This window comes from Hakea prostrata, chromosome 9 (assembly GCF_041222555.1).
Source record: "Hakea prostrata isolate BN-2017 chromosome 9, UWA_Hpros_2, whole genome shotgun sequence".
Classification (NCBI taxonomy): domain Eukaryota; kingdom Viridiplantae; phylum Streptophyta; class Magnoliopsida; order Proteales; family Proteaceae; genus Hakea; species Hakea prostrata.
Window position 1 is genome coordinate 41,095,336 of NC_142608.1, and position 72,089 is coordinate 41,167,424.

The 72,089-nt window shown below is 40.5% G+C and overlaps 2 protein-coding genes across 2 annotated transcripts; one reads left to right on the forward strand and one right to left on the reverse strand.

Moving 5' to 3' along the window:
- Window positions 1-5,787: 5,787 nt before the first annotated feature.
- Window positions 5,788-12,697, reverse strand: LOC149005239 (potassium channel KAT3-like). Its single transcript, XM_089168295.1, is given in 12 exon segments — window positions 5,788-6,586; window positions 6,935-7,343; window positions 7,345-7,665; window positions 7,828-8,013; window positions 8,094-8,126; window positions 9,871-9,969; window positions 10,408-10,647; window positions 10,931-11,248; window positions 11,359-11,416; window positions 11,514-11,669; window positions 11,795-12,010; window positions 12,104-12,697. Coding segments are annotated over 12 exon segments (2,352 nt in total). The 5' UTR covers window positions 12,277-12,697; the 3' UTR covers window positions 5,788-6,443.
- A 49,595-nt stretch (window positions 12,698-62,292) lies between these two features.
- On the forward strand, window positions 62,293-64,796 carry LOC149005240 (uncharacterized). The gene is made up of 2 exons (XM_089135821.1): window positions 62,293-62,467; window positions 64,447-64,796. Exons 1-2 carry the CDS (start codon window positions 62,293-62,295, stop codon window positions 64,794-64,796), a joined length of 525 nt encoding a protein of 174 aa, XP_088991947.1.
- Window positions 64,797-72,089: the final 7,293 nt, after the last annotated feature.

The following is a 72,089-nucleotide window of genomic DNA, read 5'->3' on the forward strand; positions in this document are numbered from 1 at the left end:
CTTTAGGTGTCTGAAATAACTTGATTAGCATATTTTTTATTGTTGCCCCTACTGCCTCCTCCACAGGAACTAGCTGGATGTCTGAAGTAATCCAAGAATTGGGGTTTGCTTTCAGAACCTTGTATACAAGTTGCAGCAGCCAATTGGAAGATTTAGGGTTTCAGCTAGGGCTGCTAGTTGGTCTAGGGTTGCTGATTTGGTAGTTTAGGGATGCTAAAAAGGATTTATTAAAGGTTAAGGCAGATCTGAGAAGTTGGGTCAGAAGTAGATAAGTTATAGAAAAATCTGGAAAATCAAGTTTTCTGCAACTTTTCTATGAAGAAGATGAGTTGCAGAAAAATTTCAGATTAGGGTTTAAGGGCTGGAATGGATTGAGGGCTTGGGGAATGTGATCCTAGGGTAGATGTGATTCTAGAAAAGGGTTTTGGGAGTCTAAGGGGCTGGGGATTTAGGGTTTTAAATAGACTACTGCTGCTACTTGCGCAGAAACAAGGGAAGGAAAAGAGGGACTTGCGGACTCTAGGGATGACTTAGGGCTTAGGGAAAAGTGAGGGGAAGAGATTTCAAGGTCTGAAACTAAGAGGGAGGGGCTGGGATGGCTGTGGGCAGAAGGGGGAGTGAAAGGGCTAGGGGAGGGGCTTAGTACTTACTTGGTTGAAGATGAACTGCGGGAACTTTAGTTGAATGCTTGGGAATAGTGGATAAAAGTCTTGAAGTTGAAGAAACAAACACAAAACCTGCCGCAGGTTCTCCTCCCAGGATCCCCACGACTTTACCAGTCTGTTTTCTCAAAACTCTTTTTCATTCAATCAACTCTAAAGAAATTACACTAGAAAGGCTATTTTTAGCCTGAACAAAAAACTAGACTCCTACTGGGTTACTTTGATTGCTAGGGCCCCACTACAACTTAAATTTGACTCTTAAGGTATCTAATTACTACGCAATCTCAGCCTTTGGATTTGAGATCACACTTAAGTAACCTAATATAAACTTGATAACAGGCAAATTGGGCTCCAAAAGGAAATAAAAGTTTTCTAAATTAAGTTATCCTTAAAAGTAGGACTTCTTAATAGGAAACACTGCTTTACAACTTTATGACTCTCTTCAAAATAAACTAAACTATTGGACTTTGGTCTTCAATATAACTCGATCTAGGGGTAGGAATTGACCATTCTATGCTTGGGATGGATTTGGCCTCCCTGGCTCATAGTTGGGCTTGGGCCATTTTTTTTTGGGGGGGGGGGGGGTCTAACCTTGGATACATCAACGTTTGTAATTTCCAATATTTATCCTTTGTATGGCGTTCCTTCCCACGATACTCATACTTCACAGAAGGTCGAGAGTCACCAAAACTAAGCTTTGGATTACCAGAACTAGCAGGTGGTGTAGACCTATCAAGAGTTTGTGTATGTACCATAGCTATGTATCGGTTGTCCTCTATATTTACCATGGCATAGGCTTGAGCTAGAGAAGGGAAAGGCTCTTAGAAAGGATCTGTGCTCGAATTTGATCAAATTTCATATTCAATTCTACCAACAAATCATAAACTCTTTATTTATCTTCCCACTTTTGATAGGCAATAGCATCTTCAGCATTCTTTAGTGTAAACTTCTCATAGAAATTTGAAGTCTGGTAATATCCCTAAAGAGTGTTATAGTACTGAGAAAGAGTAAGGTCCTTCTGTTATAACTGACTAATCTTTTATCTGATTTCAAAGCATTGTGCATCGTTTCCAACTCTGGAGTATGTATCCTTAGCTACTTTCCAAATAGTTGCCGCATTAGGAAGGAGGAGATAACTCTCTGCTATGTTTGATTCAATGGAGTTGAGGAGGAAACCCATGACTGAGCATTCATCTGTGTACCACGTGGTAAATTGCGGACTAGGTGTGGAAGGTTTGGTAGAAGTCTCATCAAGATGATCAGTATGACTATGAGCACTAACAACAAGAGAAAACTCATGATCCCTATGAATAGAACAAATGGGAGACTCTTCGGATGTACAAGACAAGGGAGATGTGGTGGAATCAGCCATTACGGGAACATGAGATTACTCAAGGATGGGATAGAAACAAAAAATTTTTCCTATTATTTTAATAAAAATCTGTTTTTTAGAGGGCTAAAGGTAGAACAATAGGAGGGCAATGAAAGACGAAGTGGAATGAACTGAGTCCATGGAGGTATGTATTATTTTGTCAAATTTACAATAAGTTACTTAGAAATATTCAAATTCACAAAACAACCCTTTGAAGAATATTTGAATTCACAAAAGAGCCCCTGAAAATATTCAAAAATACAAAACAACCCCTTGGAAATAAAAATAAATAAAAATCAGAGGGGTGAAATCTATTATCCAAGGAGGATCGCATAGAGTCAGCAACACTCCTAGGAGTGATCGTAGGGTGGAAGAAGCATTTGGAAGGTGGTCAATAGGTCTAGAGGTGTCAAAAAATTGCAGCGACTCCTCTAGACTTCATTTCTAGTGAAAACAAACTGTTTTTTGGGTTTGATTAGGTTTGGGCTACAAAGGAAGGCTAGGCGATGGCAGTTGGGAGGTGGAATGATGGAGGCAATAGTAATTTAGAGTCTCAAATGCCTGTATGATGGAGTCGATGGTGATTTAGTCTCTCAGATGCCTGCGATAGGGCTGTTATGACTTGCGATGGTGTGGCGATGATCTAGGAAAGACATGGCTTTGATACCATGATGGAATATTTGCTGAAATGCTTGCGTATGCCATTGTGACATTGCAAACCTTTATTTATAATACTATAATGAAGTGAAGAATACAAGAATACCTGATGTGGGACTCAAAAATTATAGAACTCCTAACAAGACAAAACTACCCTTGTTTGACTTACAACACTATGAGAGTGTCAATTTAGCTGGCATTATCACATTCAACAGAGGCCTTTAAATGCCCCTATTTGGAGGAGTGATTTAATCTAGATCAAAGGCATTAGATGAACTAGGGTCAGACCTAAGATAATCGTAGAAGTGGTGAGAAGGATATGCATAGCTTAGGCTTCGTGTCTAGTACGGCCTAAAATTGAGTTGATTTGAAGGCAAGGATCCATGTAGCTGACTCCATTTAGTTGGGACAAGGCTTGTTGTCGTTGTCATATATGTATTCGGTTGATATGTGAAAACTTAAAACCATGTCAGAAGTTATAGATGATTCCAACCTATCTAAGGTTCAAGGTAATATTAAGAACTGAGAGAAATCATCGTAAGCATGAATGTCAAAATCTGAAATAATGTTTAGATGTGATGGAAACAGAATTCAGTTTATGTTTCTGAAGTTCCAAATTAACGCCTACTAGCTATTGGTCCGTGTTTTCCGGTGCTTCAAATTTAACCATGTTTGCTACTAGGGTTTGAGTTATCCTGTGAACATCTGGTGGACCATTCCAACTGTCCAAAAGTCCATTCATTCAAATATTCTTTTTGACATTAATTATTGGAAGTTTTGAGATCTCACTAAAATATCTGAGATTAATGGAAATTTTTTAAAATTTTCAAGATTGTATACCAAAATTTCCAAGATTTTGACTGAAATATGGAATTTTTTGGTTTCAAAGCGGCATTTTGTTTCAGCCACTCTGAATACTTAAAAGATTCAGAATTTAACAAAATTTTGTCAAGTTTTTGAACTATGTTGGGAAGTGCATTTGATAATACTAAGGTGTTGCTATGATATTGTGGATTACGACAACTTACTCTTGCTCATTGCTGATTGGGTTATTGACACAGATAATATCTACTGGTGCTGCTGATGATTAGTATGGTTGAGCTGAAATTGGTCCCTGGATGATGTTTCTCTCTGTCCACTGGTGCCTACAACTGCTATTCAAGGTTTCTGTTGGTTTTAATTTCTGTTCTTTGTTTCCACACCACATGGTTTGATACGTATACTCTAGCTTCAAGAAGATGTTAATTAATATAGGAATTGTGGAGTTGGGTTGGATTACTTTTTTTTTTTTTTTGGAGTTGGGTTGGATTACTTGCAATAGTTAGTCCCTAATGTAAAGAGTCCTATTCTCAGTTAGAGTTTTAGTTGTCATTACCAAGGATGCTTTCTTTTTCTAGTACTTCCTATGCTTCAGTTTCCTAGTCTGATTGTAATTGTATAGCTTGTTTGTATAAAGGAGAGTCAGACTATTAGCAATATAACACCGCCTAATCTGTCGCTAGGTTTAGACACTTCACCTTTTCCATTCTCTCTTTTTCTCTGGGTTTACCTCTTCTTCTTCTTCTTCTTCTTCTTCTTCTTCTTCATATATTGTTATAAATAAAGGAAGGTTCCAGTGATAGGACACAATCTGAAACTGTTGCTGGGTTTAGACACTTCTTCTCCATCATCTCTCTTTCTCCCTTGCTTCTTCTGAACCGGTTCTGGTGCAATACAAGTAGAACCCCTAGGAAACTGAAAGAGTGAAAGCGTTAGGAAAGGAAGTAACCTAACTAGCTACTAAGAATACAATTTCCTCTCAATGGTGACTAACTAACATGAATATACAACCCGGCTCGATAACTTCTAGTAACTTTTAACTGACTCATCGGTGGTATACTGGTCCCTCACTGAGGTCACTGTGTGATAAATATGCCATACTGTTCACAGCCAGGTTTTTAGCCAAACTGCGAGCCTGCTTTCTTTTTGGCTTGTGGCACCTGCTTTCTTCTCCCTCTTGGTCTCATGAATTACACTGACAACCTGCCTTTGATCTTTTCTGCCTTTCAGTTGGGATTTTTTGTGATAGATATAGTAACTTGTGGCATCTTTCCACTTCATCTCCATCTGGTGACGTGGACCGAAATAATTTGTGGTTGTATTTCCTCAAACATAAATTTAAATGTTATAATATATTACGTACCTTAAAAGTATTACTCGAAAATTAGGTATCACAGGTGTAAAGCTCTTTTGTTTCTTCACTCCTCTATTCTACTGTTAAAGTATAAACTCATACAGCATCTTAATGCCTATCCAGGTATGTTTCCTTTCAGGAACTCTGGTGTTTGCTGAGTTGAATTCCAGTACCAATGTTGCGATTCTCAGTTGATTGTATTAGATTTAGGTGAATGTGAACTTAAGTTAATGCACTATCCTTGCCTACTCCCATTCTGGTAGGATACAGTTGCATATACTTAGTTGGACTTTGAGGGGCCTGGTGCAACAATCATGGGCTTGAGTCTGGAAAAGCCTCTGTGCAAACAAGGGGTAAGGCTGATTACAGTATGACCCTCCCCTGACCATGCAGTAACCAGAGCCTATCAACTGTGTATGTCCCTTTATTAGCTTACTTGTCCAATGATTGAGTATTGATACAGGTAGATTCTAAATGAGGCCTTGATGGAGGAAACAAGAGTTCTATACATGTGGATGATATAATAACTATACCTGCTGAGTGTTGATTGCCAGTCTTTTGCATCCAGAAACTGTTGAATCATTATTTGATTTGTATTGCATTACAGAAAATCCAAAGTATGCTTAAAATTTCTTCCTTAATGAAAATGATTTCCCTTTTAGATGGTGGACCTTGGCTCAGCCGTAAGGTTGTCCACTGCTACCCAGTGAATCTAGGTTTCAGAAGGAAAACAACTTCTCAACAAAGTTACAGCTGCTTACATTATTACCCTCCGCAGATCTTAGCAATGTTTGAATTCTACTTTTCATAGACCACCAGTTAGTAGTTATTTTAATTTTCTTTTCATCTGCCATTTAAAACATTCGAGTGCCTTTAGCCTTTGCAGATCTTGTGAATTAAGCTGTCAAATCTTTGAGGCATTTGAAAAATGTATGAAGATTGATTCTGGGCCTATAGTTGTGTAGATGCTTTTACCCATCTTCCTCCTCAAACAAGAGACAAGATGGATACCTTCTTGCTGAAGACATTGAGTTATTTATATTATCTGTTCAGCGACAACTGTGTTATTCCTATGGATAAGTTTGTTTTTAACACAGAATCTCACCCTTTGCCCATCAAAAGCCCAGCAAAAAAGGGATGACTTATCGGTCACGATTGTTTATTTATCATGGAAAATAAAGCATGCAAGGATTTGAAGGTATCCTGGGTGGGCAAACTGAATCAGTTTCCTTTGATGTCATGGAGGCATTCTTACATGCTTTCTCTGTCAAGATTGTCTATGCATAGATTGACACTGGTGATGTGGTAAAGTGGCATTACAGTGACTACAGTGGCAAAAGCTCTTGATTTCTCTACTCTGACTTCTTTCCAGTGTGTTGATATTTCTGTATGCCTCCCCCACTGCCCTCCCAAAAATTCTCCCCGTCCCACCATGTGGGAGTTAAGTGGTGTCAAATGTGACTTTTGTCCAATATACTAGTTTCATTCCTAGCTTTGAACAATGAGCTTTATTTGACTTTCACAATCTATTATTCTCATTCTGAGTTGCCTCAATTCACAGATCATCTCCAGCTTCATGTTAAGGTAAATCAGTACCGAAATCTTCACTCTTATCATGAATGAGAAACAAATGATCCCCATCTCGGATGACGCTTATGTCATCGATTTCTGCATTATCTGCATTAATGATTTTTGTAGGATGACAACCTGCAAACTTTTGACCTGCATTTTACAAGGTACTGGTAAGAGACAGGCAAAAATCAAGCAATAAATGCTCTTCATTTTCGGTGTTTAACTAGTCCATATCTATGGTGAGAATGTTGCAGCACAAGGGTTAGTTCTTTATCCATTTTCTCCTAAATGCAGTTATATTGATTTCAACTGATGATGCTTTAGCTAATCTATGGAGAAGGTGCGAATATTGCAGGATCAAGCTAAGGGAAGTTCGTTCTTTTCCTATTCTCGATTTTGCTTAAATGCATTTATGTGGATGAGTTTATTTTTACTAATATGCTTCCCCTTAGTTTGTAGGTGAACCAGCAATGCTCATAGATATCAAATCCAACTTACCAGAAATTCTGAGTAGCTCTTCTAATGAATCAGGAAGTACTACTAATTTTCCAAGCTGCTGTTTTGATGAACTCTCTTGTGGAAAGTTCATGTGGATTGTCACTCTTCTGTCGGTCAATTTCGCGACTGTATTGTCACTTGGAGAATAATAGCTTCCTGGAGTGAACTTTGGTGGTACCTTTCCAAAATGCGAGTTTGTGAAATTTGGCAAGTTTTGGCAGTAGCTTCTTTGGTTACTTCCTCTGTAAGTTGTGCTTTCTGTGTCAATGAAATCTATCTCATGGTCACCTGGACATTTGTTTTGGTTTTGGTCGCATTGTAAGAGGTCATAGATGCTTTTATGCCCTTTCTTTTCTGCCAAGGCTTTTGGTGTCCACCCCATTGCATCTGGTTTGTTTACATTTGCCCCCACCCTGTAGCAGAATCTTAATCATTTCAGGATGCCCCTTGCAGACAGCAACATGAAGAGGTGTTCGGCCATCTGCATCTGTAGAGTTCACATCAGCTCCTTGTCTAATAAGATCATAAACTGTGTCTGTTTTTCTGTGCTTTGTAGCTTCCAATATTCCCATTTCCATTCCTCTAATTGCTGAATCTCCATGTGGATAATTTTCTTGATATCCCACTTGAGAACCAAATCCTAGCTTTCTTGGGTCTTGCCATTCTTTGAGGATAATACCTGGATCCCTAGGTGCGTCTGCAAACCCTAGTCTTTCCATCCCATTATACTTCTGGAAGAAAATGGAATGCAGAACCATTAGCATTATTGCTTGTCCCACTAGACACACAAAAATATATAAATGGTTACCTGGAAAAAGATTGTTCATGATCATTTTCTCATCCTCTATCTTACCAACAAATATACAAACACACACAAATACATAAATGGTTACTTGGAAAAGGTTGTTCATGATCATCTCCCCATCCTCTGTATTTGCCTGAATTACGTTCATTAGTGAATTCCTGTTTAGCCGTAAAATCTGAGAAAGCTCAGTTGTGCGAACAGTAAATGGCTGTGGCCTGTAACATAAAGCTGCTATCTCCCCAAACATTTCCCCTGCAACTACCTTTCCATGAACCTGCATGGGATACAGAGGAAGTTTCTTAACTTAGGTTATTTTCTCCTAACAAATATGTCATTAATGAAGGCAATACATACTTGGTCACGCCCATCAATATTTGCTATCAAATTCTGCAACCAAAGAAGAGCAACTACATTAGATAGGTCATCTTTAGCATTCTAGATTTCTGTAGCATCTTTATGGCAAGTCAAGGAGTAAGTGATGAGTTTCCTAGTGGAGAAGAGTGAACAGGGCTGTTTCAGTATATGTTGGTGCAAGTGTTCTGAGACCTGGTTTGGTCCTTCCAGTTAGTCGGTGGCATCATCACCAATCACTTCAACAAGTTGATCAATCACATGTTTCTCCTGAAGAAAAAATGTTGATCAACCTCAACCTGTCTTTCCTTCAAATCTGTTGACTGACTTGTCACTGACTAGAATGACCCAGATATTTGAGCAACTAAACCAGGACAGTCAAACCCTTAAAACCCATGTAGATAATTTTTTGTCAACTAGTTCCCAACATGACAGCTTTACTTGTGCTACAATATAGTAATGCAGACCTACTTAAGTTTCGCCATTGCAACCTGTTGGTTGTGGGATCAGAACTGTTACAATCTACTTATTCCCCATCCTCACAAACCCAAAAAAGGAACTGTTACAATCTGGTAGTTGAACCTTGGTGACTTGCTGACTCGGCACCTGCTATGTAAAGGATGTTAGTTGGCCTGGTCTCAGAACATCAACTTAAACGCTATGTGGAACATGCATGGTTCCATGGTGTTTACTTTAATTTTGTATTGTATGGCAACTATGAGAAGGCCTGGGTCAAGGTGGTCCAATATTAGGCATATCAGACCTTGCCATTAGGATGGGCCAGGGAGGGTTCCTATTGAACCTACTCCATTGCCATCCCTATTTTGGATACATTCTATGGGGGCGGTTCTCAATTCTCTATATATAGTATGCCAAAGTCACTAAAAAGGACCTAGGTGCTTAGGTGACTTGGACAACAGGTAGGGAACGGTAGGTGAGACTTCTGCATCATACGGCTCTTTCCCAAGCTTCCGTCGTCGGCCCTTGTCATTAGACCACTATCTATAGTGTCTGACTCTATTGGTCATAGTTCCTTGCTGTTGCGGCCGGTGCTCGTTTGCGCGCGCGCGAACCAACCCAACAAAGAAGGAAAGGATGCCTTTTGGGAGTTTGAGAATGATTCGAGCCGTATGAAGGAAACTCCTACGTACAGTTTGTTTTGGGGGGAAGGAGCCTGACAGGGTTCCCCTCACTGAATTGGCCCGGGCCTAAGTGAAAGTGAAGTGGTGGGCCTACCCATCCCAACCAGGGGTGAGGCGGGGAATTAAATGGACTATGCAAGATCCAAGATCCACACTGTCCCCAACATATAAACCAGATTTGAATTTAGGCTTGCAATGGTTTTATAGATTGATCTGAGCAGGTTGATTATATGAGATACCATTTATATGGATCTTGACTAATTATGTCTTCATGATTCATATATGTTTGATGTACCCATTGTATGAAGATAATCTGGGATCTGAATTTAGGGTCGAAGCAGTTTTACAATTTGATATGGATCGATCTAGATTGATCAAGATTCACATAGGGTTTATATACTGATCATATGCAGATAAGGATTTAGGTGCAACCCACAACCTGTTCATATTTAGGATCCATTAGGATTTGGATTTCGTATGGACTTCCGTTGTGTGAAATCTTGGCAGGGCTTTGCTAGCGGTTATTTTGATGGACTGTGTTGGTCTAGTTTTACTCTATGCCATTTGTACCCTAGCAGCTAGTTCTGTCACTAAGATCAACATTCATGTGAAATCTGTTTATATTTAAGCTTACTTACCACTGCTCCGGAAACCAGTATATAAAGATCTGTTGGGGCTTCATTCTGCAGAATCACGTCCTCCTTTGGTGGAAAATACTCGGCCTCCATTTCTGAAACCTTACCATGGAAGAACAATAGTGTATCAGTATTCTTGAAATTTTGCTAGGATTTGATGCACGCCTTTAAAAAGACAAATTAATTGCTATCGGTTGTGATGGGTTACCCCCTCTCCCCCCCTCCCAAAAATAAAATAAAATAAAATAAAGTAAAATAAAATAAAAGTGATCGGCTGATAACTCATGTTGCAATGTTGCAATCCGTGAAAAAAAATATTTGTCCAGGGGGCAGGGGGTTGTGTGGACGGTTTAAGGGGGAGGTAATCTTGGGGGACAAGGTGAAGACAAGAGAGTCAACCCATGACCTTTTGAGGCCTAAACTCTGTTGGCAAGGTACTAAGGAACCATGTTAACAGTTTGTCTTTAAGATTGAAATTTTTAGCTCCTCCCTACTCCAAGTTCCAACCTGCCCCCTATCAGAGAGTATGTGAAGTCATACCAGTTGAAAAAGGAACTCATGGGACACTCCTTGGAAAATATAAGCTTTTTGTATGATAGGAAAGAAGAGATGGTGTGCTATGCTTGAACGAATGGCCTTTGGCAGACTATTCAAGGTCTCTTGTTGTTTCAGCCCTTCTGTTTTGAACTTGAGGCATAAGTGGGACAACATTTGATCCTGTATGCATTGGGGCAACTGGTTCCGTGCTGCAAATTCAGAAGCAGCTCGGACTTTATCTCTCTGCAGCATCAAAAGAATGGGCTGTTTAGTGCATTCTTAAACCACACACATTTATCTGACAAGAAGTATGGAAAGTAATGTCAAATAGATTAGAACTCAATGTTGAATTGCTGTTGAAGTGATGCTTTTGTGTTTTCTAGATCTTATTAATAGTATTTGTTTCATCAATAGATCATTACTGCTTTTTGGGTTACCAATTTGTTTAAATATGTGCAACTTTAATATGAATGAACAGAGAAAGCTACGAAATGGGAAAAACAAAATGTCTTTAGATAGACCATACAAAACTTCTGGTGCGACTGGTCCATTGTACGACAAGGTTTGTCATATTCCCAATGAGGTAAGCTGTCAATCCCAAGTTGAATAGCATGTAGAAGATATCAAACAACATCTCCCTTGGGTTCTCAGCATGCAAGTCACCATAACCAGTTGTAGTTAGAGTTGTGATCGACCAGTAGATTGCAGTTATGTATCTATTCCACAGATTCTCTTCTTTGAAATTTGGCAGTACTGCACCAATCCAGGTTCTTTTCGGGTTTGGGTATCTGTCTGCTATGAGGTAGTTAATGCATCCAGCACAGTGTACTGTAAAGAGAGTCACCTGCAGTTGAATTAAGGGGAAATCATGTGTAATGTTGATGGGGCTGATGGAAGTAACTATGACAATAAAAAGTGGAAAAAGACAGGTAAAAAAATGTTTTGTATGCTAACCGAGATGAGTTTTGTACACCGAGTCCAGAAATAGTCGAACCGGATGTCCTTCTCTAGTCTGAAGCAAAGGAAACTGGCTTAATAAATTTCTTTCTTCCATCAACACATTTGAAATTTGGGAAAAAAAAAGTGAAGATTTTAAATTGGTGTTAAACCTTGCAAACAGGGAACTGACCCGTCGGAGACGCCAGAGTCTGAGCATATTGAGTGCTTTAAAACCAAGACCGCTGCTGTGATTTGTGAACAGTAGGCTGAGAGGTTGAATTGGTGCTGTTGAACTGATGTCAAAAATGAACCAGGTCGATATATACCTGTGCATGAGTTTAGATTGTTTCAAGTCCTTATTCATCAATAGAACCAAGTTAAGTCAGCTAAGGTGCAACATATATGAAACAAAGTAAACTATGAGCTGGATTGATGTGGAGAATACATTGACCTGATTGCAATTTTCTTGGGTTCATCAACCAGAAGATAAGATTGGTGGTCAATATATGCAATGAAGAAGGTCAAGATGATATCAATGGCAAAGAAGCCATTGACAATATTATCTATGATGAACAGTGTGTCTTGCTTGTAACTTAGGAAGGCAAACTCAAACGGGCAGATCCAAGCCGAGTAAATGACGAGAACAATGAGAAACATGTCCCAGGCCCTGAAATGATGAGAAACTGATAAGCAATGGTCTTCCATAAATGCTTAAGAAAATAACAACGATCAAACTGTGAAGGATGTATAGGATTGTGACCTATAGCGGGGATTGAAAGGAGAAATGATATGTCTTCTAAGCTTGGTTTGTTGGTGAATCCTGGCGCCAAGGGATGGCAAGAGATCACTGGAGAAGAAGCCATGGCTGCCACTCTCCATGTGGAACTCATATCGACAAAGGCGGCGTAAGAAAGATGTGCAAGAAAATGACATGGCGGTTCAACTCTCCAAAGGCAACCCTATTACTAGTGAGGAGCTCAGAGGCTGCTGTAAAACTTTTCGTTGGTAAGGCTTGGGGGAGTAGTTATATATAGCAAAGCTGGTGACAGGGGGTTAGGCTTCATTTCTTTTGCTTTGAATGTGATCCAAGTAATTAAACAAAAAAACTTGGATTGGTGTTACCCTCTGTTTGAACAAAAATGGCAAGAATGAAATGAAGGAACAAGAAGGAAAAGAAGAGTGCTAGAAAAATCAAGACTCCAGGGTTGATTTGAAGAGAAAATACCCCAAGAGTGAGAGACAAAAAGCTTTTAGAAATGCAATTGCAGAGATATTTTGAGTGTGAAAAGGTTTACAGAATGGCGTTGGGTGCTTCATAATCTGCAAAAATATGGCTTTGTAAGTCCTTTACGCATTTAGTTTTCATCTGCATGTCTAGAAAGATTATCTTTTTATTTTTATTTTTATTTTCCTCTCTCCTCTTTAAAAGCCCAAAAATAAATGAGACCAGGTATCCCAGATAACCCTTCTTTCCTGGAAAGTGCAGTGGGGTCACGGGTGCCACGTGGACCAATAAAAATGGGGTTTTGAGGAAATTCAAAACCCAAATCAGTTTCAATCAACTCTGTATACGTCTTGTTTAGTAAAAGCCAATGATGCATATGCAACGCAAGCATGACCATACAAGCTGTGGGAAACGTTTCACACCATAAACCAGATCATCCCTTTCTGATGTGTTGGTCACTACTCACTACTTACATACGATAATAGCACGGTCATGCGCATGGAAATTGTGGCATCTGCTTCCTTTTATCTCTTTCCAAGCTCTTATTATTAGAGAGACCACTGAACTGCATTCTGCATTCTGCATTCTGCATTCTGCATTCTGCATTCTGCATTCACCTCAGGTTGGGCTCCTCTCTGGCACAGCACGATGTCAGCAACTCCTCTTCACCTCAGGTTGGGCTCCTCTCTGGCACAGCACGATGTCCTAGATGGTCCCGTCAGCCCCACATAATGTTTTGGATTGTGCAGAAACCCATGAGGATAGATGATAACAATACCCTGATTCCCCGTCACTATACATCCGCTTGGGGGTTTCGTTACTTTTGTCAATGTTCAGAAATTCAGAGAGTTTCACCTGAATGTGTGGTGTAGAGCCATCAGGGTAGTCACGTTTTCTACCCTCGAGGGTAGAGATCCCAATTTCATCAGATGTGTGCAGAACACCTGGCCCAAGAGCCCAACCCCCTATTTTGTGGGTAGGTGAAATTTTCCAAAATAAATATGACAAACTGAGACAATAGGAGCCGATGTTGGATGATTTCACGGCTTATAGCTACCTTAGAATTAAGAGTAAGATTTTCTTGTCCAAGTATGGACAAAGAAAACGACAGAAGAAACCCAGTTAAATCTTATTATCTTATTTACTTTACATAGTCAGAGCCAAGATGTGGGGAAGATTTACGGTTTGTCCTTTATACTTGGTATTAGCTAAACTATTATTGTCACAAAGCTCTATTATTTTCTAAATGTGTCAAGACACATTTACACTTGCTCAACCACATAAATAGACAATATGTCGATTCGAATATTTAGGTAGGGGGAAGGTGGTTTAGATTAATTATGTATCAAATTTCAAAATCTAATTCAATCAAATATCGATGATTCTGTCAACATTAATCCCATGTATGCTTACCCAAAAAAAAAAACAAAAAATGGTTTATTTGTATGCCAATGCATACAAGATATTCATTCATGTACGTTCTCTGAAATTGTAAAAGAGTTGGTTAAGATTTTTCTTGTGATTTTCTGGAACATCACTAAGCACATCATATTTATCCTGTTAACCTCATGTTCCTCAAGGTGCATTATTGAAAGGTCCAACTTGCTGTAGATTAAATGTTGTAACTAGTGTACAAGTCTCCCGTATTACTTGTGAAAATTGCGTTATTATAATTTGCATTAATATAAGTTTTCCCATTTTAAGTTGTGGCTCAACACCTTGATCCCCTTAAATAGATGATAAAGCCATTTGGGAGATCGAGTGAGTCCCCATTGACCCAACTCTCACTGAATCCATTGGTTGGGGTTAGTTTCATTAAACTTGTAACCAAAGAAATAGTTAAGTGTCTCAGTCATGTATTTGGTCATGAAAGATGAAACTAGCAATGGGTGGGTGGGTGAGTCTAGCTAGCTGTATTGCTTGGTGGACCATTCCCACTTGACATGTGAGAGGGAAATGGAATTCTCGTGAGTTTCACTTGGCAGTAGTGAGAAAGAACCTAGTGGTCCTCTTTTAAGTTTGTGCTGTTTCCTCAATGAGGTTTTTAAAGCCTTCTTAACTTCCTCATATGTGGTCCTTTTGTATTATTGAGTAAATGTTCCAGACTCTTCCAAAGATCACGAGCCAAATCTGATGTGAATCTTTTGTAGATTCCATGGCTTCTTATTATGACTTTATGATGATAAGGTTTGTGAGTTACATTGTTTACATCTTATGAGTATTACATGGACTAACACTTGTACTATTATGTGGCAAATAAATATAGGTCTCATGTTGTCGTTGGAGGAGTTGTGTTCACTGACGAAGAATTGTCTTCTAGTGCAACTAACATTTTATAACCGAGCAAGAAATTGCTGTTTGGGTTGCACCAGCAGAGACAAAAATAGATGCATCAACATGATTAGTTTTTGTTTTACGAGGGATTGGTGGTAATTTTGCATGTTCCAATGTTTGAGCATAGTAATTACCTTGCTAACACTTTTTTAACTGATACGTCACAGTTATATTGCTGCTGCTCCCGACTAAACCTCCTCTCGTTCTGAAGACTATGAGTCCTGCAAGAAAGGTTAGACGCGGGCCGGCTAAAATACCGGGCAACCGCCTCCGATGGGTTAGTCGACAAGTGAACAAGTTAAGGTTCCGTGCAAGAATTACACAAGACTATGTTCAGAATGTATTGGATGCTTACCGGAGGGATATGTCCTTATTTTTATACTGTAAGTGTTACCTTTTCCGTATTTGGTAAGTTTACCCAACGAGAGCTGTTGTTTCTCCTGGGATTATGCCTCCTTGTTGATGGTCCCGCTTGATCGGTTACTAAGTTGACCTTCCCAATCGAGTGTGGCTACCATACAAGTCCAGCGTACGTTACGCCTTTAATCAAGCTGGTCGGTATCTCTCCCAACTACATGGCATGTGGAGCCCCGACCGGGTCTAACCCAGTCGGGTAGGAATCTTCCATATCACAAGCCCCCTATCCCGAACGTTGTTTACATTGTGTGGGATAGCAAGGAAGCTAAACCGTCGAGTGTATTTGACTTTCTCGATCCCTAATTTGAATGGGTCTTCTTCATGCGATACCATCTCATAACCTGCCAAGTTTCTGAGAGAGTACTGACTATCCATGATTGAGGAAACTGTAGGTGAACACCCCGAGGACAGTCATATGTAATTTAGAGAGAGCTAGGTTAAGAGTGAGAGATGTATCTATGGCTGGAAATTGCATGTTGTCCCATGTCATATGTCCCGATCAGGTAGTCAGTTTGGGTGTTCCCGGGCTTATTGATAAGCATGCATTTACCATTATTTATTTGATTTAATTCCCCATACTTAATTAATTAAAGAGAGCTAATTGAGTATTTTTGTGTATTTTTCAGGAATAAGGTGATTTTGGATATTAAAGATAATATGGAGTAAAGTTGGCAAATATATTAGATATTTTGGATTTTAAATCATGGCATTCAATCTTGCTGCCCAAGAAATCATGAAAGGGAGATCTTAGCCAAATTGGAAATAGGTGGAGGTCTAAGGAACAAAATTGGTAATAAATCTGAAAATCGGGTAAACAGACCTACCTTCGGTATTTTGGGCATATCTCTCTCGTATAAGCTTGGATTGTGGTGATTCAAGATGCTATGGAACTATATTGAAAATATCTACAACTTTCTAGCTTTGAGTTTTCCCAAAATCCAAACGAATAAAGGTCAAATATACGGGTAAAGAGAGGGGATTCATTGTGTGCGGGACACATAAAAGAGAAGCCAACCACAGAGAAGAGGAAAAGACGGCGAACGTGGCTCTCATCTCTCTCATTGTGTGAAGTTCCCGTATAACAGACAAAATCATCTTATCCCGAATGTTGCTTTAGTCGTTCAGGATTATAAGGGAGTTTTGTCGTCGGGCACATTTAATGCTTGGTGTGGAGTGACTAGCCGTTATGCTAACAATTTTTCTTGAAGCCCATGTCCAGTTCAGCCTTGCCACGTCAAACGACTAAGCTTATAGCCATTATGGCTACCTCGGGAAGACGAATCGTCTTCTTTCTTAAACCATCGATCATGTAATGTTGTAACCGTTTGATCAAGAAAAGTAATGCCTCATCCGGTAGTATAAATACTGCCCTTCCTTCTTTGTTTCAATCTACTGTTTTCGTTGCTCTCGACCAAGAATTTCTCCTGACTAAGCTTTGAGATCCTTCAACCTTTAAACAGTAAGTTCTTTTCTTCCAATCATGGCTCCGAAGAAACCTAGGGTGAGTTTGAGAGGTTTTAGGCATCAACCCAACATTCCCGTTCTGGTATATCGGGAAAGAAGACGTCGTCAGGGTGAGGGGTATGTGAGTGAGGGCGATAGTGATCAGATGAGAGGAGATAACCTAACCAGAGATTGTCTGAAAGATCTTCATGAGCAGCCCTCAGATGATGAGCGTACCCATACTTCTAGCGATAGTACTCCCGACGATGATCTTAGGGTCCTCGAGGAAATAGTTGAGATGAACCGTAGGGATAAGGAAATGCAAGCCGCTCGGGCCCAAGCCACGCAGGCTCAAGTGGATGATGTTCCTAGTGTTGAGCCTCGAGATACCTCAAGATGCCTCTGAGTCTGCCACTGCTTCTAATTCTGCCACCCCTTCTGCCCAAAGTGCTTTAAGGCCTGAATCTACGTCCACTTCTCGTGACCCTTCGGCTTCATCTTCCTGAGCCTACTTGAGGCCAGAGACTTCGGCCTCTTCTCAAGTCATTCTTTCCTGAAAGGGTCCACCCCGTCCGCCTTTCCAGCATCCTAGTGGTTTCCGGGGAACCATTCCTTGTAAGCCAGATAAGAGAACCTTAGATGAGGATGCTTTGGCATTGGCAAAGTCTCAGCCTCTAATTCCTTGGCATGTTGAATTAGTTCAATCCTCTTCGGGACCTGAGTTTTATGCTTGCTCTCTGTTTTCTGATGATTTAGAGAGGTTTATTTTTAGCTTCGATATTCCTGAGGGGTATGAAGTTGTTCTCCCGAAGGAGAACGAAAGGGTGACTAGTCCCCTGGAGGGTTTTTATTCTCTGTATTATGATGCCTTCATCGGGGGGCTTCGTCTTCCCTTGCACGATCTTTTTGTTGATTTCTTGAAGCATTACGCCATCAGCCCGACCAACTTGAGCCCGAACAGTTGGCGTATTATGATTGGCTTTGTTGGTTTCTGCTATGCCTTAGGTGTTTTCCCGACCGTTGGCTTGTTTCACCATTATTATTCTTTACACCCTCACTCCCAGTGTGGCTGGTTTTACATAGCAAAGAGGGTGTCTTCTTCTTTCCAAGGGAACTTCCTTGAGAAGGATTCTCTCCCGTCCACAACCAAGAAATGGAGAGAATTCTTCTTGTTCTTCAAACCTCCTTCTCCCAAGCCATTTCTTACAGAATTCTAGGAGAGGTCCAAGGATGATATTGACCTCTTGAATACCCCTGTCAGCCTGGATCCCGACGAAGAAGAAAGGGTTGGGATCATTAATCAGGTTGAGGGGGATGATTTTGTAATCCATGGTTATTCCATGGAGTATGTTCCGGTTCTTCAATTGTGGGGCTTTTCCCCAGGTAAGTTATTGTTTCAATTGACTTTACCTTGTATTCCGTTGTTCTGACCTAATTATATTTCTTTTTGTCTTGCAGTGGCTGCTAACATCCTGGATGAAGATCTTCTAGCCATGGCGACTGGGTCCATGGAGGAAGCCTGGAGGAGGAAACCTGCCTCTAAGTCTAAGGCTTCGGGTTCAGGCGCTCCTTCGGGCAAACCCCTGCCTCGGGGGATGTTCTGGCCAAGTCTTTTGTGGCCAAAGGCCAAACCTTTGTTACTGCAGCTAGGGCTGTAAAAAGCCGAAAGAGAAAAATCCCTCCCGGAGGAGAAAAAGGGATTATGGCAGAGAACCCTCGTCCCTCCCCGGCCAAGAAGGTTCGAATTTTTAGCCTCAACTTCGTGCCGGGCCTTCCACCACTCCTGCAGTTGTCGAGCTTAACTCGGTTTTTGGGGACCCGGGTTTTGCTAAACAGTGGGTCGAGGAAACCACTCTCCAAGCTGATCAGGAGTATCTGAGAAATCTCCCGAATAAAGAATTTTTTGCTGATGGATATAGGTATCCTTTCGTCCCGTCTGAATTTATTTTTTACTCTTTTGCCATCTATCTAATGTCTTTTCTTTAGGTATCTGGCCGGGGCAGCTCACGTCTTTGCCGAATCACTGAGTCGGGCTCATGACCAATCCGAGCAATTGAAGCTGGCTGAGCAGCTTCACCAAAAAGCCAATGTTGAATCTGCTCAGGCAAAGAAAGAGCTTGAGGTGACTCGGGAGAAACTCGCTGGCCTGAAAAAGGACAATGATGACCTTTCTAAAAGTAAAGGTAAATACAAAGGAAAGGTCAAGGAGCTCGAGAAGAAACTCGGGAAAGCTACCGAGGATTTGGCTGAGAAAAAAAGAGAAACATACAACTGGGTGAGGAACTCGAGGAGCTGAGGGCCAAGGGGCCTCAAAACTTTAAGAGGGAGGTGCTGGAGGAGTATTTTACAAGTAAAGAGTTTAAAGATTTGACTCTTGCTCTCTCTACTCCTGCCTTCAAGAGAGGGTTGCGACAGGCCTTTAGGTTTACCCTCGAGCAGATGTCGCTTCCCCATCCCGAGAAAATGCAGAAGATTTTGGACCCAAAGTTGTACGATGACCTTAAACTTCCTCAGCCAAAAGATCTTCCTGAGATCCCTGACTTCCCATATCCTGATCCTGCAGATTATATTGATCTTCCCGAGAAGAAACCTCAGGAGGAGGCCGAGGAGGAGGAAGTCGAGGATGAAACCGAGGATGAGGATGAGGGCGAGTCTGAGGATGAGGAGGATGGAGGACCCGAGAAATCTTAAGCTGAAGACGATGCCAGATGGTCCCCGACTGACACCATTGCTGACACTAACGTGTCGAATGAAGGTTTGGTCGAGCCATCCTTGAGGGTCGATTGAGGCATCCGGGACAGAATGCAAGTGACAATTCAAGATGGCCGTTAGCTTGTTAGTAAGTTCATGGCTTTCAATCGGCAAATGAATCTTGCTCTCGGCGACTGCAAAGAGTTCAAAGATGCTTTAGTATATCAATTACTATGAAACATCTCTTTGTCGGTGTGATCTTGAAGTTTTTTGTGTCCTGAGGCCTATACCTCCTTGTTTGCAAGTCATGTAACTAAGTGTCCAAGCTCTCTTTGTTCTTGAGTCATGTAATTAATTGATATATGGGTCACCTAGCTCTTTGTTCTCGAGTCATGTAACTTCTCTTATTTAAGAGTTTATTTTGAATGAAATTTGACTAAGTGTTTTTCAATTGTCGTCTTCATGACTCGTTCAAGCTGTATGAAAGTGCAAGATGTTTGGAATGAAACTGAATCCTTTAAATCTTAAAAAAGTGCAAGTCCTTTTAAAAAGGTGCAAAGCGACCGGGATGGACCCGAATCAATTTAGTCTTAAAAAGGTGCAAGGTGACCGGGATGGACCCGAGTCAATTTATTAATTTTGAAAAAGATACAAAACTACTGATAGAACCTTCTCAGGTTAGTGGAGTTCCATGATCGATCAATCGGTTTTCCAGTTTCCGAGTCTTTCAGTCGGTATGCTCTCGGTTTTGTCTCTTTGTCAATGATATGAGGCCCTTCCCATGTTGGAGTTAACTTTTCTTGGTTCCTTGGGTCGGAAGCCCTATTTCTTCTTAGTACCAGATCTCCCGATCGGTATCTTTGGCCTTTCACTTGGGAGTTATAGTGCCGAGCCATCCTCTTCTAGTACAATTGATTTCTTTGTTGAGCTTTTTCTTGAGTTTCTTGTAGGAAATCTAAATTTTCCCTTAGGCCCTAGTCATTTTGTTCTTCATCGAAGGTGTTGTATCAGAATGACCCGGCCAAGACTTCTACAGGAGCCAAAGCTTCAGTATCATATGCAAGGCTGAATGGTGTTTCTCCTGTTAGGGTTCGGACAGTGGTCCTGTATGACCATAGTACACGCGGAAATTCCTTGACCCAGAGTGTCCGGCTGTCCTCTAATATCTTTTTCATCCCGTTCAGCAGTGTTCTATTGGTGACTTCAACTTGCCCGTTACTTTGTGGATAAGCAACTGAAGCAAATCGATGTTCGATGTGGTATCTTTCACAGAAAGCTTTGAATCCTGCTCCTTCACATTGTTTTCCATTATCTGTCACGAGGATCTGAGGTATCCCAAACTTGTAGATAACTTTTTCTTTGAAAAAATTCTCCACTTGCTTTTCCTTAATGGAAGCCAAAGGTTCCGCCTCGACCCATTTTGTAAAGTAGTCTATGGCAACGATAAGATACTCCCGGTTCCTTGAAGCTTTTGGTAGCTTCCCAATCAAGTCCATTCCCCACATTGCAAAAGGGGTTGGGCTAGAGACGGGCGTCATTGGTATTGCAGGTACTTTTGGAACATTTGCATGCTTCTAACATTGTTCACATTTGCAAACATACTCAAAAGCATCTTTTTGTACAATCGGCCAGTATATGCCCGAAAGTAATACCTTTTGTGCCAAAGTCTTTCCACCCATGTGTGACCCACAAATTCCCTTATGGATTTCTGCTAAAGCGTAGGTGGCTCAGGAAGGTCTGACACACCTTAAAAGAGGTTCAGTGAAGGATCTTCTGTACAACTGTCCATCTATGATGGTGAATCGGGCAGCTTGATTCTTCATTCTCTTGGCCTCCTTTAGATCGGTCGGGAGCTTGCTATCCTTTAGGTAAGTTACCAAAGGTGTTGTCTAGTCGGAATCATTGCTAATCTCGAAAGACTCCGGCTCTTGTGTGCTCAGTATATCTAATTCTTCAATGTAGACTGCCGAATCCAGATTCTGGTAATTGGCTAAAGATAGCCGAGATAGTTCATCTGCTCGTTCATTCTCTTTCCTAGGTGTTTGGTGAAAAGTTATCCGATCGAAAAGTGTTTGAAGTTGCTTGACCTTAGCCAGGTATTTTGCCATTCTCTCATCTTTTGCATTATACTCCCCCTTGATTTGATTCACAAGAAGTTGGGAGTCACTTCTTACTTCCAGCTCCCATACTCTGAGTGCTCGAGCAACTCTCAGGTTTGCTATAACAACTTCGTATTCGGCTTCATTATTTGAGGCCAGGAAATTGAATCTTAACGCATATCGACGTGAAGTCTTCGGGACTTTTGAGTGTCAATCCCGCTCCCGAACCTAAAGTGCTACTCGAGCCATCAACATGTAGAATCCATAAGTCTGACGTTTTAGTTGTTGCCTATCACATCCCACCCTAAAATCCACCAAGGGGGTACCCTATCTGGATTACCCAGGGGAGTGAAACACGGTCCCACCGATCAAGTTTAAGAACGATCATAGTCACTTAGCACAATAATATAATCAAAAAGCAAGAACAATTCTTTGTATTCAAATAATTTAATAATAAAAGTCAAGGAAGGATCTCAGAAGGATCACAAAGAACATTAGAGTGCATAAAAGATACAAATAGGATATATAGTCAAAGTGTGAAAAGGAGGGGGAAACCCACCCTATAAGAATAGCGGAAGGTGGATCGACTAAAATAAGGATTTACAACCGATTCCCAAAGTGACAAGGGAACAAACTAAACTACGGTCTCAACAAATAAAAACAAAAGACTAAAAAGGGAATGAGACGATATCCCATCCCTAACACCTAAGTGCAAAACTGAGCTGCTCTAGATGAGTCCCAATCTCGGACTACTAGTCTTTACCAACTTCTACACCGTGACTAGAGGGGTACGAGTCATCAACTTGGTCTTCAGAGTGTTGATTGTCAAAGTCGACAGTAGTAGTAGTACCTGCAATAGAGTCTAACAAAGATGTTGCAAAAAGGAGTGAGTTCAAAAGTCAGCAAGGCAATTATTCCATAAAACATAAGCCATATGATACAAACCATAACATGATGCAATATGATATGACACATGATGCAAGTATGATTCTAACTCTATGAATGCTAGTCTCTAAGGTAGACATGCTTTAAGACATAGCACCATACTTTTTTAGATAAGTCTCAGTCACTCAATCACCGGGGGGAATTGGGTCCTACATCCCTCTCGGACAAATCCATGGTTGGGGTTTCAGTCACCGCTCTCTCACATCACCATTTGGTCTAAGTATTGGCGCATGTCACGGTAAAGCCTAGCCCAATGCAAGTCATCTACTTAGTCATATCATGTCAGATCCAGATACGTCCATTCCTCCCATCCTGGGATCCTTTCTAGTATCTTTCACACTAGAGTCACGGATATTACCCACCAGACTTATTAACCCTATTGGTCATCCAAAAATAGTAGATGGGAAGCTCTCACATCCCCTCACGGATATGACCCACCGATCTTCGAGAGCTCGTGAGCCCAAGTCTATCAATTTGCAACCCTACCTACCAATAAATGGCTCCCACAATGAGATTTATGACCACTCACTGATCATTTCACCGGTCTTGAGTGCCCACAAATCCCCACTGCTACCATGGGTCGTTCGGTCTCAATGCCCTTCCGATTCGGGTCTGATACGACAGGGACATCCTAGCCAAACAACTAGACAATCCTATGTATGTCATCCAATAACCCGGGAAAGTGTCGATAGGCATCTTCGGAGAACATCCCATACTATTCCCTCCGATGCCCAAGGACAGAAGCGTCAATAGGACACTCCCCAATCCCAAGTTATACCTAAGCAATCACATACTCAAGTCCATCATATCGCATACATTTGATACATCATCATGATAGAAGTTAAATCATAACATCGAAATAATCCATCATATATATAAGTAGCAAGAATAATAAATCATTATGACAAGAGTATATGAAATCACAATACTATTGTTCTAAAACATGTATATCAGTCCTATAATATTCAAAGCAATTAAGAGGCTATGTTCACTAAGTTATGAGCAGCAAAACATAAGCACATAGCCTATGTATTTATGGCGATAACCATCCTTACCTTAAGTTGAGTCGATGACGATCCAAGAGTCACAAAGGAATGATCCAATAATAGTGTTAAGACCTAAAAAAACATAAATAAGAGATTAGAGAAGAAACCGGGAAGATCGGAGGTCGAACGGATCAAAATAGAGCAAGGTTGCTATCAGTGGCATGTTTGGTCGATGCTCTTTGGTTGATGGCAGCAAGTTGGATTTTGGTGATTTGGTCCGAAATCGATCTTCCGGTGCTCGGATCGATCCGAAACTTGGAGGGATGATTAATAACAATGTAAGAACACTACCTAGCAAGTACTATTACAATCCAATGGTCCAAATGAAAACCCCTAAATTGAGGTCCTATGTTCTAAAGACAAGAATCCTAGCATTCATGAGTAATTGATGTAATTGAAAGGGAAGCTAGAGAATTAGTTGGGGAATGGGTTACAAACAAGATTACAATCATTTGCAAGCCAGAAATTAAGCTAATCATACTCCACATTTCAGTTTAGTATATGAAATCATCAAGTTGTTAAGCAAAGAATCATGGTAATGCATACGCAAGGATCAAGATGCAAGTGAGGCATAGCAAGAATGAAGGAAAAGCAAGTATAAATGGGAAGAGGCATTCATGGCAAGGTGTTTGCAAGGTTGTAGCACCTTGGCCATGGTCTCATCAGTAAAAAGAAGAAGAGAAGTGGGTAGGATAGAGAGCAAGAGAGAGGATCATACCTTAGAATATGATAGTTGGAGAAGAGAGACAATGATTGCAATGATTGGGGGCAAGAATCCTTCACAAATACCAAGAGAGTGCCTTGGGAAGCTCCACTCTCGTTCTCAGTGGTCTAAATGAGTGTAATAGGGCTCAAAACACGAGGCTAGCATATATAGATGAGAGAATATTCCAACAGCATATTTTACTCGAATCTGGGCAACTTTGGTCGATGCTCTTTGGTTGATGGCATCGACCAAAGAGGATCGACCAAAACAGGTTTCAGCAGAAAATCCAGAAATAGTTTAGCAACTTCGGACAGAGATTCGGAGGGCTATACGGGGTCAAATTGAGTGGGGTTTTCTCCTACAAGTCCATCAAGAAGTCTAGTTTCGGGAAATATCTTCGGATTGAGCACAGGAGTTCATTTGGTACTTCAACTAATTCACCCCTCTTCGGTGCACAGGTTTTCACTAAACACCGACAATGTACCCAAGTAAGGGGTATCATCGTCAATGTCCATGGGTTTCGGGTCAAACACCATGTCTTCCATAAAGAGGGCCCACAAGGACTTCTTCCTTCACTTCGGGACATTGGATCTACTCTAAGGAAAAGGTTGGACATAACCTCCTAAAGCTTTCAAAGATAAAAACACTGAAATCAAGGTCTAACATCAAACAAGTCTTTCTTTATCTCAAAGCAATTAGGGTGTCCTGGTTAGGTTTGGGCTGGATTTCACATTGCCCCTTGGTCTTTATTTTGTAGTAAACTGCTTTCCACAATAAAGTCAGCTAGAACTTGAGCTTTTATGGCCGTTCTGGGTTTGAACTCGATTTGGTACTCGCTCAGCTCCACTGCCCACCCGACCATCCTTCTTGCTACATCAGGCCTTTAAAGGATTTTCTTGAGTGGGAAGTTGGTCGGGACAATTATTGGATGTACCTAAAAGTAAGGCCTTAGCTTTCGTGAGGCCACCAAAAGTGCCAGAACTTGCTTATCAACGTTCGGGTATTTTGTTCCTGCATCAATAAGCACGTGACTCACATAGTAGACCGGGTTCTGAGTTGGTGAAATGGTACTTACACTTTATTGGTCGCGCTAAGACCGGTGTTGTCCCGAGAGACACTTTTAATTGCTCAAATGCCTTTTGACACTCTTCCGTCCACGTGATTTCTCCCGAGCTTGGTGTAGCCTTCAATGCTTTGAAAAAGGAGTTGCATTTTTCTCCAGCTCGGGATATGAACCGATTTAGCGCTGCCACCCTTCCTGTTAAGCATTGGATTTATTTCACTGTGTGCTGGGTGGTTGCATTTCAATCAAGGCCTGAATCTTTTCGGAATTGGCCTCAATTCCTTTTTGAGAGACCATGAAACCGAGGAATTTTCCAGAGGAAACTCCAAAGGCACATTTCTCAGGATTTAAGTGTCGCATCCTCCCAGCCGGTACCCTAACTGGCATACCAGAGAGTGTGATCCACAGCCCCGAAGATCAAGTATCGAGGAAATCATCCTCCCACATATACAATAACATAATCATAAACAGGAAATAATCAAGGTTTAATATTATAAACAAAGGTTCAAAACAATAATGGATACTCAGTATAATCAGAGTGCGGAAAAGATACCAGATATCCAATGATATCAAAAAGAGTAAAGTGAGGCGGAAACTCAGTTCACCAATATAGCGGAACGTAGTATGAAAGTCAAAAGGAATTACAACTGAAACAAATGTACTAAGAAATAAACTAAGATCGAGCGAGCGTCTTCTAGTTTATAGATAACGTCTTCATAAGTATGGACTTCGTCAATCCAATGAATCCGTTCTAACTCTATGCTGTTTTCAAAAGTAGTACGCAGCTTGATCCGCCGGGGGATCATCAGTGTCACATCCTTCCAGCCGGTACCCTAACTGGCATATCCGAGAGTGTGATCCACAGCCCGAAGATCAGGTATCGAGTAATCAACCTCCCACATAAACAATAACATAATCATGAACAACAATAATTGATGTGCAAAAGATAAACCATAGATCCAAATAAGGAAAGATTGAATCATATATAAATCAGAGTACTAAATATAATCAGAGTGTCTAAATCAAATAAGTAATGTGAGATGAAATCCCACTCTACAACCAGCGGAAATGTAGTTCTAAAAGAGAAGAAACATAATGAAATCTAATCCCAATAGCAGGTACAATAGGTAACTAAATTGTTCTCAATCTTATAGACAATATCCCTATAAGTATAAATCTCATAAATGGCACAAGGGCACTTCCACTCTATGGTCGGACTAAGCATCGTACGGAGCATAACCACTCGTGGAATCTTCAGTGTAATTGTCGTAACCGCAATCACTTTCCTGGAGATATGCCTCTTCTCCTTGCGCTTCTTCATACGAGCAGTCATGATACTCAGAACCTGTAGAGTAGTCTGACAAACATTGTACAAAAGGAATGAGTTTCAAAGAAACTCAGTAAAGCAGTTAAATCCATAATAACATAAATGGCAGGGTTACAAAACAAACATAAATGCAATATGGTATGAGACAAACAATGAATGTATGAATCTAACTCTATGTATGCTGGTCTCTAATGGCAGACATGCTTTAAGTCATAGCACCATACTTCTTTAGGAAAGTCTCATTCACTCATCATCAGTTGGTAATGGGTCCTTCATCCCTCAGGATATTCCATGGCTGGGGTATAGGTCACCACTCTCTCACATCACCATTGGTCTAAGTACCGGCGCATGTCAGGGTTAAAGCCTAGCCAAATGCAAGTCTTCTACTCAGCTACATCAAGTCAGATCCAGATACGTCCATTCCTCGCCCCTGGCGATCCTTTCCGGTATCCTTCACACTAGAGTCCTCATAGTCCCTGACTACGGACTCATCAACCCTATTGGTTATCCACATATGGTAAACGGGAAGCTCTCACGTCCTCTCACGGGTTGGTTACCGGTCTTAAGCGCCCGTGAGCCCAAGTCTAACCATATGCAACCCTACCAATAAATGGTCCCCACAATGTGATTCCTGTCCTCTCACGGGTTGGTTACCGGTCTTGAGCGCCCATGAATCCCCATTGCTACCACGGGTCGTTCGGTCTCAATACCCCTCCGATTAGGGTCTGACATAACAGGACATCCTAGCCAAACACTACTAGACAGTCCTAAATATGTCATCCAACAGTTTAGGAAGGTGTCCAAAGGGCATCTCCGGAAACATCCCATAATATTCCCGTAGTAGTCCTAGGACAGAAGTGTCAAAAGGAACACCTCTCCTTTCCAAACCATACTTAAGCATACACAAGCATCAATCCATAACATCACATATATGGTAACTTCATATATGGAAAGAAATCAATAATTACATTCAACTTGTGTATAACTGGTAAGTAAATCATACATGAGTCAATTTAATATAAACAAGTAATGCTACTGATATCAAGACAGTACCACAGTAGTATAACATTATAAGAATCTAATTAAAGAAATAAACTAACAAGATTCAAATATAGAAACTAAGATATGCAATTTATGTTGTTAAGGAAGTAACCATCCTTACCTTTTATAACTTGCAAAGGAATCTTAAGAAATCAAGTAAGATCTTGACAAACTTGAGAAGAAGGTCCTAGACAAGTGTATACAACATATTAGGAAAGATCCCTAAAAGAAAAGATATCAAAACATCCAAAACAGACCAAATCTGGAGTTGATGTACTCATTGGTCGATTGGATTGGTCTACTGTCCTAGTCAACCAATGGAGACAGTGGCCTACAAAATCAGAGTTTTAAGAATAAAGAACCGAATTTGGTGGTTCAAAAGGGTACTAAACAAGGGGTAAACTACATTGGTAGTATCCTAACATATAGAGGACCTCAAAACACTAATCGAATCAAGTTTTCAAGTTACAAATTAGGAAACAAAAAGTTACCATAATTAGATTAATCATGGTTCTTGATGAATTACGAATACAAATCATCGACATGAACAATAGGAGAATGAATCATTGATTTTGATGAAGATATCATGGAAGGCATACTTAGATCTTCAAGAAAATAGATCTAAGAACATAAATCTAAATAAGGAAACAAAACTTACCATAGATGTATCAGTCATGATTCTTGAAGAAAGCATGGTATGATAGAAGAGAAACAACTAGCGATTGATAGATCACGGATTATGTAAAGAAAACACAGCGATTGACTACTAATATGATCAATATAATAGATCTAAGAACATCAGAATTTAAATCAAAGATAAACAAAGACGAGATCATGATTTAGATCATGATTCCTTCAAAAGCTTGCAATGATCATGATTACGGACATTGCTTTAGCCTTTAATCCTTAGGAAGATCATGAGAGATAAGTTCAAAGATGTTTGCAACAGAGAATGCAGCATCTCCTCTACTGTCTCAACTCAAAAAGGAAAGAAAACAAGGATGAAGAAGAAGAAGAGAGTGTAAACATACCTTTTTGTGTAAGAACACGAGTTTTGACAAAGATCCGTCAAGATAAACACCAAGGACGCAAGGGAGATGACTTGCAGAGGTCTTTGGTTCTTTCCAAAGAGTTTGGAGGCAGAAAATACGAAGTAGACTCGAGATTGGACTTAAATAGAGCAAGCAAGACCTAATTACCAAAGACAGAACCCATTGGTCGATTGGATTGGTCGACTGGTCCAGTCGACCAATGAGTCGACCAATTAGTTCAACAACTTCGAAACAGGGAATTGAAGGCCCAGATCAAATCCAAACCTAAAGGGGTTTTGCACACACACCAAGTGACTTACCTAATAGGTAGAAATGCCTTCAAACCATGATAGAGAGCACTCCAAGTCCATCAACTAATCCGATCTTCATCAAGATTCAGTTTCCATAAATAGAACCTCGTCATCAACACTCATGGATTCAAAGCCAAACAACAAGTCCTCCACTGGGATGGCCCAAAGCTGACTTCTTGCTTTACTTCGGGTCACTAGACCTATAAATAACAAAGTTTCCGGGTCAAGGTTAGGGCTGGGTTTCACAATCAGAGTAATCTTGATCGTTGCCAGCACCTTGTGTGTAATACGCTTCATCAGCTTGCGCTTCACTGTACTGCTCATCATAATAATCTGTACCTGTAGGATAATCTAAACAAAGAATATACAAAAAGGAATGAGTTTCGAAGAAACTCAGTAAGGTAGTTAATCCATAACATCATAGATAACATGTGGCAAAACATAACATGATGCAATGCAGTATGAAACAGATAAAGTATGAATGCATCTAACTCTATGTATGCTGGTCTCTATGGTAGACATGCTTTAAGTCATAGCACCGTAGGTCACGCATAAGGCTCCTATTGGTAGTGGGTCCGGCATCCCTTAGGACAAACCATGGCAGGGGGTTAAGTCAACACACTCTCTCACAACCATTTGGCATAGGTACCGGCGCATGTCAGGGAAAAGCCTAGCCCAATGCAAGTCATCTAGTCAATTACATCAACTCAGGTCCAGATACTTCCAATCCTCGCCCCGGGCGATCCTTTCCGGTATCCTTTCCACTAGAGTCACGGATATTACTCACCGGACTCATCAACCCTATTGGTTATCCACATATGGTAAACGGGAAGCTCTCATGTCCTCTCACGGATATAACTCACCGGTCTCGAGCGCCCATGAGCCCAAGTCTAGCCATATGCAACCCTCCAATAAATGGTCCCCACAATGTGATTCCCGTCCTCTCACGGATATAACTCACCGGTCTTGAGCGCCCCTGAATCCCCATTGCTACCACGAGTCGTTCGGTCTCAATACCCTTCCGAATCGAGTCTGATATAACAGGGGTGTATCCTAGCCAAACCCTACTAGACATCCCTAGGTATGACAACCATTGATTCGGGAAAGCGTCGATGGGCATCTTCGGAGAACATCCCATACTATTCCCTCCGATGTCCAAGGACAGAAGCATCAAAAGGATACTCCCCAATCCCAAACCAAACTTAAGCAAACACATTCTCAGAACAGTCATGACATACACAACCAACAGTTCATCATATACAAGAGAATGTAAAAGCAGAAATCAGATTAGGCAATAATCAGTAACTCATATATCATGAATAATAAAAAGACAATATAACAAGTGCTATTGTTCCCACAGTAGGAGATCAGAATTAAAATACAATAACAGTAGGTAATCTCATAGTTTCATAAAGTAGAAACCAGAGAACAAGCAATCTATGTAGTTAAGGAATTAATTGTCCTTACCTTCTAACTTGGATAGGATCTTAAAGAATCAAGTATGATCTTGACTAAACCTGAGAAGACAGTCCTAAACAAGTGCACACAACATGTTAGGAAAGATGCATAAAGGAAAAGATCATAAATCAATCGAAACAAACCAAGAATGAGTTTGCTGTACTCATTGGTCGATTGATTGGTCTGTTGGACCAGTTGACCAATGAGTCGACCAATGCAGACAGTGGCCTGCAAGAATCCAAATTTCGAGAATCCAGAACCGAATTTGATGGTTCAAAAGGGTACAAATTAGAGGGGAATTATCATGGTAGTATTCTAGGGTATAGAGGATATCAAATCACAAATCAAATCAAGTTCCCAAATTATAACCTAGGAACACAAAGGTTAACCTACTAGGTTAAACATAGATTATGAGGGAAAAATATTATAATCAAAGATTCAAGAACTAGGATATGAGGATTACAGATATAGTAAAGAAAACACATTGATTTGGGTTACCATGATCAAACTAGAGGTTCTTGATCTTACCCAAGAAATTAGGGTTTCACCCTTTTTGGTTCCCTTGGAAATTAATTGAGAGCTCTGGATGAAGGGAGATAAATTGTTAGCCAAAAATAACAAGAAGGGTCATTCAATGATGAAGTTTAGGTTAACTCAATATCACCCAAGAAGATTTTCCTTCACAAGGGAGGTTACCAAAAGCTCTCCAGACGATCTCACCGGTTAGGGTTTCAAAGGATTAGGGTTAGGGTTTCAAAGATTCCACTGGCTGAGGTTAAGATCATGATGATGATCATGGATCTTAAAGAACATGATGAGATCATGGAATAGATGGTTGCAAGAGTGCATCATCTTCTTCCTGATCTCAACAAAGAACAGAATTAAAGAAAGAAAATCAGATATAGAAGAAAGAGTGAGTGAAATCATACCTTTGCTGTAGGAGGATGAAGAATTATTCAAGTCTTTGCGAGAGATCACCAAAGAATGCAAGGGAATGGGTTAGATTAGGGTTCTAACTTGTTCCATAGGCTTAGGAGGTAGAGGAGGCGGAGTATTCCCGAGATTAGACTTAAATAGAAGAGACAGGATTCAAATTTCAAAAACAGAATCGATTGGTCGATTGATTGGTCCAATCGACCAATGAGTCGACCAATCAAGACAGCAACTTCAAAACAAGGAATTGAAGGCTCAGATCAAGTCCAAACATCAAGGGGTTTTGCACACCTCTAGAGTGACATACCTAGGAGTTAAAAATGCCTTTGAATCAATACAGAGACCACTCCAAGACCATCAACTAATCCAATCTTCATCTGGGTGCAGTTTCCACCATTGGGACATTGGCATCAACACTCATGGATTCCAATCCAGCCATCAAGTCTTCAACAGAAATGGCCCAAAGATGACTTCTTGCCTTACTTCGGGTCACAAGATCTACAAATGACAAAGTTTCTGGATTAGGGTCAGGGCTGGGTTTCACATTCTCCCCCCCTTAAAGAAATTTCGTCCTCGAAATTGAAAGCGTACCTGTGCTTCCAAAGAGGTGAGGAAACTTCTTCATATCTTCTTCATTCTCCCAAGAAGCTTCTTCAGGGGTATGGTCCTTCCAACGAATCTTTACCAAAGGGATGGTGCGATTCCGCAATTGCTTGTCTTTCTTATCCAAAATTTCTGCTGGCTCTTCATCATAGGTAAGATCAGCACTAAGTCCTTCAGGTGCTTGCTGTAAGACATGTTCCGGATTTTCAACATATTTCCGGAGCATCGAAACGTGGAACACATTATGCACAACAACAATAGCCGGAGGTAATGCCAATCGATAAGCAACGGGTCCAACCTTTTCCAAGATCTCAAAAGGTCCAATGAAACGAGGGCTAAGCTTTCCTTTAACATTAAATCTCATCACACCCTTCATTGGTGAAACCTTCAAGAAAACTTTCTCTCCAACTTAAAATTCCAGATCAGTCCTTCTCTTGTCAGCATAGGATTTCTGTCTTGACTGAGCAGACTTAATCCTTTCTCTTATCATATCCACCATTGCGCTCGTAGCTTCAATCATTTCAGGACCTAAGACTTTTCTTTCACCCGTCTCAGTCCAATACAATGGTGTTCTACAAGTGCAACCATACAATGCCTTAAACGGAGCCATGCCTATCGTTGCTTGATAACTGTTATTATAGGCAAACTCAACCAAAGCTAAGTGTTCATCCCAATTTCCACCCATATCCACCACGCAAGATCTGAGCATGTCTTCCAAAGTCTGAATTGTCCGCTCAGATTGTCCATCTGACTGTGGATGATGAGTTGTACTCAAGTTCAATTGGGTTCCCAAGGCCTTTTGTAAACTGTTTCAAAACCTTGAGGTGAACCTAGGATCACGATCGAACACAATACTCATTGGATCACCATGTAGACGAACCACATTATCCACATAAAGTCTAGCTAGCTTATCCAAGGTATGAGTGATCTTCATAGGAATGAAATGGGCTGATTTGGTCAACCTATCAACAATCACCCACACAGTGTCATTGCCTTTACTTGTCCGAGGCAAGCTAGTTACGAAGTCCACAGAGATATCTTCCCACTTCCAATTAGGAACAGGAAGGGGCTGAAGCAATCCAGATGGAGGTTGATGAACGGCTTTCACACGCTGGCAAGTCTCACACTTGGCAATAAAGTCATCAACATCGGCCTTCAAACCAATCCACCAAAAATGTTCCTTCAAGTCCTTGTACATCTTGGTGCTTCCAGGGTGTACTGTAAAGATTGATTGGTGTGCTTCCTTTAATATTTCCTTCTTAAGATCTTCATTTGCTGGCACACACAATCTACCTCTAAACAATAAAGCACCATCCAAAGATATACCAAAGTCGGGATCCGACTCAGGATTCGAAGAAATCTTCTCAACTTTGTCCTTAAGTTCTGGATCAGAACTCTGCAAAGCAACAATCTTATCTCTAAGACCCAACCTTGCCGTCATAGCAGAAAGAACAACAGCAGAATTCTCAGGAACAACTTCCAATTCAAAACTCTCAATAGAAGACAACAAGGGTAGACTCAAAGCATTCAAATCCAAAACCTTCTTCAGAATCTTCCTACTAAGAGCATTTGCAACAACATTTGCCTTACCAGGGTGATATTGAATATCACAATCATAATCGGAGACTAGTTCCAACCATCTTCTTTGCCTCATGTTCAACTCTTTCTGAGTAAAGAAGTATTTGAAACTCTTATGATCCGTGAATATTGCAATTTTCTCACCATAGAGGTTGTCACATCCCGCCCCAATTCCACCCAGGGGGTACCCTATCTGGGTTACTCGGGAGTGATCCACAGCCCAACAGATCCAATTTAGGAACGATCATATCCACTTATCACAATAATATAATCAAAAGGAAGAACAATTTATAGTATTCAAGTAATCTAATAATAAAAGTTAAGAAATGATCATAGAAGGATCACAAAGAACATCAGAGTGCGGAATAACAAGTACCAAATCAAAAGACAACTATAGAGTATAGCGGAAATATACTCTACAAACGTGTGCGGAAGGTAGATCGAAATAAGGTAAAGGTTACAACCAGATCTCCAAAGAAGGGAAATAAAAAGGTAAGCAACTAAGTTACAGTTTCTTCTAACTTATACAATGTCTCCTCAATAACATAATCATAAGAAACTAAACCAGGTCGGATCTACTCCTGACAAATATGAGTCTTGAACTGATAGCCTTCACCGATGTAGTCACCGTAGCCAAAGTGGTATGGGTCACCAACTTAGTCTTTAAAGTGTTGACCGTCATAGTCAACAGTAGTAGAACCTGCAGAAAAGTCTAACAAATATGTTGCAAAAAGGAGTGAGTTCAAAAGAACTCAGCAAGGAAAGTTATTCCAAAATACATAAGCCATATGATATCAATCATGAAATAATGCAGATGATATGAGACATAAGATGCAAATATGATTCTAACTCTAAGTATGCTGGTCTCTATGGTAGACATGCTTTAAGTCAAAGCACCATACTTCTTTATGTAGTCTCAGTCACTCATCACCGGGGGGAATTGGGTCCTGCATCCCTCTCGGACAAATCCATGGTTGGGGGTTTTGGTCACCACTCTCTCACATCACCATTTGGTCTAAGTATTGGTGCATGCCAAGGTATAGCCTAGCCCAATGCAAGTCATCTACTTAATCATATCATGTCAGTTCCAGATACGTCCATTCCTCCCCTCTCGGGATCCTTTCCGGTATCCTTCACCCTAGAGTCAGGGATATTACTCACCGGACTCATCAACCCTATTGGTCATCCACAAATGGTAAACGGGAAGCTCTCACGTCCCCTCACAGATCATTTCACCGGTCTTGAGCGCCTGTGAGCCCAAGTCTAGCCATTTGCAACCCTACCAATAAATGGCCCCTTCCGGGTATCCGCAATGCAATTTATGTCCTCTCATGGAGTGGTTACCGGTCTTAAGCGCCCACAAATCCACACTACTACCACGGGTCGTTCGGTCTCAATGCCCTTCCGAATCGGGTCTGATATGATAGGGACATCCTAGCCATACATCTAGACAAGTCCTATGTATGTCATCCAATGATCCAGGAAAGTGTCGATGGGCATCTTCGGAGAACATCCCATACTATTCCCTCCGATGTCCAAGGACAGAAGTACCAGTAGGGCACTCCCCAATCCCAAATCATACCTAAGCAATCACATGCTTATTTCCATCCATTACATATCAACAATACATTATCATATTGAAAACATGTCATAACATCTCATAATACAGTTTATAAATAAATGACAAGAATAAGTAAACATGATAAACCAAGTAATTAAGCATGGTGCTACTGTCATAAGGTAACTATAGTAGTCATATGATATCTAAAATCAACTAATAAGTTAAGTCTACTAAGTTACCAACAATAGTGTAAAAGTCATACAATCTATGTTATATGGCAATAACCGTCCTTACCTCAAATTGTGAAGAAGATGATCCGAAGTCACAAGAGAATGGTCCAATTATAGTCTTAAAGCCCTAAACAAACATACATGAAGGATTAGAGAAGAAATCAAAACAATCGAAGATCAAACGGATCAAAACTGGGCAAAAGTTTATGACAGCAACCTTGTTGGTCGATAGTATCGACCAATAGGCATGGACCAAAAGAATTTCGGACAGCAAGCTGGCTTTTTGGGTTTTGGCTCAAAATTGGTCTTTCGGGTCTCGGATCGATACGAAACTTGGGGAACAGTTCAAACATAATATAGAGACACTAATTATCAAAGAATTAACATCATCCAATGGTCAAATTAGAAATCCCCAAATTGGCATATCAAGTTCAAGAGTTGTTAATCATGGCATTGGCTATTTCTTTGGGTTTTGGATCAAAATTGGTCTTCCGGGTCTCGGATCGATACGAAACTTGGAGGGATGCTTAAGAACAGTAGCAGGAGACTACGTAGCAAGAATTAACATGATCCAATGGTCGAATTGAAAACCCCCAATTTGAGGTCCTAGGTTCAAACTTGCAAGAATCATGTTCTTCAATGAAATCAATTGCAATTGCAAGAGAACTTAAGAATTTAAGCAATAGAATGATGAACAAGAGAATATAGACAATTACTAACATATAATCAAACCTAATTGAAAGAGAAAATCAGATTAAGAGATGAATTCATGTTGTAAAGAAGAGGAAAATCAAAATAAGAAAGCAAGAACATCATGTATGAGAATCATAGCATGGAAAGGATGAAGAGAGGTTTAATCAAAGCAAAAGAGCTTGTAGAAGAGGTGGTTGCAAGGTTGCAGCACCTTCTTCATGAACTCAGTAGCAAGAACAAGATGGGGTAGGAGTAGATTAGAGAGAGTGAGAGATTACATACCTTGGAGAAGAGATTAGAGAAGAGAGACAATGATTCTTGTAGAAGATCATCACCCAAGCCAAGGAGGAGGCTTAGAGGAGCTTTCCCACGTTCTCAGATGTTGAAATGAGTGAAATAATGATTTAGGTTTGAGGTTTCACTTAAAAGGACAAAGGAATATCCAAAAAGCATCTTTTTCACGATTCTGGGCTTGTTTTGGTCGATACCTTTGGTTGATAGTATCGACCAACAGTATCGACCAACAGAGTTTCAATAGGATTTTCAGGAATAGTTCAACAACTTCGAACAGGGATTCGGAAGGCTATACAAGGTCAAATTGAGTGAGGTTTTCTCCTACAAGTCAATAAAGAAGTCTAGTTTCCATAAATACCTTTGTATCAAGCATGAGAGTTCATTAGGTCCATAAACTAAGCTCACCTTCTTCGATGCGCAAGCAGGATTTGCCAGACATAGTTCAGCAACTTCGGACAGGGATTTGGAGGGCTATATGGGGTCAAATTGAGCGGGGTTTTCTCCTACAAGTCCATCAAGAAGTCTAGTTTCGGGAAATACTTTTGGATTGAGCACAGGATTTCATTAGGTATTTCAACTAATTCACCCATCTTCGGTGCGCAGATTCAAAACTAACACTGACAATGCTCTCAAGTGAGGGGCATCATCGCCAATGTCCATGGGCTTGGGCTCCAACACCAAATCATCAACCAAAAGGGTCCACAAGGACTTCTCCCACCACTTTGGGTCATTGGATCTATAGACAATACAAATTCCAGGCCGGGTCAGGGTAAGGATAAAGCCGGACATGGCCTCCTAAGGCTTTCAAGGATAATAACATTGAAATCAATGTCCAACTTCAAGGTCTAACATTAGACAAGTCTTTCTTTATCCCAAATTAAATAGGGTATCCCGGGCTAGGTTTGGGCTGGATTTTACAGAGGTAATGTCTCCAAATCTTCAAAGCAAAAAAACAAAGCTCTAAATCATGAGTGGGGTAATTCCGCTCATAATCCTTCAATTGCCGAGAGGCATAGGCTACAACCTTACCGTGCTGCATCAGTACACTACCCAAACCAATCTTCGACGCATCAGTATAGACTGTCATACCGCTAGAACTATCAGGTATAGTCAAAACCGGGGCACTTGTCAGTCTATCCTTCAATTCTTGGAAATTCTTCTCACAAGCGTCAAACCAAACAAATTTCTCTTCTTTCCGGGTTAACATAGTCATAGGAGCAGCTAACCGAGAAAAGTTCTCAATAAACCTTCTGTAGTAACCTGCCAGACCATGGAAACTTCTTATTTCCGTTACAGTCTTCGGTCTTTCCCAATCAACAACTGCTTGGACTTTTTCAGGATCAACACGAATACCTTCAGCAGAAACCACATGGCCGAGGAATACTACACTCTTGAGCTAGAAATCACACTTGCTAAACTTAGCATAAAGTTTCTTTTCTCAAAGTCTTTGCAAAGTGAAATCTAGATGCCTTTCATGCTCCTCTTCACTTTTCGAATAAATCAGAATATCGTCGATGAAGACAATCACAAACTTATCGAGCACATCGTGAAAGACTCGGTTCATGAGGTCCATGAACACAGCAGGAGCATTAGTCAATCCAAAAGGCATGACTTGGAATTCATAATGGCCGTACCTTGTTCGGAAAGCTATCTTGAAGATATCACTTGACTTCACTTTCAACTGCTGATATCCAGACCTTAAGTCAATCTTTGAGAACACGGATGCACCCTTCAATTGATCAAAGAGATCGTCAATCCGGGGCAGCGGGTATCTATTCTTGATAGTCAACTTATTCAACTCACGGTAATCAATGCACAGACGCATACTACCATCCTTCTTCTTGACAAACAAGACCGGAGTTCCCCAAGGTGACACATTAGGTTGTATGAAACCTCTTTCAATGAGCTCATTTAACTGGTTTTGCAACTCTTTTAACTCAGTAGGAGCCATCCTATACGGAGCCTTAGATATCGGAGCGGCACCAGGGACGAGATCAATAGAAAACTCAACATCCCTATCTGGAGGCACTCCCGATAGATCATCAGGGAAGACATCAACAAAGTCACAGACAACCTTGACTTCGTCAACTCTTTTCTCCACTTTTCTCTTGCCTTCAGAAGAAGCATCATCTATTATGGTATAGATTTGCATTAGTGCGGACAATATCTTTTTACAAACCCTTCTTTTCTCACCTTGAAATTCAAAAACTGAACCTACGCAAGTATGGAACTGAATCTTTCTCGAGGAGCAAAGAAATACAGCTTTGTGGGCTGTTAACCAGTCAATTCCCAAAATAACATCGAAGTCTTTCATATCAAGAAGTACCAAATTAGCTTTCAAATTCATCTTACCAACCAACACAGGACATTTAACTAATCCTTTATCTAGTTTCACAGTAGGACCAGTAGGTGTACTAATCAATAAACAACTAGACAATTTCTTAGGGATTAGGTCAGTCTTCTTAATGAATGCAGATGATATGAACAAATGAGATGCACCCGTATCAAATAAAACAAATGCAGGAAAGGAAGCGACTGACAATGTACCTGTGATCACATCATGGCTTCCATCTTGCTCAGTACTAGAGATACTGAACACTCTACCAGAGGGAGGAGCAGGATTCACTCTTCACCACTGGGATAGGCTGCTGGACAGGCTTCTTCGGACAATCGCGAGCAAAATGACCGGACTGCTTACAGTAGAAGCAAACAAGATTGCTTGGTCCTACCGGAGCAGCTGCAACAGGAGGCTTTTGAACAAAAGGCTTAGGATTCGCATTCACTGGCCTAGCACTTGCATTCACTGGTGGTCGATTCCCGCCATACTGAAGCTGACCAGGCTGTCGAAAACCAGGGCTTTGACCTATACTCCTAGGCTGAAAAGCAGGAGTGGGATAGGGTGTAGGTCTCACAAAGCGCCGATCATTACGATCCACCAAACCAGGGTTTGTAGACTGCCAAGGCCTTTGCATTCGAGCATTCTCCTTTTCATTTTCTTCCAACTTCTTCGAGTTCTGCACCACTTGGGCATAGCTCACTATAGGCTGGACAGTGAGATAGCCTTTAATGGCAGGGCGCAATCCCTTAAAGAACTTCTTCGCCTTAGCAATATCAGGCTTCAGAGAATCAGGAGCAAAGAAATGAAGTTCCTCAAACTTCTGTTGGTACTCTAACACAAACAAGGATCCTTGTGTGAGAACCATGAACTCAGCTTCCTTTGCATCCTTTACCGCCTCAGGAAAATAATTCATGCAAAAAGCTTCTTTGAATAAATCTCAAGTTACAACACCTGCATTCAAACCTTCTAAAACAGGCCGAGTGGAAGTCCACCAAGCATCGGCTTCATGCTGCAACTTCTGTTCAGCAAACAAAATCTTTTGAGCTTCGGAGCATTGCAGATGGCGAAAAGTCTTTTCCAACTCACGAATCCACTTGTTAGGGAACAAGAGATCCTTGGTAACACCAGTAAAGCTGGCACTTGCATCTTCAGAAAACTCTCCATCAGGCGAGTATGAGGAGTTCCAGCAAGGCCACCCGCATTCGGAACTGCGGCATGAGGATTCACATTAACACCAGCACGAGTCTCATTATGCAGTGTCATAAAACCCGTCAACATCTGATTAAACTGGGCTGCTTGCTGTTGCATCATATTGCCCATGATGTTGGCAATATCATGAAAGCTTCCGACATTCGGGGCACCTGGTATGTCCTGGGTACCTTGGTCACCAGTCTGTTGATCATGACCACCTTCAGGTATCTCACCACGACCACTTCCATGACCACTGGATTCGCCACGCCCACTTCTCAGAGTAACCATTCTGCAAGAACCGAAAACGTCAAAATACCAAATTTCGAAGTTTCAATGAAATCAATATGTCCAAATGATTTGAAAATTATAAATCATGCTCAAATACATCCATTTAGTCATCCAACAACAATTCATAGGAGAAAAATCACATTTTCCAACATTTCAACCAAAATTGGAGCTACTGGGTCCATTGGTGGGTTGATTGGTCGATTGACCCAATCGACCAATGAGTCGACCAATGCTCATAGAATACGAAAATTCGCATTATAAGCCCCATTTTCACATTCAAACTTCATTTTAACATCTTCCACAAGTGAGTGAGCTCTGGGGAAACATCTTCTAAGGTTCTTCCAAGCATCCTTGGGTGATTAATCAAGTGCTTCAACAACAACACCACAACTCACATTCATCAAACACAAGGTAAAACTAACATTTTCTCTTTTACTTTCATCTTCTCATGCTTGCATTTCAATCAAATCCATGTTTTACTTGTATCCATTGTTAGAAATCATGTTTAGGAATACTTAGAAACATATTCCCTAGGTTTTAAACACAATGCCATGCATAGACAACAAGTTCTAACACCTTCTTGCACTTCTCGCAAGGTTTTCGTACTGAAATCGTTAACTTTAGAAAATTTTCAATTTCTCACAAACCGCTAGGAGTTTTCGCATGAAATCAATTGCTACATGCTCAAAATGATACTGTAGATATGTCCATATAGTTTGATTTAACCAATTTCAACTTTTCAAAAATTCAATTTTGACCTAGAATGCAAAATCCCCAAATTCCTTCTTGCTGAATTTTTCGCTTTAGATCAAGTTTTCGATCAAATTTCATCAAATGAATTTCATAGACATGCAATTCCAAGTATTATGCACATGCTAGTATCTTCAAATCAAATTTCCCCCAAATTTGAAATTTTCTGAAAAATTACGAAAATACCCCTTTGGCTTAAATCTTGAAATAGCACTTAACCAACAATGTCATTGTCTCTTCCACAGATATTCACTATGCCGAGAGGAGTACGCGGACGAGGTAGAGGTCGCATAGTAGGGGCACTCAGAGGTAGAGGTCAGGTTCCTTCAGAGCCTAGACAGTATGTCCGGAGACCAAAGCGCTTCGACACTCCACAGACCGAGTTCCTGTATGAGGCCTACTTCAGCTACTGCCAGATCGAGCTAGGACGTCTATTACACCTTCGCCAGCTCCGAGTCTTTAGGATACAGCAGAGGTTCGACACCTTGCAGTGGACTCATCTCTTCATAGATAATCTGCCTGTATATCCTAAGCTAGTGAGGTTGTTCTTCAACAACCTTACTTATACCGAGGAGGCTAGAGGTCCAGGGCATCCACTTAGACTTGTCCTCAGGAGCAGGGTCTTCCAGACTCAGATTCGCTTTTCCACCAGATCACTAGCTGAGATCTTGCGGGTCCCTCACTACCCAGATCAGTGTGTATGGATACCTGCAGGAGCAGATATAGATAGCTACTTGATGCCATACGAGTTGCGCGAGATATGCAACACACTGCTGGGACAGCCACCGGTGTTTCACTCCTAGGAACAACGGACATATGACAAATTCTGCACTAGTTATCGGTCGCATCGTCGGTCCAAACATCATGCCGAAGGCTGGACATCACCATAGGGTTACAGTGATGGAGGCCATAGTCATCTATCGGATTTACATGGGCTTCGAGATCGACCTTTCCTACATCATACAGCAGGTCATGCTTGTCACATCCCGCCCTAAATCCACCAAGGGGATACCCTATCTGGATTACTCGGGGAGTGAATTACAGTCCCGCCGATCAAGTTTAGGAACGATCATAGTCACTTAGCACAATAATATAATCAAAAGCAAGAACAATTCCTTGTATCCAAATAATTTAATAATAAAAGTCGAGAAAGTACCTCAGAAGGATTCACAAATAACATCAGAGTGCGGAAAGGATTTCATTAGTATAAACAATCAAGTGTGAAAAGGAGGGAGGAAACCCATCCTATAATATCAGCGGAAGATGCAACGACTAAAGTAAAGGTTACAACCGATTCACCAAATAACAAGTGAAACAACTAAGCTATAGTCCCGACAATTCAAATAAAAGGTTAAAAAGGGAATGAGGCGACATCCCATCCCTAACACACAAATATAAAATTGAACTGCTACAAACAAGTCCTGATCTCGGTCTACTCGTCTTTATCAACTGGTTCATCGCCACCAGTATGATACAAGTCTTCAACTCGGCCTCCAGAGGGGTGACTGCCACAGTCAACAGTGGTAGTACCTGTAGAAAAGTTTAACAAAATATGTTGCAAAAAGAAATGAGTTCAAAAGAACTCAGCAAGGTAGTCATTCCATAAAATATAAACCATATGATACAAGCAATAATATGATGCAATATGATATGGAAGACATGATGCAAGTATGGTTCTAACTCTATGAATGCTGGTCTCTAAGGTAGACATGCTTTAAGTCATAGCACCATACTTCTTTGGGTTGTCTTTCACTCTCCCATTCCATATCTTGGGAATGCCAGGGGAATATCGGTAAAGTCATCTCAAAAACCATGGTAAGGGGATCGGTCATCGCTCTCTGACATCACCATTTGGTATAAGTACTGGCGCATGTCACAGTAAAGCCTAGCCCAGTGCAAGTCATCTACTCAGTCATATCATCTCAGATCCAGATATGTCCATTCCTCGCCCCCGGCAATCCTTTCCGATATCCTTCACACTAGAGTCAGCGTAATCCCGGATTACGGACTCATCAACCCTATTGGTCATCCACAAATAGTAAACGAGAAGCTCTCACGTCCTCTCACGGGTTGGTTACCGGTCTTGAGCGCCCGTGAGCCCAAGTCTATCCATTTGCAACCCTACCAATAAATGACTCCCACAATGAGATTTATGACCTCTGACAGGTTGGTTACCGGTCTTGAGTGCCCACAAATCCCCACTGCTACCACGGGTCGTTCGGTCTCAATGCCCTTCCGATTCGGGTCTAATACGACAGGGACATCCTAGCCAAACCACTAGACAGTCCTATGTATGTCATCCAATAACCCGGGAAAGAGTCGATAGGCACCTTCGGAGAACATCCCATACTATTCCCTCCGGTGCCCAAGGACAGAAGCGTCGATAGGACACTCCCCAATCCCAAGTTATACGTAGGCAATCACATATTCAAGTTCATCACTTCTCATGCATCCAATACATCTTCATAATACAAGTTAAATCATGATATTGAAATGAATCATCATAGACATAAGTAAACAAGAATAGTAATGTAACATGACAAGAGTATAAAGATTTCAATACTACTGTTCTAACACATATATAGCAATCTTATAAAGATTTAAAAGTAATCAAGAGATTCTATTCATAAATAAGAACATGAATCATAAGTTGATGATCTATATGTTTATGGAGATAACCATCCTTACCTTCAGTTGAATTGATGATGAATTGAGAATACCAAGAAATAGTCCAAAATAATTGTTAAGACCCTAAACAAACATCAATAATAAGTTATAGAAGAAGTCGGGAAGATCGGATGTCAAACGGATCAAAACGGAGCAAGGTTGCTGTCAGCAACAAGTTTGGTCGATGGTCTTGGTCGATGGTATCGACCAAAAGGATCGACCAAAATTGTCTTCGGGACAGAATAGTGGATTTTGGGGATTTTGGTTCGAAATGGGTCTTTCGGGGTTCGGATCGATCTGAAACTTGGAGGGATGATTCATAACAATGTAAGAACACTACCTAGCAAGTATTATCACAATCCAATGGTCCAAATGAAAACCCCCAAATTGAGGTCCTATGTTCTAAAGACAATAATCCTAGCATTCATGAGAAATTGATGTAATTGAAAGGGAAGCTAGAGAATTAGTTGGGGAATAGGTTAGGAACATGATTACAATCATTTGCATGCCAGAGATTAGACTAATCATACTCCACATCTCAGTTTAGTATAAGAAATCAAGTTGTTAAGCAAGGAATCATGGTAATGTATATGTAAGGATCAAGATGCAAGTGAAGCATAGCAAGAATGAAGGAAAAACAAGTATAAATGGGAAGAGACGTTCATGGCAAGGTGTTTGCAAGGTTGCAGCACCTTGGCCATGGTCTCACCAGTAAAAAGAAGGGAAGTGAGTAGAATAGAGAGCAAGAGAGAGAATCATACCTTAGAAGATGGTAGTTGGAGAAGAGAGACAAGGATTCTTGTAGAAGGTCATCACCCAAGCTAAGGAGGAGCCTAAGAGGAGCCTTCCCACGTTCTCAGGTGTTGAAATGAGTAAAATATCGTTCTAGGTTCGAGGTTTCACTTAAATAGAAGAAGGAATATCCAAAAAGAATCTTTTTCTCGATTCTGGGCAACTTTGGTCGATGGTCCTTGGTTGATGGTATCGACCAAAATCATCGACCAAAATAGGTAACAGGTTTCAGCAGAAAATCCAGAAATAGTTCAGCAACTTTGAACAGGGATTCGGAGGGCTATACAAGGTCAAATTGAGTGAGGTTTTCTCCTACAAGTCAATAAAGAAGTCTAGTTTCTAGAAATACCTTTAGATCAAGCATGTGAGGTCATTAGGTCCACCAAATAAGCTCACTTTCTTCGATGCGCAAGCAGGATTTGCCAGACATAGTTCAGCAACTTCGGATAGGGATTTGGAGGGCTATATGGGCTCAAATGGAGTGGGGTTTTCTCCTACAAGTCCATAAAGAAGTTTAGTTTCTAGAAATATATTCGGATTGAGCACATGAGTTCATTTGGTATTTCAACTAATTCACCCCTCTTCGGTGCGCAGATTCAAAACTAACACTGACAATGCCCTCAAGTGAGGGGCATCATCGTCAATGTTCACGGGCTTGGGTTCCGACACCAAATGATCAACCAAAAGGGTCCAAAAGTCTCATTTCCCCCACTTTGGGTTTTCGGACCTACAAACATAATAGGTCCCGGGTCGGGCCAAGGTAGGATAAGGCCAAACATTACAAATCTACCCTAAGGGAAAGGTCTGACATGGCTTCCTAAGGTTTTCAAAGATAATAATATTGAAACTAAAGTCCAACTTTAAGGTCTAATATCAAACAAGTCTTTCTTTATCCCAAAATAAAAAGGGTGTCCGGGCTAGGTTTGGGCTGGATGTTACAATGCTGGATCTGGTTCTGAGGCCTAGCATGCGGAATCTTTGCTATGGGAGGTTACTGACTTTGATCTTCAGGCATTTCGGGGTCAGTTTCGAGGATACACCATGGACACTGGTCCACGAGGATACGTCATGGGGACTAGGATGGTACGTCACATGGGACTAACACAGACAGTGAGATCTCCTGGTCAAGAGGGTGAGGAGGATGATGAGATAGAAGATGAGCAGGAGTCAGAGGATGGCAGAGAGGATATCGGTCCTGACAGTGATGATGATCAGGTCGGAGATGATACAGAGATGCACGAGACTGTGCTGGAGCATCACGATTTGCCTTCCTCGCACTTCGAGACAGGTGGTCCTTCTCATGCGGTTCCAGAGACTTCGGATCTCAGTGCACAGATGAGATCGATGACTTCCATGCTAGAGAGGATGGAGGTCAGATAGGAGCAACTATATGAGAGGATGGAGTCACGACAGGATAGGATAGAGTATCAGGTGACTCAGCTTTCAGAGGAGTTCCGAGCTTACAGAGATCAGAGGAAATCACCTAGATAGAATGTACTAGGATTTTCTTTTATGCTTTTCAGATGTAGTCGTTGTAAAACTTTTCTTAAAGTTAATGAAGTTCTCTTTGTTTCACTTTATTATTGTGTATTATGCACTTTTCTTTTATTGCATTAAGTGACAATTGTTTAAGTATAATTATTGTGCATTATTCAGAAGTATTCAGTTATGCTTCATTAATAGTTTCTAGTCCAAGTGTTCTATTATTCACTTCTAAGAGTAGATGAGTCACTTCTGGATCTATGACTCAGGAATGTTCCTTTACTGTTTTATGTGGTTAGGATTTCCTTGAACTTTGGGCTTTGATACCAATCTATCACATCCTCCCAGCCGGTACCCTAACTGGCATACCCGAGAGTGTGATCCACAGCCCCAAAGATCAAGTATCGAGGAAATCATCCTCCCACATATACAATAACATAATCATAAACAGGAAATACTCAAGGTTTAATATTATAAAAAAAGGTTCAAAACAATAATGGATACTCAGTATAATCAGAGTGCGGAAAAGATACCAGATATCCAATGATATCAAAAAGAGTAAAGTGAGGTGGAAACTCACTTCACCAATATAGCGGAACGTAGTATGAAAGTCAAAAGGAATTACAACTAAAACAAATGTACTAAGAAATAAACTAAGATCGAGCGAGTGTCTTCTAGTTTATAGATAACGTCTTGATAAGTATGGACTTCGTCAATCCAATGAATCCGTTCTAACTCTATGCTGTTCTCAAAAGTAGTACGCAGCTTGATCCGCCGGGGATCATTAGAGTAATCTTGATCGTCGCCAGCACCTTGCGTGTAATAGGCTTCATCGGCTTGCGCTTCACTGTACTGCTCGTCATAATAATATGTACCTGTAGGATAATCTAAACAAAGAATATACAAAAAGGAATGAGTTTCGAAGAAACTCAGTAAGGTAGTTAATCCATAACATCATAGATAACATGTGGCAAAACATAACATGATGCAATGCAGTATGAAACAGATAAAGTATGAATGCATCTAACTCTATGTATGCTGGTCTCTATGGTAGACATGCTTTAAGTCATAGCACCGTACTTCTTTGGGTAGGTCACGCATACGGCTCCTGTTGGTAGTGGGTCCGGCATCCCTCAGGACAAACCATGGCAGGGGTTAAGTCAACACACTCTCTCACAACCATTTGGCATAGGTACCGGCGCATGTCAGGGAAAAGCCTAGCCCTATGCAAGTCATCTAGTCAATTACATCAACTCAGGTCCAGATACTTCCAATCCTCGCCCCGGGCGATCCTTTCCGGTATCCTTTCCACTAGAGTCACGGATATTACTCACCGGACTCATCAACCCTATTGGTTATCCACATATGGTAAACGGGAAGCTCCCATGTCTTCTCACGGATATAACTCACCGGTCTCGAGCGCCCATGAGCCCAAGTCTAGCCATATGCAACCCTCCAATAAATGGTCCCCACAATGTGATCCCTCGTCCTCTCACGGATATAACTCACCGGTCTTGAGCGCCCGTGAATCCCCATTGCTACCACGGGTCGTTCGGTCTCAATACCCTTCCGAATCGGGTCTGATATAACAGGGTTGTATCCTAGCCAAACCCTACTAGACATCCCTAGGTATGACAACCATTGATTCGGGAAAGTGTCGATGGGCATCTTCGGAGAACATCCCATACTATTCCCTCCGATGTCCAAGGACAGAAGCATCAAAAGGATACTCCCCAATCCCAAACAAAACTTAAGCAAACACATTCTCAGAACAGTCATGACATACACAACCAGCAGTTCATCATATACAAGAGAATGTAAAAGCAAAAATCAGATTAGGCAATAATCAGTAACTCATATCATGAATAATAAAAAGACAATATAACAAGTGCTATTGCTCCCACAGTAGGAGATCAGAATTAAAATACAATAACAGTAGGTAATCTCATAGTTTCATAAAGTGGAAACCAAAGAACAAGCAATCTATGTAGTTAAGGAATTAACTGTCCTTACCTTCTAACTTGGATAGGATCTTAAAGAATCAAGTATGATCTTGACTAAACCTGAGAAGACAGTCCTAAACAAGTGTACACAACATGTTAGGAAAGATGCATAAAGGAAAAGATCATAAATCAATCGAAACAGACCAAGAATGAGTTTGCTGTACTCATTGATCGATTGATTGGTCTGTTGGACTAGTCGACCAATGAGTCGACCAATGCAGGCAGATGGCCTGCAAGAATCCGAATTTTGAGAATCCAGAACCGAATTTTATGGTTCAAAAGGGTACAAATTAGAGGGGAATTATCATGGTAGTATTCTAGGGTATAGAGGATATCAAATCTCAAATCAAATCAAGTTCCCAAATTATAACCTAGGAACACAAAGGTTAACCTACTAGGTTAAACATAGATTATGAGGGAAAAATATTATAATCAAAGATTCAAGAACTAGGATATGAGGATTACAGATATAATAAAGAAAACACATTGATTGGGTTACCATGATCAAACTAGAGCTTCTTGATCTTACCCAAGAAATTAGGGTTTTACCCTTTTTGGTTCCCTCGGAAATTAATTGAGAGCTCTGGATGAAGGGAGATAAATTGTTAGCCAAAAATAATAAGAAGGGTCATTCAATGATGAAGTTTAGGTTAACTCAATATCACCCAAGAAGATTTTCCTTCACATGGGAGGTTACCAAAAGCTCTCTAGACGATCTCACCGGTTAGGGTTTCAAAGGATTAGGGTTAGTGTTTCGAAGATTCCACTAGTTGAGGTTAAGATCATGATGATGATCATGGATCTTAAAGAACATGATGAGATCATGGAATAGATGGTTTCAAGAGTGCATCATCTTCTTCCTGATCTCAACGAAGAATATAATTAAAGAAAGAAAATCAGAGATAGAAGAAAGAGTGAGTGAAATCATACCTTTGCTGTAGGAAGATGAAGAATTCTTCAAGTCTTTGCGAGAGATCACCAAAGAATGCAAGGGAATGGGTTAGATTAGGGTTCTAACTCGTTCCAGAGGCTTAGGAGGCAGAGGAGGTGGAGTATTCCCGAGATTAAACTTAAATAGAAGAGACAGGATTCAAATTTCAAAAACAAAATCAATTGGTTGATTGATTGGTCGATTGGTCCAATCGACCAATGAGTCGACCAATCAAGACAACAACTTCAAAACAGGGAATTGAAGGCTCAGATCAAGTCCAAACATCAAGGGGTTTTGTACACCTCTAGAGTGACATACCTAGGAGTTAGAAATGCCTTTGAATCAATATAGAGACCACTCCAAGACCATCAACTAATTCAATCTTCATCCGGGTGCAGTTTCCACCATTGGGACACTGGCATCAACACTCATGGATTCCAATCCAGCCATCAAGTCTTCAACAGAAAGGGCCCAAAGATGACTTCTTACCTTACTTCGGGTCACTGGACCTACAAATAACAAAGTTTCTGGATTAGGGTCAGGGCTGGGTTTCACATTAAGCGCATTTGATAAGTTCTCAAAACATCAAATGTTTCTTCAAGGTCTGCTAAGTGTTGAGCCCAAGCCAGACTTTTTACGAGCATGTCATCAACATATACTTCCATATTTCTCCCGATCTCGTCTTGAAATATTTTGTTCATAGCCCTTTGATAAGTGGCTCCTGCATTCTTCAACCCGAATGGCATTACTCGATAATAATAACTTTCTCGATCGGTCATGAATGATGTATGCTTATCATCCTCCTGACTCAATACGTCACATCCACCCAGCCGGTACCCTACCTGGCATACCCAAGTGTGTGATCCACAGCCCCGAAGATCAAGTATCGAGGAAATCATCTTCCCACATAAGCAATAACATAATCAAGAACATAAATAATCAATGTGCAAAGTATAAATGAGATATCCAAATAAGGAAGGAAATAGATTAAATCATATCAGAGTATGAACTAGTAAAAGAAAATGTCAAGTCAATGGTAAAGTGAGGCGGAAACTCACAATACCAAAATAGCGGAAAGAAAGTGGCAAAAAAGGGGAAAGGGGAGGGACTACAACTAATCCCTAAAAGATGTAACATCAGTAACTAAATCATTTTCAATCTTATAGAGAACATCTCTATAAGTGTAAAGCTCAAAAATAGCACAGGGACGCTTCCATTCTATCGACGGACTAAGCATTGTATGCAGCATGACCACTCGAGGAATCTTCAAGGTAATGGTCGTAACCGCAATCACCTTCTTGGAAATATGTCTCCTCTCCCTGCGCTTCTTTGTATGTACAATCATAATATGCTGAGCCTGTAGAGAAATCTAACAAAGACATAGTAAAAAGGAGTGAGTTTCAAAAGAAACCCAGTAAGGCAGTTAAATCCATAACAACATAAATGGCAGGATTTCAAAGCAAAACATAAATGCAATATGGTATGAGACAAACAATGAATGTATGAATCTGACTCTATGTATACTGGTCTCTATTGGCAGACATGCTTTAAGCCATAGCACCATACTTCTTTGGGAAGGTCTCTTCACACAACGCCTTTTGGTAGTGGGTCCGGCATCCCTCGGGACATTCCATGGCTGGGGTTTAGGTCACCTCTCTCTCACATTGCCATTGGTCTAAGTATTGGCACATGTCAAGGTAAAGCCTAGCCAAATGCAAGTCTTCTACTTAGTTATATCAAGTCAGATCGAAATACATCCATTCCTCGCCCTTGGTGATCCTTTCCGATATCCTTCACACTAGAGTCCTCATAATCCCTGACTACGGACTCATCAACCCTATTGGTCATCCACATGTGGTAAACAGGAAGCTCTCATGTCCTCTCACGGGTTGGTTACCGGTCTTGAGCGCCCATGAGCCCAGGTCTATCCATATGCAACCCTACCAATAAATGGCCCAAAGAGGTAACCGCAATGTGATTCATGTCCCCTCACGAATTGGTTACCGGTCTTGAGCGCCCACAAATCCCCATTACTACCATGGGTTGTTCGATCTCAATACCCCTCCGATTAGGGTCTGATACAACAGGGTCATCCTAGCCAAACATTGCTAGATAGCCCTAAGTATGACAACCAACAATTTAGGAAGGTGTCAAAGGGCATCTTCGGAAACATCCCATAATATTCTCGTTGATGTCCAAGGACAAAAGTTTCAAAAGGACACCTCTCCTTTCCAAACCATACCTAATAGTCACAATCATCAATCAATCATATCACAAGTATAGTAACTCCCCGTATGGAAAGTAATCAAGAACCTCATCCAACTCATATATAATTGGCAAGTAAAGTCATACGTAAACTAAATAATGTAACCAAGTAATGCTACTGTAATTAGAGTAGTTGCATCAGTAGTACATCAATATAAGAATCCCTTTATGGAATAAATAAAAAAGATTCAAATATGGAATCTAAATCATGCAACCTATGTAATTAAAGAAATAACTATCCTTACCTTAAATAATTTGCAAAGAATCCCGAGAATCAAGGAAGATTTTTCTTAATCTTGGAAAGAGGATCCTAGACAATATATATACCTTATTAGGAAAGAACTCCAGAAGATAGGAATCAAATCAATAAAAAATAAACCAAAACAGAGCTACTGAGGTGATTGGTCGATTGATTGGTCTACTAACTCAGTCGACCCAACGAGTCAGTGACAGACAAAAACAGAGATTTCTAATCTGAAATCTGAATTTTGTGATTCGAATTGCCACCAAACAAGAAGGGAATATACAATGATAGTATTCTAGTGCTAAATCGCAAGTCTAATGCTATCATTGACCAAAACCTAAAGGTACAAATAAGGAAATAAAACTTACCATAAATAGTCAGGGTTCTTGGAGAAATCATGGCAAATTCATGGAGGGGAAACTAAAGAATGATAGATTACTAATCTAATAGAGAAATCATGGAAAGCATGTACAGAACTTCTAGAAAAATAGATCTAAGAACATTGAATAAAAAATGAGAAAGAAGATAAAGACATGGTTTCCTTCAAAAGCAAGTGATGATCTTGATTAAGATCATCCATCAAGCCTTAAATCCTTAGGAAAAACAGAGAAATGAGTGGAGTGATGGTTGCAATCAGAAATGCAACATCAACCCCACTATTCTCAGTCAGAAAAGAAAAGAAAAACTAAAGAAAACTAAAGATGGAGAAGAGAGGAGGGTGATCACATACCTTGTGATGCAAAAGCAAGAGAAATGATGAAGATCCAACAAGAAAACCACCAAGGGTGTAAAGGAGATGACTTGGGGAGAGCTCTAGTTCATTCCAGAATGTTTGGAGGCACAAAAGACGAATTAGACTTGAGATTGGGCTTAAATAGAGCAGCCAAGACCTAATTCAGCAAAATAGATCTCATTGGTCGATTGGTTGGTCGAATGGCCCAGTCGACCAATCAAAGACAGCAAGGCCAAGGTAGGGAATTGAAGGTCCAGATCAAATCCACCTTAAAGGGCTTTTACACACACACCAAGTGGCTTAGCTAGCATGTAGAAATGCCTTCGAACCAAGTCAGATAATACTCCAAGTCCATCAACTAATCCCATCTTCATCAGGGGTGCAGTTTCCTTTTCAGTCATGAAAAAGTTTCCATAAATGGAACATTGTCCTCAACTTCCATGGATTCTAAGCCAAACACCAAATCTTCCACTGAGATGGCCCATAGTTGACTTCTTCCTTTACTTTGGGTTGCCCGACCTACAAACAACAGGGTTTCCGGGTCAAGGTCAGGGCTGGATTTCACACATTAGGATTTCGTTATATCCCTAGTAAGCATCCATGAAGTTGAGGACTTCATGTCCAGTTGTTGCGTCAATTAATAAATCAATCCTCGAGAGAGGATAACAATCCTTCGGGCAGGCCTTGTTTAGATCAGTGTAGTCAGTACACATTCTCCACTTCCCGTTCACCTTTTTGACCATTACCACATTGGCCAGCCAAGTCGAGCATTCAATCGGCTCAATGAAGCCTGATTTTTCAAGTTTCTTAACTTCTACTCTAATCGCCTCATGTTTTTCAATTGCAAAATTTCTTCTCCTTTGAATGACCGAGGTAGAATCCTTTTGAATCCAAAGCTTATGTTCTGCTACCTGCCTGTCTATCCCAGGCATGTTGCTTGCTGACCATGCGAAGATATCAACATTGTCACATAAGAATTTGGTTAGCTCCTCCTTGAATTCCTTGGGTTGCTCTGATCCGATAAACGTCCCCCGGTCGGGTAGAGACTAGTTTAGTTGAATTCTTGCCAGCTTCTCGACCGGTTCTGCTCTTTGCATATTTTCCTCGTCCCGATCATCTCAGACTTCAATGGTCAAGGCGCTTCCTGAGCTTTCTGACCTCTGCTTTTGCTTTAAGTAATTTACATAGCATTGTCGGGAGGTAGATTGGTCAGAGCTGCATTCACCAACCTCAACGTCGGTCGGGAACTTAAGTTTCATGTGTCGGGGGGATACGACTGCCTCAAGTGCATTGAGGGTCAGTTGTCCCAAGATCACATTATATGTAGAATAGGTTGTCACATCCTCCCAGCCGGTACCCTATCTGGCATACCCGAGAGTGTGATCCATAGCCCGAAGATCAGGTATCGAGTAATCAACCTCCCACATAAACAATAACATAATCATGAACAATAACAATAAAAATGCGGAAGATAAACCATAGATCCAAATAAGGAAAGAATGAATCATATATAAATCAGAGTACTAGATAAAATCAGAGTGTCTACATCAGATAAGTAAAGTGAGGCGAAATCCCACTCTACAACCAGCGGAAAAGTAGTTCTAAAAGAGAATAAGCAAGACAAAATCTAATCCCAGTAGCAAGTACAATGGGTAACTAAATTGTTCTCCACTTTATAGACAACATCCCTATAAGTAAAAATCTCATAAACGGCACAAGGGCGCTTCCACTCAATGGTCGGACTAAGCATCGTACGGAGCATAACCACTCGCGGGATCTTCAGTGTAATTGTTGTAACCGCAATCACCTTCCTGGAGATATGCCTCTTCGCCTTGCGCTTCTTCATAGGGACCGTCATAATATTAAGTACCTGCACAATAGTCTAACAAACATTGTACAATAAAGGAATGAGTTTCAAAGAAACTCAGTAAGGCAGTTAAATCCATAATAACATAAATGGCAGGATTTCAGAACAAACATAAATGCAATATGGTATGAGACAAGCAATGAATGAATGAATCTAACTCTATATATGCTGGTCTCTATTGGCAGACATGCTTTAAGTCATAGCACCATACTTCTTTAGGAAGGTCTCAATCGCTCATCATCAGTTGGTAATGGGTCCGGCATCCCTCGGGACATTCCATGGCTGGGGGTATAGGTCACCGCTCTTTCACATCACCATTGGTCTAAGTACCGGCGCATGTCAAGGTAAAGCCTAGCCAAATGCAAGTCTTCTACTTAGTTACATCAAGTCAGATCCAGATACGTCCATTCCTTGTCCCTGACGATCCTTTCCGGTATCCTTCACACTAGAGTCCTCATAGTCCCTGACTACGGACTCATCAACCCTATTGGTTATCCACATATGGTAAACGGGAAGCTCTCACGTCCTCTCACGGGTTGGTTACCGGTCTTGAGCGCCCGTGAGCCCAAGTCTAACCATATGCAACCCTACCAATAAATGGCCCCCACAATGTGATTCCTATCCTCTCACGGGTTGGTTACCGGTCTTGAGCGCCCATGAATCCCCATTGCTACCATGGGTCGTTCGGTCTCAATACCCCTCCGATTAGGGTCTGACATAACGGGACATCCTAGCCAAACACTACTAGACAATCCTAAATATGTCATCCAACAGTTTAGGAAGGTGTCCAGAGGGCATCTCCGGAAACATCCCATAATATTCCCGTAGTAGTCCAAGGAGAGAAGTGTCAAAAGGACACCTCTCCTTTCCAAACCATACTTAAGCATACACATGCATCAAATCATATCATCACATATATGGTAACTTCATATATGGAAAGAAATCAATAATTACAATCACTTTGTATATACTTGGTAAGTAAATCATACATGAGTCAATTCAATATGAATAAGTAATGCTACTGATATCAAGATAGTACCACAGTAGTATAACATTATAAGATTCTAATTAAAGAAATAACTTAACAAGATTCAAATATAGAAACTAAGATATGCAATTTATGTTGTTAAAGAAGTAACCATCCTTACCTTTTATAACTCGCAAAGGAATCCTAAGAAATCAAGTAAGATCTTGGCAAACTTGAGAAGAAGGTCCTAAACAAGTGTATACAACATATTAGGAAAGATCCCTAACAGAAAAGATACCAAAACATCCAACACAAACCAATTATGGAGTTGCTGTACTCATTGGTCGAGTGGATTGGTCGACTGGTCCAGTCGACCAATCAGTCGACCATTGCAGACAGTAGCCTAAAAAAAACAGAGTTTTAAGATATGAAATCCGAATTTGGTGGTTCAAAATGGTACTAATCAAGGGGTAAACTACATCAGTAGTATCCTAACATAAAGGGGACCTCAAAACACTAATCCAATCAAGCCATCAAGATCCAAATTAGGAAACAAAAAGTTACCATAATTAGATCAACCATGGATCTTGAAGAATTCAAGATAGAAATCAAAGACAAGAACAATAGGAGAATGGATCATTGCTTCAGGTAAAGGTATCATGAAAAGCATACTTAGACCTTCAAAGAAATAGGCTTAAAAGCATAAATCTAAATAAGGAAACAAAACCTACCATATATGTAACTATCATGATTCATGAAGAAAACATGGTATGCTAGAGGAGGAACAACTAGAGATTGATAGATCATGGATCATGAAAAGAAAACACAGCAATTGACTACTAACATGATCAATGTAGAAGATCCAAGGAGATCAGAATTCAAATCAGAAGTTAAACACAGACTAGATCATGGTTTGATTATGATTCCTTCAAAAGCTTGCAATGATCATGGTTAAGATCATTGTTTTAGCCATTAATCCTTAGGATGATCATGAGAGACAAGTCCAGAGATGTTTGCAACAGAGAATGCAGCATCTCCTCTCTGTCTCAACTCAAAAAGGAAAGAAAAACAGAGATGGAGGAGAAGAAGAGAGTGTAGACATACCTTTGATGCAAAAGGAAGAGTTTTGACGAAGATCCGTCAAGAAAATCACCAAGGATGCAAGGGAGATGACTTGCAGAGGTCTTTGGTTCGTTCCAAAGAGTTTGGAGGCAGCAAATACGAAGTAGACTCGAGATTGGACTTAAATAGAGCAAGCAAGACCTAATTGCCAAAGACAGCACCCATTGGTCGAGTGGATTGGTCGACTGGTCCAATCGACCAATCAGTCGACCAATGCAGACAGCAATTCCAAAACAGGGAATTGAAGACCCAGATCAAATCCAATCCTAAAGGGGTTTTGCACACATATCAAGTGACTTACCTAATAGGTAGAAATGCCTTCAAACCATGATAGAGAGCACTCCAAGTCCATCAACTAATCCGATCTTCATCAAGATTCAGTTTCCATAAATAGAACTTCATCATCAACTCTCATGGATTCAAAGCCAGACACCAAGTCCTCCACTGGGATGGCCCAAAGCTGACTTCTTACTTTACTTCGGGTCACTGGACCTACAAATAACAAGGTTTCCGGGTCAAGGTTAGGGCTGGGTTTTACATAGGTCCTTTACGACCATGAAGTTAACCCGAACAAGTGTTTCCCAAGGTGATGTCCCGACTTTAGATCCAAGTGGATTGTTCCTTCTTCTATCGCTGAAGATCCTACAAAACCATAAAGGGGAGTTGCTGACGGGGTAAGTAAGTCATCAACTAGCTTGAGCCTTTTGAAAGCCTCATAAGATAACAGATCAACTGATGAACCTGTATCAACTAGGACCTGGTGAACCTCCCGATTCACAATTTTTACTTTAATGATGATTGCATCGTCATGGGCTGCCACAATCCCGTTCAAATCATCATCAGTGAATGTTATAGGTTCCGGCCAAGTTAGATTTTGCCTCTTTTTTGGCAAGTGCACAGCCCCCACGAACCGCGCATTTTGCTTTGCCTTCTTGATTGATTCCACGGTCAGGCCACCCATTATAACATAGACTGGTGTCTCCTCCCGATCAACCTTCTCTTTTCCTTTGTCAACCTTTTTGGTGACTTCTTTCGGACTGGGCGATCAGGCTCTCTTTCTTGGCTCGGGTGAGCTCTCCCGAGGTTTTCCAGATCTTTGCACATACTAGCCAAGTTTGCCCTCTTGGATCAATTTCTTGATCTTTGACTTAAGGATTCGACAATTGTCTGTGTGATGTCCATAATCTTTATGGAAACGACATTATTTCGTCATATCCCGATCTTCTGGAAGAGAATGCAGCTTCTCGGGCCATTTCAAAGACTTCTTGTCCCAAATGTTCATCAGAATCTCTGATGGCTTGGCATTGAGAGGAGTATAGCTTTCCCGTCTTTGGTCGCGCTTCCATCTACCCTTTGATCCTTGGTTCTGATCGTTAGGGGAATTCTTCTTTGCTTCCCGATTGGGTCTTCTATCTCAATCAGCCTTTACTCGAGCGTTTATTACTTCGTAAACACTAGTCTGCTTCTGACACTTGCGCAACAATGTTCCAAACTTTTTGGGTTTGTTCGTCAACAGTATTTCCAAAAGTCTTTGGTGAGTAATACCACTCCAAAGTGCACTGTAAGCAACTTGGTCATCTAGATCCTCGATCTCAATGGCTACTTCGTCAAAGCGCTTCAGGAAATCCTGAATGGATTCACTTCATCCCTGCCTTATGGCAAACAAGCTGTCAAACGTTTTCTTGCTCCCAATTGCGCTTCTGAATCGGGCTATGAACTTCCGAGCGAGTTCCTTGAAGTTGTGGATGGATCTTGGCTGCAAGCTACTGAACCACTTAATGGCTGGTCCCTTCAATGAGGCCAGGAACATTTTGCAAAGCAATTCATCTTCTTGTCCAAGGACTGTCATTATTGATTTGAAGTAGCTTATATGTTCCTTCGGGTTGGTTTTTCTTTCGAATGGCATGAAAGTTGGCATGATGAAGTTTTGAGGAAGAGGCATATTCATGATTTCATCTGAAAAAGGTTCCCAATCAACCACATCTAGATCCTCGTCATGACCCTGATCCTCCAATTTATGTTCAACCTCTGCCATCCTTCTTCGAAGACGGTTTTGCCTTGCTCCATTTCCATCAGATTCAGCGGTGTCTTCTTTTCTAGAATGCATTCGGATGACTGACATCCTCGATCAGGTTGGTTGAGGATGACTTTCTCCTTGGTGCTCTATGTCTTCCTGATGACTTCTCTAAGGTAAGGATCTGACCTTAGAAGGTACCGAAATACGGTCTAAGGCACTGATCCTGGTCCCATTTGGTGTTCTTTGATGATGGTCAGAACCAATATGGATTGATCTCTGACCCTCGGCTTGTCTCCCTCTCGGGATACCCCTCCTTGGTCGGGATCCTCTGGCAGTCTAGAAAGCTCTTAGCAGCCTTCCCGCCTGGGTGTTCTGTCTTGGTCCCTGTTCAACCCCAATTTGATGGACCAAGTCCCGCAACACCCCCTGCATCTCGAGCATACCCTTCTGAAGTTCATCTACATCTGCTGTAGTAGCATGCCCCTGGGGGCCTTTGGACATGCCTTCTCCATTCGGATTTTCTAGAATCAGATTATCCTCGAGAGGATCTTGTTCTACTTGGGTCGAGCGTCCGACACCCTCATCTTGATGTGTTTGATCGTCTAAGTGAGGATTTTTGCCAGCATTTTCTTGCCGAGTGCACCCATTGTTTGCTCATCTTGCCATGACTTGAAAATTGTCGTTTCCCACAGACGGCGCCAAACTGATGCATCACAGTTATATTGCTGCTACTCCTGACTAAACCTCCTCTCGTTTTGAAGACGATGAGTCCTGCAAGAAAGGTTAGACGCGGACCGGCTAAAATACCGGGCAACTGCCTCCGATGTCTTAGTCAGACAGTGAACAGGTTAAGGTCCCGTGCAAGAATTACACAAGACTATGTTCAGAATGTATTGGATGCTTACCAGAGGGGTATGTCCTTATTTTTATACTGTAAGTGTTACCTTTTCTGTATTTGGTAAGTTTACTCGACGAGGGTTGTTGTTTCTCCTGGGATTATGCCTCCTTGTCGTTGGTCCCACTTGATCGGTTACTAAGTTGACCTTCCCAATTGAGTGTGGCTGCCATACAAGTCCAGCATACGTTACGCCTTTAATCAAGCTAGTCAGTATCTCTCCCGACTACATGGCATGTGGAGCCCCGACCGGGTCTGACCCGGTCGGGTAGGAAACTTCCATATCATTAACCTTTGTACTTCTACCACCTTCTATAGGAATCTGAATTAGTGGTTGGTTTCCTCCCCTAGGCCTAACGGGGCCATTGGAAGGGAGATTTTTTCCTGAGGGCATGCATGCATTGTCTCTAATTTGGATCCCTCCTTCAGTCATCACACCTTTAGTACAACTTTAATTCCAGTATTGGTTGGAAATATGATATTGTGGAAATCGTATAAGACAAATACGCCAGAATAATAAATACTAAGTATGAGAACTTATCTGTTTTAAAGCATGAATAACCTCTTTGTCAAAAGCATAGTTATGCACATCTATTTAGTTATACACAAATAAAAATTGGCAGGGTTGAGATGTGTTGGTGGTGGCTGGCACTTTTTTAAGGTATCTAAAGCCTCGAGTAGTGTACATGAGTTCTAAGTGTGTTTAAACCCCCAAGACAATCAAATCCTCTTATCACAGACGTTAAAGTGTGAAAAAAAAGTTCTCTCTCTCTCTCTCTCTCTCTCTCTCTCTATATATATATATATATATATATATATATATATATATATATATATATATATTAATATTATATATATATATATATATATATATATATATATATATATATATATATCCAAAAGAGAGAAGAAAGAAGGTTAAACTGTAAAAAAAAATCATCATCATTGTTTACCTGGGAAAAGACCATGGTTGGAAAGACCTGCATCGATTTTCAGGTTGGCTGCATCAATTGGTTTTTCTGTGGGAATCAAGTCCCAAGTCTCTTGATCATATTCATTGAGTTCAGGACACTTATTCAAGGGAAGAAGAGAATTCAAAGAGTGCAAACACCATCAGGAATGGTAGTTTGGACTAGGAATGGCACATGAAAAAATATTTCTCTCGCCATTGTTTGTTGTCATGAGGGATGGAGGAATTAGTAAAAATTCGGGTTTCTTAACCTAGTTCACTTGCAATGCATGTTCTTCTGGCAAAGTGGATGTAACCGCGTTCACGAGAACTTTTAGAGTGTAATAATTTCTGAAAAGTTCTACAAAAGGAAGATGCTTCATTTTGTGAATGAAGGCAAAAAAGCAGTAAACTAATCTCCAACTGTTTGGAGTAAGTTGACAGGGACAGACATGGTAGTAGTCAAGCAGGGACTGAACTATTGGGACCAAAGGAACTCGAAATCCAGACTCAAGGTGGTCAAGATAAACGATAATAACCCCAGGTTCAACAGTGTATGAACGATCAGAAGGTCCAGGAACCCATACCTTAGCATCAGAGGGAAAATGGTAATCTTCCAAGTAAGACAGAAGGTGAGAATTTTTTACCTTGGTTGGATACCACTCCGGACCGGCATATCGTGGATCTTTCTTTTCCTTAGACATATCTACAGGTGTAAGGAACGATAACTTCATCATGAGCATAAGGAAACCTGATCGGGGGAGAAAATACCTAGGGTTTTTTTTGGTTGATTGGCACTTGAAAGAATAGTGGGTTGCTTAGAAGTTTGGGATGTTGAAGGATTAGTTGAAGGGTCCATGGCAAAGAAGGAAAGGTAGGAAGTGAAGATTTGCAGAATGAAAATAGAAGCAGGAAGAGCAACGAAAATGGCGGATGAATATGTTTGATGTTTTCAAAGGATGCAGACAGAGTATAGGCGAGGGCAGATGGCAGAAGATGAATAAATATGAAGGATGAAGTAAAGCGAATGAGGTTTCTTGAAAAGTGGAGGGAAATATACGATGTTGCAAGATCAACGGTCGTAACTATTCGTAATCGACATGTCGAGTCAATCGGTGGATTTAGAAGCATTACAGTTGAATATGAAGATAATAAAAAAGGAGTGGGAAAGGATGTGATAACCGTACACTAGGAAGAGACAGAATTTATGATCAAACGGCGCAAGGGAGGATAACATCAAGGAAGACAAAAAGCTATATTTAAGAAAGAATAAAAGGTCTGACAGGTGAAGATTTTGGCTGATCTGCAAGATGATTTGGGGTCTGAGCACAGTAACCTTATGATTATGAGGGATGGTTTGATTTCCGAGAAAATTACGGTTTTATATAAGAGATGGACCATGGATCAACATTCGAGTTAATGATGACTTGGAAATCTGAGGCTGCAGTTTTGAAAATCATAATTTCTTGGGAAAAGTTATAGGATATTGATCAAGTGAAGATCAACCATGTGAAAGAAATGGTGAAAAGGTTAACATGGAATATCAAGAGTCAACATCTAAAGAGAAAAATATGGAGAAAATCTTTATTCTGGTTGAACGATCCTGATGAAATCTACAAGATCATGACAAACACAATATTTTGGAATTACTTGGAAGAAAAATTCAAACCTCTTGACCAGAGTCTCATACAAGTTCAACCTGATCAGCAAGCTTGGGGGCTCGTGTTGTGACTAAAATATCCCAATCCCGGTTCAGGCCGGTTCACTCAATCTTATGACAATTCGATTGGTTTTAATTAATCAAATAAAGCAATCTATGGGTCTGCCCAAGAACTATGAAGAAGGGCTAATCATGGCCATCCAATCCTATGCTATAATCTGACGGTCACAAGTTAAAAGCGAACAGGCGGGAAATCTATATATAAAGAAACAATGAACTTGTCAAGGGTAAGTCTCTCAAATCAACCTGAACACTAATTCTTCTGATTCACTCCATTAGAACACCTCAGAAGCTCCTTGGAGCTCTAAAGCATTGCTGTCATAATCCTGACTAGATCGTTAGAGACGCGACGCCGATCAAGACGATCGGCTCCATTTCTCACTGGTGTTCTATTTTTCAGGAACGAGAGACTGATCAAGGAATCAAGCAAGTTAGATCGAATTAGATCTAAGTTAGATTGGTGTTGAAGCTATGGTTCGAGATCTCTTGCAAATTTAGTACCAACAAAATGTTATGTTTCATGGATGCATATTCTGGATACAACCAGATACTTATGAAAAAGAGGATCAACCCCACACGGTGTTAATGACCAACCAAGAAAGCTACTATTATAAGGTAATGCCTTTCGGTTTGAAAAACGCTAGAGCAACATACCAAAGGGTAGTGAACAAATTATTCGTTGATCAGATTGGTTGTAACATGGAAGTGTATGTGGATGATCTCTTGGTGAAAAGTAAAATTAAGGTAGATCACCTTTCTGATCTGGAAGAATGCTTTGACGTTCTGAGGAGGAATGGAATGAGACTTAATCCTGAAAAATGTGCATTTGGGGTCTTGTTAGAAAAATTCTTAGGGAACATGGTCACCCAAAGAGGTATTGAGGCGAATCCAGAAAAAAATAAAGGCTATCTTAGACATGGTGCCTCCAAACAACATGAAAGAAATTCAAAGCTTGACAGGGAAGATAGAGGCCCTGAGTAGATTTATCTCTCGATCTGGAGATAAATCTACACCTTTCTTCAAGGCACTAAAGAACTTAAATGCACAGAATCAGTTTAGGAGGTCAGAAGATTGCCAAACTTCATTTGAAGAGCTAAAAAGGAGACTAACTAGTCTGCTAGTGTTGTCTCGGCCAATTCTAGGGGAGGCTTTACAAATATATTTATCTTCTTCAAAAGCAGCAATGAGCACAGTATTAATACGAGAAGAATGTATAATTCAAAATCCAATTTACTTTGTAAATCATACATTGCTAGATGTGGAGACTAGATATCCTGAATTTCAAAAACAAGCCTTGGCCCTGATAGTGGCAGCCCGAAAGCTTAGACTGTATTTTTAGGCACTTTCTATTATCGTTTTGACTAACTGGCCATTGAAAAACATTCTTCATAAGCTTGACCTTGTTGGAAGAATGGTATCCTAGGCAGTAGAGTTAATAGAACATGATATTGATTATAAGCCCAAAACTGCAATAAAAGCACAGGTCCTAGCAGATTTTGTCGCTAAGAATGTCTCGCCACCCATGGATCGAGGAAATCCTAGTGAAATCCCTAGTAGATGGATTCTCCATGTTGACTACTCAAGTCACTCTCGGGGATTTGTAGCAGGTTTAATTCTCCAAAGTCCAGCTGGCTTTGTCATTCAAAGTGCACTCCACTTTGAATTCCATGCTTTCAACAATGAAGCATAATATGAACCTCTAATCGTTGGACTTCGTCTGGACAAGTCATTATGTGTGCAAGATGTTGAAGTTAAAAGTGACTTTGAGTTGGTTGTCAGCCAAGTGATGGGAGTGTATGAAGTAAAGGATGATAGAATGATTAGCTATCCCAAAAAGGTGCTTGAATGCAATACGTGGTTCTTATGATTTATTATAGTAAGAATACCGAGAAGCTAGAACATGATGGCAGATTCCTTAGCAAAGTTAGCCTCAGTAAAAATTGGCTTCCTTGCCCCAAGTAGTATATATTGAAGAGCTAAGTTCTCCAACATACTTAAGAGTTTGAAATAATGGAAATTGATGGTGAGTCATCTTAGATGGATCCTATAGTAGAATATCTTAGAGATGACATTCTGCATGTTGACAAAGAAAAGGCTAGCTAGAACCTATAAGAGGAGATTAGCAAAGTTTATTTTGAAAAATGGATTGCTCTATAAAAGAACAATTTCAAGACCACTTATGAAATGTTTGGGACCAACTGATGCACAGTATACACTGGCAGAGGTCCACGAGGGAATTTGTGGGAGTCACATTGGAGGAAGAGCTTTGGTCTACAAAGTTCTAAGGTAAGGATTTTATTGGCCATGGATGCGAGTCTGAAGCGATAGATTATGTGAAGAAGTGCCACCAGTGTCAAATCCATGCTCCAATACATAAGCAACTTGCTAATTAGTTGATTCCAATTTTAAACCCTATACCTTTTGCTATGTGGGGGATGGATATCCTTGGTCCGTTTCTTGTAGTGTTAGGAGGAAGAAAGTATGTGGTAGCAGCAATTGATTATTTTACGAAATGGGTAGAAGCTGAAGCTTTGTCAACAACTACTACTACAAGTCAAATAGAAAAGTTTTTCAGAAACAAAATCATATTCAGATTTAGTCTATCCAAAGTTTTGCTTACGGATCATGGCACACAATTTGACAATGAATGGTTCAAAGAATTATGTACACGTTATCATATTGAATACAAAACTTCTTTTGTAGCTTATCCTCAGTGCAATGGATAGATTGAAATAACAAACAAATCTCTTCTTCAAGGGATTAAGAGAAGACCGGATGAAGCAAACACTCTATGGGTAGATGAAGTACCGTATGTACTTTGGGCATACTGAACCACAGTTCGAACTCTAACAGGGGAGACGCCTTTCAAACTGGCATATGGATTTGAAGCTCTAGCTCATGTGGAGGTAATAGCTGGGTCCAAAAAATCAGAGGAATTCAATCTAGTAGCAAATGAAGAGCGTCTAAGGGCAAACCTAGAGTTCTTGGATGAGGTCGAAGAATGTGCGTTATATCAAAATATAGAATACCAAAGGAGGACAACGGCATATTATAACGCGCAGATCAGGCCCAGATTCTTCAGAGTTGGTGATTTGGTTTTGAGGAAGAAATCAATGTCAAATCCCAGAAATTGTGAAAAGCTATCTACAAATTGGGAAGGACCCTATGTGGTAGTTAAAGCTGTTAGTTCTAATACTTACTAGCTTAGAGATCTACATGGAAGTTGTTTGAGACGACCATGGAATGTAATTCATCTCAAGAAGTATTATCAGTAATAAATAAGAGAGTTCTTGTTGTTTGAAATGTTTTGACTATTTCGAATCATCCTCATCATCCAAATTGGTTCCTCATCAGCCGTTAAGGCCCTTGTCATCCGTTTTCCCTAAAGGCTTCTGATCAGCCATTTTTCATATAGGCAGAGGATGATCAAAGACTTTCCGTAAGTCATGCTTTCTGTAAGCCAAAGCTTTCTGAAGCTGATCAAAGACTTTCCGTAAGTCAGGCTTTCCATAAGCCAAAGCTTTCCAAAGCTAACCAAAGACTTTCTGTAAGTCAGGCTTTTCGTAAGCCAAAGCTTTCTAAAGTTGATCAAAGACTTTCCATAAGTTAGGCTTTCCATAAGCCAAAGCTTTCCGAAGCTGATCAAAGACTTTCCATAAGTTAGGCTTTTCGTAAGCCAAAGGTTTCCGAAGCTGATCAAAGACTTTTCGTAAGTCAAGCTTTTCATAAGCTAATTAAGACTTTCCTTAAGTCAGGCAACTTTCAGTCACGTAAAAAACTTCTAATCAGCCATTAAGGCTCTCTTCAACCATTTTCTCAAGGGCTTCATCAGCTATTCTTTTCTAAGAATGCCTCATCAGCAAGTTTTTCACAGAGTTCTTGATTAGCAAATTTTGCATAAAGTTCGGAGGAAAGATTATGCAGTTATACAAATTCTTCAAGGTCTATATCAACAGCAAGCACGTGGGAAAAAATGAAATTGGATCAAAAGTTATATCTTAAGGGAAAAAATGATCAAGAGTACAAAATGTTGTAGTTGATCAGGAATGAAAGAAAAATTTTAACATCAGAAAAATTCAGGAAATTCTTGGAGCCAGGAAAAATTCTTGAATCAAGGAAGCATTTGTCTCTTTAGGAGGGGTGGCTGGAATCTTTTTCTTCAGTAGAGTTTTTGTCAACAGAATCATCACTATCAGAACCAGAAGTTTCCTCTTCTGTGGAGTCTTCACTTTCAAATTCTTCTGAAGAATTATCATCTTCAGGGTGTTTGATTTTCTGAAGGTCAAAGAATCTACTGGTTGGGAGAAAGCGAGAAGGAACCACTTTGAAGTCCATTTTAGGATGAATCTTACAAACTTCACCCCAAACTTCATCACAATAGACTCTTAGCATGTTTCTACAAAATCCCAAGAGCAGGATTATCTTTTGCTTGCTCGATAGCTTCGGTAACAACCTTGATGGAGTTCTGATAATCATTATGCAGTTCTTTTTCTCGAATTCAAATTGGCTTTTTTTCTTCTCAAAGGCTTCCTCTAAAGCTGTCTTTTACTAAAAAATCACATTCAAGCTGGCATATAAGTTGTCTCTTTCAATTTCCAACTCAAATTTCTCTCATGAAAGAGAATCAATAATTCCTTGTAGCCGTCTATTTCCTCTTTCCAGGCTTGAATTTTTCTTCTCAGCTCTGTAAGACCTAACCAGTAATTCATCCTTCTCTTGTTCAATGCTTTGGGACCATGCTATCGCCTTTCCAACTTTTGGCAAATTTCTTCTCTTTCATGCTTGGCAAGTCTGGCTCTTTCCTAAGCATCATTCTTCATCATCTCCATTTGTACGAGTTCTTCTTTCTGTTTCATAACAGAAGGTTTCAAATTGGAATTTTCCTCTTGCAATTCAGCACAGAGATCAAAACATAAGGTAAAATCATCTTGTAAACCCTCAATCTCAGAACCCGCATCTAATCTTCTCTTTGATATTTTGAAATTACTTTTAAGATCTTGTACCTCATCAATCAGTTCAAAATTCTTGTTGAAATCATGGTTCTCTAAGGAAAGAACTTTTTCCCTTTCCAAAACTTCATAAGAAGCATAAAAGGCAGCACCAAAACATCTGCAAGCATGTCAAAAAGGTCAGTACAGAAGGGATTGAAAGAGAAGATTAATCATGAAATACAATGAAAAAAATAGATTTATTTATGACCCCCAGCATGAGAGTAAAGACTGAAATCACTCATGGTAGCCGTTTCTCTTTTTTCATGGGGAATCCTACCCTTGGTTCCCATTCACGGGCAACCTCCCAGTTCCAATTGACAGTGTGATTTTCTTTCAAATTCCAAGAAGGCTTGAAGTGATCTCCGGAGTTAGCAACACTCTAAGTGTCTTCAAGCATGGCAGGATCAGCTGGTGACCAAGTGGAAATGTTAATTGCTTCATGGAGGTTGGGAGCTATTACAGCATCATTAGAGGCAACCTGAAGGTCAACCACTTCAATTGTTGGATTTTCTTGACTTCCAGTCCTAGCAGAAGGCTCAATCTGCATGTCAGGATCTGGGGGGATGACATCTAGGGCGAAATCTTGAACATTGTCAGGAATGACATCTAGAATAACATCTAGAACAACATTCGGTATGGCATTCAGAACAAGAGGAACAATATCAAAAGCATTTTAATCAGGAACTTTTCCAAAAGCAGGGTTAGGAATGATAGGAGATTGGTCAGGATTATCTTCATCAAATAACTGATTCGCTATTTGTTCAATAATCTCACCTGCAGCATGAACGACAATTTCTTCCGCCATTTGCTCAATTGATTAATCAAGTGATCAGAAAAATCCTCACCTTTTGTTCCTGATTCAGCATTTTCTTCGAGTGAAGTATGGTTTTTACCAACAGAAGAGTGAACTGGAGACAAAAGAGTGGAGACATTATGTCCAGATGGAAGACTGACTCAGCTGCCCCCTCTGTATTCCTCTTCGCGGATTCAAAACCCTCTTTGATGGTAGGTGACACCAAAACCTTTTTACTTCTACTTTTCTTAGTAACAGTTAACTCCTGGCCTGAGGAGGGACCCATGGACCAAAGTTTTCTCCTTGAGGTCCTAGTTTTTCTTGCCTTGAATGCAAGATCCTCATCAACCACCACTTTAGTAATTCCCACATCAACATCTTCATCATCAACAATTTCTTTCAAAGCTTGTTCTTTTTCTTCCATAGACTTCTTTTTTGCACTCTTGGTCTTTCTTTTCTTCAACTTGGATTGATCAGACTCTTCATCAAAAACACTATCATTTGTTTCTTTATGTGGGGAGCATTTCTCTTTTCTCTTTCCCTTTCTGGGGCACAGTACCAGCTTCTTTTTTGGCATGAACTTCCTTTTGAATTTCAGCAAGGTTGGGGGCTTTCCAATCCCCAATTCCTGAGAGAAATATTAAATCAAAATGGAGAATAAGAAGAAAGGTATATACAAATAGAGAGAGGAAATAAGAAGATATACCTAGTAAAAGGTCGTGACAGGCTAACCCATCACCGGTTCTGAAATCATTCACATCAATTCGCTCCCCAGTGGGAAGTAAATTCCAGGTGTGTTGGTCATATTCACTAAGAGGAGGTCACTGATTCAAAGGGGATACAGATTCGGGAGTATGCAAGCACCAACGAGAATGATAGTTCGGAAAACGAATGGCACAGAAGAAGTACTTTTGCCTCCAACCTTTATTGTCATGTGGAATGGATAAGTCAGCGAAGATAGAGCAGTCGCCCAACTCAGTGGCAATGCTGGTTCTCCTTGAAAAATGGAGATTACCACGCTCGCTTCCAACTTTCAATGTGTGATCATTCCTGAAAAGATCATCGGAGGGATTGCGTCCCACTTTCTGAACAAAAGCAAAAAAGAAAAGTAGACAAGTCTCCAACTATTCGGAGTTAGTTGGCAAGGACAGATTCGGTAGTAATCAAGAAGAGATTGGAATAAAAGAATCAAAGGAATTCTAAACCCGGCTTCAAGGTGGCTAAGATAAACATCAATTACTTCAGGGTCAGTCAAGTAAGCACGGTCAAAAGGTTCTAGAGTCAAAATTTAACTTCAGGGGGAAAGCAATAATCCTGCAAGTAAGAAGATAGTTTGGACTTCTTGATTTTAGAAGGGTACCACCACTCTGGCCCAGCAGTTTTTGGGTTCTTTTTTTCTTTTTCAACATCTACAGGTTGGTAAGGAACTATCACCTCATCATGAGCATAAAGGACAGGTTCCCAATCTAATAGAGGTTGGTCAGAAGAAGGATTGGTTAGGGTCTTTTCTGAGTCAACCTTTGGCGCCTTTGATGAAGCCCCTACCTTAGACGAAGAACTGGGATCAGAAGGATCAGTGGAGTGATCCATGGAAAAGAAGAAAAGAGAGGAATGAAGGTTCAAATATTATTCAGGAAAATGATAAAATGAGTTGTAGATAACTGAGGAAAGAAAAAGAAGTCAAGTGAAGGATGAAGAAGAAAAGAGGTGACGAAAGACAAGTAAATATAGGAAGCAGGGCAACGTGATTGGAAACTCTCAAAATTTGGAGGGAAAATACACAATGATTCAAATCAATGGCCATGACTGATCCAAATCGACATTTGAGATTAATTACTTGATTTTGGAATGATGCAACTGAACACATGGATGAAGTGAGTAAGTCAAGAAAAAGGTGTTGGAATCATGCGTTGGAAGATAAGTAACATCTTGGAATCGTACTCTAGAAGATAAGTAACATCTTGGAATTGTACGCTGGAAGATAAATAACATCTGTGAGAAAATTGAAACCCGCATTTATGAAGGAGTGGAAAAGGCTGACGAGTGGAGATCCTCATCAGATATTCGAGAAAGTTTGGGGGCTGGGCTCTGTTTTTGAAATGATTAAAGAGGCTAAGCATTTTTTCAAGACAAGAAAAGTTCATTTTCGATGGAATTCAAGCCGTAAATCATAATTTTGGTTTTAGATAAGTTCGTTTTCGATTGTTTTAGAAATTAATTTTGGTGGTTTTAGAAACTCAAACGTTGACGAATCCGAATCTCACCATGTGGAGGCAGAATTGAGAATCAACATTCAAAATTGAGTACTTGAACAGGAATGGTCAACTTCAAAAGCAGATGCAAAAAAGGAACGGCTCTGATTGAATTCAGTATCCATTGATGACCTCTCCAGCTCAAAGTTGAACTTGACGATACTTGATGAACTCCCAATGTCACATCCTCCCAGCCGGTACCCTAACTGGCATACCCGAGAGTGTGATCCACAGCCCAAAAGATCAAGTTTAGGAACGATCATATCCATTTCGCACAATAACATAATCAAAAGCAAGAGCAAATCATAATGTTCAAGTAATTTATAATAAAAGTCAAGAAAGGATCTCAGAAGGATCACAAAAAAATATATTAGAGTGCGGAATAACAAGATACCAAATCAAAAGACCATTGTAGAGTATAGCGGAAATATACCCTACAAACACATACGGAAGGTAGATCGAAATCCAAGTAAAGCTCTAAGCTAATACAAGTAAAGTAAAAGATAAGTCTAGAAGAAACAAAGGAAATCTAATCCACATCTTCAGTCAGCTCTTCTTGTTCTTCAGTCTTCATCTTCTTCACCTTGCGCTTCCTCATACGGGCCGTCAAAGAAATCTAAACCTGTAGAGAAGTCTAACAACAGATTGTACAAAAAAAAGGAATGAGTTTCGAAAGAAACTCAATAAGGCAAGTTAATCCATAACAACATAAACAACATGGAAGCAAACCATAACAAGATGCAATGCAATATGAAACAAGTAATGTATGTATGCATCTAAACTCTATGTATGCTAGTCTCTATGGCAGACATGCTTTAAGTCATAGCATTGTACTTCTCTGGGTAGGTTAGTCACTCGGCTCCAGTAGGCAGTGGGTTCGGGCATCCCTCTCGGACAAACCATGGTAAGGGGTTAAGTCAACACACTCTCTCACAAGAATTTGGCATAAGTACCGGCGCATGTCAGGGAAAAGCCTAGCCCAATGCAAGTCATCTAGTCAGTTACATCAAGTCAGTTCCAGATACTTCCATTCCTCCCCTCTCGGGATCCTTTCCGGTATCCTTCACACTAGAGTCACGGATATTACTCACCGGATTCATCAACCCTATTGGTTATCCACATATGGTAAACGGGAAGCTCTCATGTCCTCTCACGGATATAACTCACCGGTCTCGAATGCCCATGAGCCCAAGTCTAGCCATATGCAACCCTCCAATAAATGGCCCCCACAATGTGATTCCCGTCCTCTCACGGATATAACTCACCGGTCTCGAGTGCCCGTGAATCCCCATTGCTACCACGGGTCGTTCGGTCTAAATACCCTTCCGAATCGGGTCTGATATAACAGGGGTGTATCCTAGCCAAACACCACTAGACATCCCTAGGTATGACAACCATTGATTCGGGAAAGCGTCGATGGGCATCTTCGGAGAACATCCCATACTATTCCCTCCGATGTCCAAGGACAAAAGCATCAAAAGGATACTCCCCAATCCCAAACCAAATTTAAGCAAACACATTCTCAGAACAGTCATGACATACACAACCAGCAGTTCATCATATACAAGAGAATGTAAAAGCAGAAATCAGATTAGGCAATAATCAGTAACTCATATATCATGAATAATAAAAAGACAATATAAACAAGTGCTACTGTTCCCACAGTAGGAGATCAGAATTAAAATACAATAACAGTAGGTAATCTCATAGTTTCATAAAGTAGAAACCAGAGAACAAGCAATCTATGTAGTTAAGGAATTAACTGTCCTTACCTTGATTATCGCCGAAGATAATCCAAAGATCAAAGAGAGAGGCTCCAAACTTAGCAAATAAACCCCTAACAATCATAGATATAACATTAGGAAAGATACCTAAAAGATCAGAGAGCAAACGAATCAAATCGAGCAAAAATTGAAGCTACTGACTTGATTGGTCGATTGCCTTGGTATACTGACCCAGTCGACCAATCGAGTCAGTAAGGGATAGTGAAAACTGTTTTGGCCATAACTTCTTCGTTTGAAGTCGGATTGATCCGAAATTCGAAGGGGAACTTTCTAGGATGTATTAGAATCATATGGGAAGATAAGATCATCAAGTCATGGTAAAAAGATGGGTTCTTGATTTGACCCAAGAAACTAGGGTTTCAACCTTATGGTTCCCATAATAAGGTTATGATCACGGAAAGAGAGGGAATGATTGTTATCAAGAAAATAACAAGAAATCATAGGAAATCTAGTTTAGGTTAATAGAAACATTGCCCATGAGGTTTCCCTCACATGGGAGGTTACCAAAAGGTTTCCAGAAAGATCATACAAGGGTAGGGTTTCAAGGATTAGGGTTAGGGTTTCAAGATTAGGGTTTCAAGAATTCAACTGGCTGGGGTTGAGATCATGATGATGATCATAGATCTCAAGGAACAAGATGAGATCATGGAGTGGATGGTTGCAAGAGTGCATCATC

Coding starts and splice junctions, on each gene's coding strand:
- LOC149005240 (XM_089135821.1), top strand. CDS start 62,293: ATGGAAGTGTATGTGGATGATCTCTTGGTGAAAAGTAAAATTAAGGTA. Junction 62,468..64,446: donor GAACATGGTCACCCAAAGAG/GTATTGAGGCGA, acceptor GAACTCTAACAG/GGGAGACGCCTTTCAAACTG.